Here is a 69255-nt window from a genome sequence, read left to right as displayed (position 1 = left end):
CTTAAGTGTTCAGTCTTTTCACTCTGGATGTGGTGCATCAGTACAGCATGTCTGCAGTATGCTGAGGAAAGGCTGCTTTTATTTTTGTATTGCAGTTGGAGGCTGATAGAGCTGCTCCTGTGTGACCAGGTTTGCCCATCTCTGAGGGTGAAAGCAGTACTTGTGGGCGTTAGTAGGGAGCCATGGGGTACCCTGACTGGACCAGCTCCAGGCAGCACCTTCTCTATGCTTCAGAAAGGGAGTCATGCGTCTGCAACAAAAAGGATTCAGTTCTTCTCATGCCCTTCAACACTCACAAGGAAGAAAGGTGCAAGTTAATGGGATTTTAAGACTCATACTTTCACCTATTTTCTCTTCTACACTACACTTCTCCCCCACCCCCCTGCCAAGTGTAGTGCTGCTGCTGGATATAGGCAAGAGAGGATCAGGCAGAGTTTAGTCTCCATATGTCAACGCTGCTTGCAAACTGGGTTACAGGTAGTGTGATTTCATGTGAGCAGGAGGATGGCTATTTTTGCCAGTTCCAATTTAGCTTTTCGTTCAGAAACGTACCTATGAGACAGGAGCAATTCCAGAACTTCTCTTATTATTACAGAGCTGTGCCAGGGACGCAAAGATTATCAAAGCTTCAGAACAAAATAATGTAGCTATTGAGGAGCAGTGAGGCCACTTACTGTCAGCCTTGAATAAAGACACAAGTTTCTCTTTGCTCATTCACTTGAGAAAGCTTGGCGCTGAACGCTTACTGCGGGTGTGGTCTTTTTAGTCTGTGCTGTTACTGTTCATCTAGAAGGCTCTTTGAAGAAAACTTCATTAGATGGGGTAAAAGAAAAGGGTGGACATGATCAAACACTGAAGGAATTATTTTCCTTTGATCACTTTACCCTTTTAGTGATCAGTAGTTCAACCTATTTGTGTGCAGGAGCGCCTGGTAGCCACCCTGATGAGAAAATTCTGGGTTTACTTCTTGGGTTGTGGTCAAAAGCAGGTGACATGCTTGGTGGTCAGCAGGCTCCTGTTAGGGTTGGAGGACCTGGGGATCAAGCTCACAAATCCAGAAAGGACAGCCTGCCAGCTCTGGGACTGGGCTGTGCCTGTTCCTACTTGCAGCTGTGCAAGTTCATCTCAAATAATAACACAGCTAAGTGGCTCAGTGTCTCCTCAACTGGAGCCGAGGTAGTTTTGGAATGAGAAATGGCAGGAGCATGACTGAGGTGAGTCCTTGCCCACTGGGAGGTGCACTGAAGCTGGCTTGAGGAGACTTTCAGGCCTCTGAGAGAACTTCAGATACCTGCTCATGAGAAGCAGACCTGTTACTGGCCTGCGCTTTGCTGAACATAAAGACTTTGTGCTAGCTCTTAGTGGGTGTAGCTGTTCTGGCTTGATAACCACTCTAATCAGCTGGGACTGCTCATGATCTAATTTTTTCCAGATTTAGGGAAGCCTGTGTGAGAGTTCATTGCTCTGCTGGAGGAGATGCTGCCTTTGCAGCTCAGCTGAGGTCTGAGGTTGTGTGAGCAGTTTGATCTAATTTGGTGCAAGATTAGGATGACAGTTTTAACTGGTTTTCATGGCATTTAATGAGTTTTCAAATACATAGACAGTACATAGGCTGAGAGATTTCTATGGCTACAAACCAGTGTGACAATTGGCCTTACTATTCTACAGTGTGACAGATTTATTTGAAAAATCAAGGGAGAGCAGTTGCTGCTCTGTATCTGAAGTAGCGTGAGGTCGTGCATTGAATGCTTTGTATCTCGCTGACCTGAGAACAAGGAAAGCAAGTGGCATTAGGAGCCTGAAGCTTTAAAAGGTAGTGGGAGAGATGCTGTCATCTGTGCAGGATGGCTGCAACCCTTGCAAGTAGAACTTGCCTCTTCATGCTGCTTGTTTGCTGAAAAAGCCTTGTTTCCAGTTGTATCTCAGATGTTCCTGTTCCCCTCCCAGCCTTGCAGTCACCTTTCCCGCCCTGTTGCCTGTCCTTCCCCTATTCCTGCCATGTGTCTGCACTGTTGCTGTACCCAGGGGAGCACCTTGCATTGCTGCGATTTATGTAGGTGTGTCTCTCTTAGCTATCAGCGATGCTTGTTATCCTTTGCATGGGCTGGGACAGGGGTAGATACATCCCTGCATGTCCTGCTTTGCCAGTCAAGTTGAGAGGGAGCAACCTCTGCTGTTGAAGAGGGAAGTGGCAATTTTAATTATTCTCAGTGGCAGCCAGGACTTACCCTCCTGACATGGTATCCCCTGCTGCCTGGACCAGCAGCGGTGGCTGTAGCTAAAGGAAACAATAAAGCGGATGGCAGATTATGTTTGTTCCAGCAGCTGAAGCAAGTGGCACTTTTCTAGAGGTGAGAAAATGTATTTGCTTTTTTGCTATCATGGAAAAAGGTGCCTTGGCACCTGGATTGAGCTGCTGGATGCTTGTGGCAGTTTCCATAAGGATGTAATTGTTCTGTCCTTGTAGGGACAGTTGGAAAGCTGAAAACAGCTGTGCTAAACAACGTAAGCTGATGGAAAAGCTGGGAGTAAATAGCCTGTGTTTATGAGAACATTTCCCCTGCTGATCCACCTGTTCCTGCTGCATACTGCAAAGTAATTGCTTGTCAGGGCAGTGCTCTCTCATGGAGGGCAGCTTCCATTTGCTCTTTTTTTTTTTTTTTTCCAGAAAGGAGACAACTGTTCCTATGTGGGTCTCTGTGGGCTCTGGCAGCAGGCCTGACTGCCATGGCAAACAGCAGACCTTTAGCCTGAGCAGGGAGGGCTGTAGCAGATCACACTGGCAGTCTGGTCCCATCTCCAGCCTGCTGCTGGACTGTGCCGTGGAGAAGGCAAGAACCTGGGCAGCACTCCCAAAGAGCATCTGTGCCAGCCTGAAGTTGGTTTACACCCTGAGGGATGTGGATTTTTTTCATATTGAGATGTTGAAATAATATCTTAATCTTCTCCTGGCCTGTACCTTCCTATTTGTGCATAGAAATGTATAAAACTTCAGGAAAATATCCATAACCATGGGCTTTAGACCAGAGCTTGTTGGTCTTTTCAGCACACGCGCTGGTTCCCCTTGCGTGGCTGTTCCCACACCACTGCGATGCCTCTGACTGCACAGTCCAAGCTTGTAAGCCTCTGCACCCACCCGACCCTATCCAAAGCTGCCCAGGGACCTGCTGTTCCTACACAAGTGCAGCTGGGCTGGCACTGCAGGGAGCTAGAGCCAGCCCAGCAAACCTGGCCGTGTGCTGTACCTCCTCCCCAGGGCCTGTGGTTTCAACAACAAAACACTCTCCAAAGGATCAAAAACGTAGCTGTTGTCACAACGTGGTCCCAAGCCTTGCAAGGAATGATGAGGTGTGTTACCATAGTGCAAGCCTTGCGCAGATTTTAGGTGATCATTGGAAATGCCCGTTAGAAGCAATTCTCTTCTCCCTGGATATTTCCAGTAACTCTCCCATGTATCTTTCTGCTGTAGGTTGTTGCTGACTTAAATGTCCCTTCCTTGGTTTTCAGGGTCCCAACGTAATAGCAAATAGTTTCCTTGCACTTTGAAGTGCTAATGAAGAAGGTAAAAATGAAAATCTAGCTTCATATTGATGTTCAACCTCAAAATTACCAGCAAGATGATTCTGATGCTGATTTTAGTGCAGATACTCTGGCTCTACAAAGTCTTTTTTTTGCTGTGACCTCAAAAGGCAGCACAGGAGTTTCAATTTCTATACCCACTGATTGCTTCTCTTTTCACCTTGGGCAGTAATAGATTTTTCAAGCTCATGCTCTCTTTCTGCTTGCAATAGGTCACCTCTCGTATCTTCCTTCTGCTGTGGCATTCATCAGTCAATTCAGGAACGCTGGCATGCAGTGTAACAATTCATTTGCATGTTAATAGCGATCAATGACATTAAAAGAAAAAAAGCCTGCTTACTTTGTGTCTGTGTGCTGTATAAAAGGATGTGTATTAAAGTGCAACAGGCTAGTGACCTAGGTGTGGGAAAACCAGGAGGTGCACATGAGCTGTGGGAGATGCTCCCTATTTCTGTGGTCATATGGCCACACTGAAACTCAAGCACCCCCTGGGTTTAAAAACAAAACCAGACCAGCTTCCTGACCCACCAGCTGTGCATGAGCTTGCTGAAGGTACCATTTTCACACAAGTCCCAGCCTTGGTGGCTTTGTAGCTTTGCCATGAGGGATGCTGGTGTCTCAGGATGCCAGATGTTGTGCACATCAGCCAGGGTGAGAGAGGGTTTGGGAGGGGGGTTGCAGTAGGTATCTTGTTACTCTACTTCCAGCCAGGAACCAAAGCACCTAGTTCCACCTCCCTCCATGCAGTAAGCATGGGAGATGCCAGCACGGTTACTTAATTTTATGTTGGCTGCTGTGACAGTACCCTGAGCACTGTAAAACCAAGTGACTGGAACAAATGGCACAGCAGGGCTTGGCTGCCAGGCAGCTCTGCGCTTCTCTGGGCTGGCACGAAAGCCCGAGCCTGCAAGAGTGGCTGCAGCAGCTGGGAGCAGCTACCCAGGGTAGCTCTGGTAGCACTGACTCCATGGCATTGCTTCCTTTGGTCCAATTCGAGGCACCCCAGTCAGTGGTCCCCGGCACAGTTCTCCTTTCTCTGCAAGGGCTCCTGAAGATGCTCTTTTAGCTCCTTTTGCCACTTTTGTTCTGGTTATTGTCTTAAACAAAGAGACCAAAACCACATGTTTGAGGTTTCCCCAGCAAACGAGTAGCTCTTATTAAGCACTATAAAACACTTGTGTGGCTGGGTAGCTTGCTTAAGATATTTGATCTTCTGAGGGGGCAGTGTGGCCTCCCCAAAACGCTGCCGATGCTGAAGGCACTGGGCCAATGTGCTCTGCAGCTCCCGCAGGACCCCAGGTCGCACGTTGCCTGCCCTGCAGCAGCGAAGCCAGCTCACAGTTCAGCAAAGCAGCAGCTAGAGCAGAGCTAAACTGGCTCTAGCACATCCAAGTCTTATTCCTAGTCATCTGACATACACTTTCACCTATAGTCGCGTTTTAATGGCATTATTTTTTCCCCCAGGAAGGAAATCAATTTGCAAAAAGGAGATCTTGCAGAAGCCCCTCTTTTTGTGCTGCAAGGTCTGGATTTCAAGCACAGTATATTATGGTTATGAGAAAACCGCAGAGCTGTTTATCTTTGTGCTATAGAGACACAGGATTAGCTCTCTGTAATCTCTCTTGTAAGAGATGTGCTCATCTGGTGTGAAGTAAATGTTTTTTTTCCCTGAGGTTAGACTGGTTGTTGATTTGGCCCATGGATCCATGCTAATGCGACTGTGCTCTTAGTAGTTCTCAGTGGTTTAATCTCTCTCTCCCAAGTGTAGTTTTCCTGTAGATAAAAGTGTAATTTTCTTACAGGAAAACTTTGGAAGCTGGTGAACATCTTGCTCATTACTATTACAAAATTCAGTTTTACTGATTTTTTTTTAAGAGATTCCAGCCATGCAGTGAGAACTGGCCACTGTCAGTGACTAGATGCTTATTTATTCTGTGCACATGACAGATAATAAAACCATCTGAGACTTTGCTGCACCTCCCACTCATCCTCAGGAATGTACTTCTTAGGATCTTCCTTTTCCTGTTTCCCCTGTCAAAGGAAATCAGGTAAGGCATCAGATGTTTTATGTGAACATTATGTGCACATTACCACTACAGTAATCTGACATTTGCAGATAAAGCCTAAAAACTTGCTCTTTGGCCCTTCCAGGAGGACAAGGTGGCACGTGAGGGGTACCTGGTATGAACCCCAGAGCTGCTGCACCTGCCCCAGGAGCTGCGGGCACAGCACCTGGCCAGTCTCCTTCCAGGGAAGATTTGGCCACCAATACATGGTGCAGTGGCCGCTGTGCTGCCTGGGGCTGGCCTGCTGGCAGGGAGGGTGAGCTGCGGCGTGGTTGCAGGCACACAGTGCATCACAGGGATGGAGCAAACCCATCCACCCGCTAAACCAGAGGGAACCAGGAATAACTGGTGCAGCTGCTGCTTTAGGGAACAGTAGGGTATCTTGTTTTTATTCTTTTAAATTCAGAGCTCGAAGGCAGTGTATGGTACTGTCCTTGGAGTCAGCCTGCTGTCAACTTCTCACAGAGCTGATCTTCAACCCAACAGAGATTTGGGCATGTCTTTTGGTTCAGGTGTGATGGGTGTGATATTGGCAAGATAGTCTATAACAATGGGGGGGCTGTAGGTACAGGAGAACACAACATGTTCATATCAGGGTGGCTCTGAAGCTTCAGCCTGTACCACGTGTGCAAACAAAGTGGGGTGCTCTGTGGGGTGTGTGGAAGTAACTTAATTTCAGCCTTCAAAGTCATCATCCCAGAATGTCGAACTGCTGTGACCACATGGGAGTTACTCCTAGCTCCTGGCTGTGGTTTGGAGAGCTCTCAATGGACACTGCTTTTTGCTCTTGCTTCATTCTTGCGCAGTCCATCAGACAAGACCTTCCTGGGTAATTGAGAATAAGAAAGAAGAAAAGCAGTAATTAAATGAACGTATGAAGCATGCACAGGCATGGGCCTCTTGACTTCTTAAAAAAATCTTCTTTGTAATATACTGTAGATAAGGCAATTAGACTGAATGGGGTGGAGAGCAGGAGGGAGCTCCTGGTACGGCACTTGCAAAGCAGATGTACATAGAGAGCTGGTCTCTCAGCAGCTCCTCATGGAGGCAATGCCAGCACAGAGAACCTGAAACCGTCTATCTTAATTAAATTACGTATTGATCTCCTACTGGAATATAACAAATTCCACAGCTTCAAAGCTGTAAGCCAGAAGTGAACACCACAGCAGTGGCTCTGACAAACATACGGATGATCCGTTTCCCATCCCTTGCTGTTCTTCCTGGAGTCAGAGGAGGTGGCATGTTGTAGCAGTCGCATAACTGAATGCCTGGTTACATGGAAATGAGTAACCTCTTGTGTCCTAGGGCTGTGGTGCTTCATCTAGATGTGTTGTGCAAGTGGCACAGACCAGCTCTGCATGCTGCACAATGCAAAGAAACCCTCTTCTTTTGCATTTGCTTCCTCAGGCTCGTAGGAGCTGGTTTTCACTCCTCTACCACCTATGATGGACTGCATTGCTGGTGGGAGACGATGGGCATGGTTTTCTCCTGCCCAGGGTGTGCTCCTCCCTCCACACCCAGGAGACCCTGCTGCAGCAGAGCTCACTAGCCAAGGGGTTCGCCAATGCTGGCCATGTTTTCTGCTGACCAGTTTCACTGCTTTCCAGCTTGGCTTCCCTGCTGGCACAGGGTTGCTGTGGTGGGGTTGAGCTCCCTGGAGGAAAATGAGGTTTTAGCTGCCAGTCCAGCTTGGGTCCCTAGGCTCAATGCAGTCGGGGCCTGAGTCAGGGAAGGCACCTCCTCACACCCCTTCGAACCAGCCCTGGACGCTCTCAGAAAGGCGTATTTTCTTACCTCTGAACATCTATCTCCCTATCACCAAACCAAGGATAACAGTGATCCCTGTTTCCAATTGCTTGGCTGCTGATCAGGTCCTAGAGCAATGAGCACAGCAAAAATAGACAAATAATGCTAAAAATAGCTTTTTTCCTCTGCAAAGGGAAGCTCAGCTCTAGCACAGCTGTTAACCTGCATGACTTTGGGATGGCCGACAGCAAACAACTGGGTCTCACTCTGCTGAGACGGTATAAATAGAAATCAGCTGCTTGTGGCTTTGACTGCAGAGTGAAACACACTTGTTAGTGCAGGAGATGACTGCTAATCTTCTAAAAAAGTGGTAAAAATTATTTACTGATCTTCAGAGCTTGTGTGTTTCTGCTTGATGTTCTGTTTGCCAGTTGGGTTGGTTCTATCTGCGGTTCATTATCCCCCACCTCTCCTTAAAAAAGACAGCGATCTCCCATTATGAGGTCTGTCTAAGTATGATTTTTATCCAAATGGGGAAATTCAGTCTGGAAAATGGATTGAAACACATCTGGTCTATAGGGAACAGGCAACCATTAATACATTTGACAGGGAGCTAAAAGAAACCTCCATAACCATCAGTCAGGGTGGTTTGGGAAACATTCCCATGGCTGTAGGGGTCAAGTGCCTTGCCTAGCTTTGAGATGGTACCTGATACCTTTGGATGCTCTTCTCTGCTTCTCCTGCAGTTAAGTGCATTCCCAACAGTGTGCTGCTTTGCACTGTATCAAGTACATGTGCAAATGGACAACCTAAATTCCTCTAGTTTTAGCACCGTGGAATCAGATAGAGAAACAGAGAGGAGAGGATGAGCTCATCTGAGAGGAGCATGTGCTTAAACTGCGATGGTATAAATGGAGAACCACAGGGTTTTCACTTCATATACCACAGTCTGCTCGGTTTTGCTGATACGGGAGTTAGTGACAAAACTTGCATTGATCTGAATAGAGCGGGACGAGGTCACTGCGCACCCGTGTGATGTTTTAATTCTCACTTCCTAGTGTACTGAAAACACAAGCCCTGAAGCATTCGAGGCTGAATGGAGTCCTAAACCCAAAGGCTGAGGTGTGGGTCTGCAGCACCCCTACCCAGGCTCTTGCTGCGGGGGACTGGCGGGTGGTCAGTGCAGAGATCACCACTGAAAGCATCTCAGTTAGACATCAGTCTTTAATTAGGCATCGGGAGAGCTGCTGTATACCAGACCCCTTTATATCCACTGTGCTCTCATCTCCCTGTTTCTCTTTGACTTCATGACTATCGCCTTTCTTCTCCATCTCATCATTACCTGTCTCTCATTATCTTCCCTTCCCCTGTGTGGTGATAGCGTAGGTGTTGGTTGGGAACGGAGGCCGGTGATGAGGGAAGTGTGTGCCATGTCTGAGCAGGGGGCAAATCCTCTGTGGGGAGGTGGAAGAGAGTGGAAGAGGCTGCGATTTTTAGATGCCCTTCACATGCTGATCTAAAAAGGCCAAACAACCAAAAAAAAAAGGCTGTTTGCCCTTGGAAATAGCCCAATTTCTGCTTTTAAAAAAATGTCTATGCTAGCAAAGTCTTTCAATTGCAGCTAACGAGGAAAGTGGCTGCAAAGATTGATGCTTCTGAATGTGTGCAGGCAGAACACCTTTGGGATTTGGATGGCAGAAAGCCTGATACAATCAGGTTGTGTTGTGTCTGCTGAAAAATTCCCCTTTCTAGAAATGCAATCAGGGAAAATTTAGGCTTGCGATAATGTTTGGAATCGGTGACTTGAAGGCTGTGTTGGTACACAGAGGTTAGCCCATTTCTCAGATGCCTTCAAATTCCCTCAGTGGGTGGGTTAGAAAGGAAAGCCAGAAGGAAACCTTTGGTATTTTAGAAAATCACTTACAATCACCTGTTAAGATGTAATAGTAAGATAGCCATGGCAGTATCCTGGGTGCTTATGTAAGCTTAGTATAAGTGCCTCCTCATATTTAGCTTATCTTGATGCTCTTGACCAAACACTTGGAAAAATTAAGATATATTAAAAATATATAAAAATGTATTAAATTCATGTTTCTAGTGACAGCTTTCTGAAAATAATCTTTTTTCCCACCATTCTGTGCCCTCCTGTCAGATCATGCTAAAAACACACACGGGAATGGACAAGCTGTGATGAATAAGGATGAGCCCCTGTGGCAGAGCATGAGCTTGGCTGGGGTAAACCTACCTCTGCTTGTAGTGGTTTCAGAAATAACAATTCTCAGCTTCAGTGTACCCTGAAAGTCAGCAGCTCCCATTTTAAAATGGACTGAGCAGCCAAAAATGGTTACTGGAAAAACTATTTAGGTCTTTATCCAGTTCACAGTGGAAAAGCATATGAATCTGAACAGGCATTCTTGTTGCTGTCCTGAAAGGAGATGGGCTCTTCATTTCCCCCCAGAGCAGGACCAGTCATTGCTGTGGGTGATGGCACCTTTAAATAAGACCACTTGGGTGTCATACTTGCCCCTGTACTCAGCCCCTCTCTGGGGAGAGCAGCAGTTACTCTAACCAGTATTTTTAGTAGTTTGCAGCTCTATGCACTCTCCAGATAGAGGTGCCCATCAATAATATATTAGGATGTGAATGACTGAATTTGTTGAGCAGCAGGGGAAGAAAATCCATGTGGGGAGACCTGTCATTTTGCTCTCCCTGGGGCAGCTCCATGGACCGTGCCATTTAACTGCAGTGGAGAAAACCTTTGTGGTTTGAATTAAACACCACACCACTCAAAAGGTGAATATAGCGTACTCAGAGTCTCTCCTCACATCCTCAGCATCCACCTTGCAGGCACTTTAATAATGTTCACAACAAATTTCCTGCCCACATGAAAAAGCACTGAACCAGGATGAAGGATGATGCTGAGTGGTAGCTCCCAGACTCCCAGAGCTGCAGACGTGGCATATTAAACATTAATGGGGTACTAGAACGATACCAGAGGGTATAAGGCTGATGCTAATAATGCCCAGCTGCAGTTTCTGGTGTTGTAAAAGATTTTAGAGCCAAGATGACTGACAGCACTGAATGATGCAGGGGACACATCCTCTCCTGACTATCTGAGGTCCTACTGGTGCTGCCTTGGGCATATCAAAATTGGCTCTGGGAAACCTTCCCCTGGCCCTGGGCATCTGTGGGTACCAGCAATGTCTTGGAGTGATTTGCTTTGTGGAGGTTATTTCCCTCCCAGCAGGTCATGGAGACCCTCCACGCCATGGCACCAGATTTTCATCAACAGTGGGAGACGCGGGGATGGTGCCTGCTGCTGAACTGAAGGGTGAAGAGCTGCTGCGAGCAGCAGTGTCACCCTGAACAACAGGATCCTGCCAATGCACCAGCCCTCCTCGCCTCTTGTCGGGCAAAGACAATTACTTTAAAACCCTTTAATCAAATTACATTCTTAAAAATATGGTTCCCGAGTCTCCTCTGCTGGAGTTGTTACGCATTTATTTGCTTGAAGGGCATCCAGGAGCACTTCTTTGGGTACCAGTGCCAAACCGTCTTCTGCTTGCAGATGGGATGGATGCCGGTGGTGGTCTGGATGCTGCCCCAGGGCTGGCGATGGAGCTGAGCAGTCCTGCAGCTGGTCTGCAAAGCACTCAGGCTTTGCAGCCCCAAGAGCCACGCGTGCTCAGGGCCCTGCAGCGCTGCAGGTGATGCAGATGCTCAGGACCCAGCTCGCGGGGGAGACCTGGGCGTCATGGTGGCACTTGTTCCCCTGCTCAGGGGCCTGCAGGTCTGATCAAAGTGAAGGGCAGGAAGGGGAGAGATGGCTAAAACACCCCAGCCAATGCGCTGAGACCCCTGCAGCGCTCCTGTCTGTCCCTCTCTGCTGGCTCTGTGTGGGAGCAGCCCTGGGAGAACGGGCTGCTGAGAGAGACCCTGGAGAGCCCCCAAATCCAGCCTAAATCCCCCCAGAGACACCCGGCTCTCCCCACATTTGGCTTAAGGGTGTCTAAGTATCAGGAGCTGCTCTGGCATGTGTGATGCCCAGGGAGGCTTTGGGCACCCGCCCCCCGCACATTGCAATGCACAGGGAACGTGTGTTATCCCACAGCTGCGTTAGCTGTTATCTCTGCCTGGTTCAGCTGTACTTTCTGCTGTGGTGGTGCATGGAGTGTGTGTGAGACCTCTGACTGTATCTGCTGGCTGCACCGGTCTTCAACATCCCTGTGGAAAAGAAAGCGAAAGCACCCATGACATGAGGCAGAATTTTGCACTGTTTTTTTTCACTTGCTTTGTAAAATAAACTGATGTGCTCTAGCAGGAGAGGGGTTATGGTATTTCTGGGGACTACCAGCAGTGTCTGTCCATGGTCCCAGATTTCTCTGTTGTCTCTGCTCTTTTGCAGGTGAAACCAGCCAAAAAAGAGTGAACAATCCCTCACAGTTGCTTTCACATGCACTTTTGAAGTAATATTTTTACAGCAAAACAGTGTAGATCAAAATGCATTTAGGTTGGGAGGTGATACCATCAAAAAACTTCTAAAAAGTTAGCTCATCGACTTTTTAATGCTTAGGTACAAAGCAAAAAATAAAGTCATTCTTAGGATAGCTTTTAAAATATCTGAGAGATGCATCTGTCTTCTCACAGGCAGTTTCAAAACCTAGAGCTGTGCTTTTTTTAGACTACTTTGATAAACGGATATTTTGTTAAAATCCCACTGAGCTGAGCTGCTTTCTGACTCCTGCTTCCTAATTCTGATACCTGTGTGATGGGAAGATTTGTTCCCGTCAGCTTTATACATGGCAACATCTGCTTTCAGCTCTTTCATTTGCCTTTAATAATACTCTCAAGTTTTCAGCGCTGTGGCCTGATGTCTGCTTTTACCAGCTTTGCGTGCACAAGGGAGCCACTTTGGCGAAAAATTCGGAAAATGTCGAATACTCTCTGTTCCTGTTGGAGCCAAGGTGCTCAAGATTTGTAGGGTTGGGACTCTCATCCTCATCATCTTCAGGAGAAACCACATAGAAAAATTTGCTGCCTACAATACTGGTCTGGGGCTCAAGGTTCTGCTGTTAATTCCTGTGCAGATCTCCTGTGTTCTGATGGACAAGTCCTTGACTCTCCAGTGTCTGAGTTTCTGCATATAGAATCATAAAATCATTTATATTGGAAAAGACCCTTAAGATCATCGAGTAGCATATATGAAATGAGGATGCCAAAAGCTTCTCGTTCAGATGCTTGAGGATGAACTTACAGCTGGTCATGAGACACTTGGAAGTCATGGGCAGTAGAAGTACCAGCAGCAGAAGGGAGCAAAGGCGGTGTACCTAATTCATCCACAGGCTCTTCGTTATTGAAAATGCTCTGAGGAATTAGAAAAAAGGTGATCGTACTTCAAATGGAAACAGTCACTGAAAAATTATTCTTGATGGTTCATTTTTTTCTCTAAAGGGCTGTGGATACAGCCTGTAACTGTCTATAACCCATTTTTAATATAAGGCAATTTCTGCTTAAATGATCTTGCAGTTCTCAAGGATATGCTAACATTTACCATCATCTATTAGATCTATATAGGAAAATTTCATCTCTTCTGTAATAGTACAGCTGATGCTCATGAGAGGTTGCTTAATTATACCTACATTTTGGAAGATGGAAGATAAAAATAAATATTGGTACAAATCAAGATTTTACTTGCAATCATGAAGAGCCAAGAGCAAAGATCCAGCATCATTATATGGGTATGAACAATCTCGTCCAATAACGGCTTGTTTCTTTCTAATTGCTGATGGGTTTTACCTGATTTGCAGAGATCTCAGGAGTGAGTGTTTCTCTCCCTGTATAGTTCAGATGAATTGGTTTGATTTTGCATCACCAATCCAGTTGATGTAATGAGACACGGACTGTGGCAGCTCCTGGCACGGACACATCTCTGGCCAGGAGTGCAGGAGAAGACTTCAGACCCTGCCTGACCAGGGTGGGAGTGAGCTGGGGAGAGCCCAAAGCATGTGGATAGAGCAAAGTGACCCCTTCACGTTAACCCAGAGGAGTCTCCCTGCATTTGGTCCCTCCCTTAATTTCATCACTTATTTTGTCATGTCATTAAGCTGCTGTAGCGTGTCAGGCTAAACAGTTTTCCTTTCCTGGACATCACAAATTAGCAGAAATCCCTCATTTGAAAGACACTTACCACCGAATTCCTACATATTTCCTACTGAAAGAGCAGAGTCTTGGAGTCACTTGTTCCATACAGTTTCCCCAGGAAGAGGTAGGGGTGGCCACCAGTCCGTGGCTCAGCAAGGATGGAGGGTTTATCTCTGGAAGTAGACAGGACATCTGAGGTACAGCACAGAACTCATGGGCCAGAGGAACTGGCACGTTTTCACTGGTCTATCAGTATGCAAGTGCCTGCCCTCGATGTAATATGTAACAGGAGAACAAACCATACTGAAAGCAAAGAGATGCAATTAGATGGCTACTCTTACCAAAGCAAACCCAAGCACATCCATTACAGATGCATTAGATCCACTCCACTGGGTATCTTGTTACTCTTTTCTCTAGTTTACTGGGAACATAAGAAGGTCAGAATAATTTCCTTGGCCATATACGCAGAATTTTGCCAACTGATTGACATTTGGGTGGTGATGGACTTAAGGACATCAAACTTTGAACAACATTACCTGCAGCTATCGGGATGAGGGAAGGGAGCTGCCTCTCCTATTTCTGCAAACATGCTCAAAGAGAAAGTATTCCCAATCATTTGCCACTGCTCCAGGGCTGAATCACTCAGGAAGCCATTTCTCTACGTGTCAACGTGATGTGTTGTGTCAGAGGCAATCAGAAGTTTTCACGCAGAAGATTGCATGGGAAATAAGATTCCCCTGCAAGCACATCTCTCCAGGAGAATGCAAATGTGTTGCTTCAGGTTCTGCCTGCTTAGTTTACAATTAAAACAGAGTAACACTATGGAGGAAAGCAGTTTGTAACTCTGGGGAGGCGAGACTTGTGTCCAACTCTTCTCAATTTTGATGGCACCTAACATCTTTTTTATAGGGTCTCTCACAAGTTCACTGGCCATTTGGGGATGCAGAAGACGATGGCTCTCCTGGAAAGGGACCTCATGTCTGTGCAAGATCTCATGGGTTGCAGGAGGACCAGCAGCCTTCAAGTCAATGCAACAGTATAGCTGTGATTATAGACACTCAAATGTCAATAATTTCCTAAATAAAGGGTTTCATCACAGCATTAAAAACTTCCCACATGAACCGTTTTGAGTGACTGGAGGGTGACAATCTAAATATAAATCTAACTTTTTTTAAAAAACTGATTTCAGGCACATATGTACAGCTTCGGCTGACTTTCAAGAAGAGTCTGTGGGAACATCTGACAGCAAAATTAAGTTATATGTTTCTTGTGGGAGTTCATTTCCTATGAAAACTGTAAACGCCTTGTTTCCCTGGCACTCAGATTTTTAAACCTGTAATCCTAACAGGATATGAACTGGTTTTAATTACTCCCAATGACAAGTATTTCATCCTTTGAAGGAATTGCTTGGGGAGCGCAGCGGAACAGGAAGTTTTAGTGCAAACGCAAGGGCGTGATTTATTTTTAGAGCCACTGTGGCGATCAGCTGAGCCGTGGAGGTTTTGTCACTGATTTCAGCAGGTCACAAGTTCACACACCGCTTTTGAATTAGTTTGGAAGAATAAAGCAGTGAAGCAGGAAACAGGAGACCTGGAAGCAGGCAGAGGAATAAATGGAGTAAGAGACCAATTAAACTGGATAAAAGCAAAGAGACAAACAGGGAGCATGGTGAGGGCTTTAATGACTTCTACAGCACATTTCAAGGGTATTTCAGGTGAGATCTCTTTTGGCTCACATTTAAATAGCCTCATTTCTACCAAAATAACTGGTTACATGACTAGGGTGAGCTGGATTTTAACCTTTATGTAATCTCCCTATATAAATGTAATAGTTGCACAAAATGCACTTTCCGGGTAGGATATAGACTTGCGAAGGAGGCGACTGTGTGTTTCTCAGTGTGTGATCAAGATGCCCACAGGAGGTGGAAGGAGACTGAAGCTCAGACCCAGGAAAATGCAACAGCAGTCATCTTAATCCAATGAAGTTTGCAGCTCGGTGGCAGGAACCACTGAAAAACATAATACATCGTTATACCTCAAATCACACTGCACAAGGTCTAATGAATCATCTGTAACGGCCTCGTGCAGGGTTTTATCCAGCATGCTCGCTTCTCTTGAAATTAAGGCCACGGTCTTCTGTTGCATCTCAGTGAACTGGGAGCAGGACAGGGGTGTCAAAAATGCAGGTGTGCCCATTGTGGGGGACACTGGAAAGGAGGGGAGCCAACGCGGCACGGTAGTGATGTACCAGCAGACCGCCCAAACGCTGAGCTGGTACCAGTACGCATATGCAACAAGATCCCAGAAACATATCTGGGAGCCTGAGGTGACCCTATCATCCCTGTAATGTAAACACCTTGTAGTGTAGCATAATGTAAATGTAAATATAAATATAAATGCAGCCCTTATATGAGGGCTGGATCCTGCTGCAATAAATTGGATTAAGGGCTGTTTTTACACTACTGCCTCTGGAAAGGGTTCTGGGGGGCTGGAGGCAGATGCATGCCATGGCTGGGTACTGGCAGCCCTCTGTCCCCTCCTAGAGGGGTCATGGAGGGTCTGAGTGAGCCAGCCCAGGCTTACCAGAGGGCAGCATGGATGAGCTTTCCACCAGCAGCAGAAACAAGGGAAGTCATCTCCCAGCAAGCCAGTTGTCTTCTCCCACCTCCTGACAGGCACCAAGGATGGATGCTCTCACAGTGACCTTTCACCTATGCCAGGATGAGCCACTTGAAAGATCTCTGGAGCAGTTGTGGGGGCTGCTGGTGCTGCCCATCCAGGTGAATTTTCTCTTCCTCTCATTTGCTTTGCTGCCTTCTTGGAGAGCAGAGCTCAGTACTGGGTTTTTCCCTTTAGGAAATGAACTGAGGTAGCTGGTGGTTCCTCAGGAAGGGATATATTTGCAAACCAGGAAGGAACCAGAAGAGTAACATCAAAATGGAGTGGTATAGAAAGTGTAATTGATATTTTTTTTTTTAAAAAAAGGAATTTTCTGTAAATATGAATACCTATCAGATTACCAGGGTTTTGCCCCCATACTTTGTGATGGAGAACTTCATGATTAAAATTCTGAAGAAACTGAAATAGTCTGAAAATCTTGACTTCTTTGAAGAATGGGAGACCCCCAAATACATCCCAGGGGAATTGGTACTCCCAATGTCAGCACATTTGAGGACACCTAGCATCAATGAAACCAGTGCTGAACAGCCAGCAGCTTCCCTCTTACCTTCGCTGCCTGGCCCAGCATAACTTCTGGTGGCTGCAACTCTTCAGCCTTCCCTTTCTGCTGGGAAAACAATTTGTGTGCATTTTGGCAAGCAGGAGCTGTCAGCCAGCCCTCACAGGCTGTGTGTCTGTCTGGGGCACTGCAGCAGTGGATGCCATCCAGAGCATGCGCCCAGCACCAGCTCTTGTTGGGGCTTGTTTTAATTAGCTAAGGAGATGGGGATAGCAAGATGGGTTTTGGCTGGGTTTATAAACCAGAAAGGTTTGCACTTTGGGTCCATGTTATCTAGCAAGATTAGCAAGCCTTCACGTTTAGTGCAGTGATACTTCTCTGTTTGCAGTGTGATTGATTTTTTAAGTGCCTTTCTAGTCAATACCAAAATTTCCAGGATTTATCTTAATACCTTAGACAGATGGATCCTATTGATTTCAATGGAAGTTGGGGAGAGGGGATATATAGGAAGTTCCTTATAGGTGTTTGCAGAGCAAACAGTTTCCATCTGCTCTCCATTTTACTGTAAAGCAAAGGATCAGTCAGCTGCAGACTTTAATAGATGATCATCATGTACATTAGAAGTATGTCACACTAGTTATTATCCTCCCTGGCTCTGCTCGACCACACATGGTTTAGTCAGTATTTGGGGGGTTGTGGGGTCTCCCCTTATGGCTCCGTGGTCTCCAAGCCATACGTTTCAGAGAGGATCTCTCAGCCAGGAGGTGCTTCTGCCTCACCTCCTGCTCCCCATCATGGTCAGTAAAGAAGAGTACTTGCATACACATCCCAGGCAACATTTTTTCTCCTGTTTATTTCAAAAGTCTTTGTAATAGCTTAATTGCAACAATCCAAATATCACCTGGAATTTGACATTCTCCCAGATGTACAGAATTCATACTTGGTCATGTATCACAGCATTAAAAACACACAGGAATGTTCCCCAAACACCATCAGTGGGTTCTTCCACGGTCTCATTAATTACCAGCTCTACACATCCTCCACCAACGCCTCTGCACCGCTTTGCAATGCGGCTGCTCATCAGCCGTCTCTGCCTCCTAGGTCTGTAGCCATGCTTCTGTGAATGAAGGGGTGCCAAGCCCAAAATATCCATTTTTGTTTGCAAACTGTATATAACGTACCAGTAGAAATGGGATCTGTATTTAACTGGCTTTGTATATGGCTTTTAGTCCTCTTCATTCAAAGATCTTATAGGGGGAAATTCCTGAGCTGACATCAAAAACCAGGACTGGTTCAGTACGAGCACTCACAATTATGTTTGTGTTGGAGGCAAAGTTCCCGTCAACCCAGAATTAAAGCATTTTTAAAAACGCCACTTGTTTAAATAGATTTCAATGTTGAAATTTATTCCTGTTTAGTGTTTTGCTAGGAAGCATCATCTGAAAGAGAATAGAAATCTGTGTTTTCTAATCAGTGTTTTACAGGAATTTATACTTCATTTACCTCTTGACACAACCGAAATTGTGCTGGAAAAGTACGTACAGCTCCTTTTGACTTCTAGCAGGCATTCAAAAGTCGTCGCACCTATTTAATTAGGCTATTTACTACCTGCATTTCAACTAATTTACTCCAGATTCAGGCAAGAGCAGCATTTGGTTCCTAGAACCTATCAGCTCTTTTGGCTTATTTAGGTAATTTCTGTATTGTTCAACAGTTTGGGAATGTGTTGAGTGATGCCAGGCACTGGGACCTGCTGCAGCTGTTTCTGGCCAGAGAAATGTCATTTTTTCTGACCAATGCTCAGCTGAAATTCCTCCCGGTTGTTGTAATAATCCCTGGCTAATACCCATATTCACCGGTGACAGTAAAAAGCTTGTGTAAGACTTGCTGCCATCCTCTGATTTCAGTACTGGTGATGAAAAATGTCCCTAACAGTGTAGAAACAGCTGCAGATACTTGTTCGGAAAGTTCCATTGTTGGTGCTGCAGCTGTTCACAGGGCCATGTCCAGCACCCCAAACATCCAGCTGATGCTCTCCTGAACCCAGACTTCTCCCACTGGAGCCAGCAGCAGCTGGCTGCTACAGACAGAGGCAGCTCTGCTCACAGCTTTTACATGTGAGATCATTACTGTCTCATTTAGGATCATTTTGCTTTTCTGATGTGCTGATATTGGGGGTTTGGGGTTTTTTTATTTTTGAATATTTTTTTTGAAAAACCATGACCATTTGAAGGTCAGCTGTCAAATGGACTGAATGATCGGCACAGGAAAACTGAAAATCATGGCATCTTGTGTGTAGGCTGTGAATAATGGGCAATAATTTTCTGAAGGTTTTAGCCCATTAAGAAGGCAGGGATATGACCGCATTGCTGATGATTTGCACCGCTTTCCTGGCTGTACATTTGCTGGCTACAGACCAGGGGGCTGGTTGGTGGGGTGGATCTCATGCCAGGGGAGTCTTGGCTGGAGGAGGTGGCTGCAGGTTGCCATAACATTCAGCTGCTGTCCAAAAATCAGACACCCCAAGGCAGGTCCATTTGCTGATGGGGACTGGACCAGTATTCATGGGCTTTGGACCATGGGCATGCTTAAATTTGGGGATGGAGACAACTCCATCCCTGAGTGCTACTCAGACTAAGGCATGCCCTCAAATACATTTTGCTTTCATACAGATGAAAAAAATATAAGCCTTGACTACCCCAGTGCTGTCAGCAACTGAGGCATTCCCTGGAGATGCAGGTGCATTGAGCATTAGAAATGAACACTGTGGTAATTTTGTGTTGCATGTCTGATCTTTGGGGCCCAACTGTGTATTTTAGCACTTTACTTTCTGTTCAGAGCACCACTTCTTTTGTTGCTTCACTGTACTTGTAGGATGGTAAAACATTTTTTCCCTTTTTTACTGATAAAGATGTCATAGCAAATATAACCAGACTTGGTAATTGATTCATCTTGTAATATTTATATATGCTGTCATCACACAGAAAGCCTAAACAAATCTCTCTATCCTATTTGATGAGTAAAGTAGGATCACAGCATTACTGCTTTGCCAGTGCAGAAGCTGAATGTAAAACGAATCGATAACTGCACCTGCCTCCCAAACGCTCCAGTTTTGGGAACAAACCAGGGTTCAAAGGTGGCCAGAAACAGTCTCGTGCAGGCTACAGCACTTTGCTCTCCTTCTCAAGAGTGGCTCAATATAATGTTAGTCTTCTTTTTTCATTTTAAAATTTTTTCTTTTTTTTTTTTTTTTTCTTTTTCCTTTCTCTATTTTTTTGTGTCTTGATAATTCAAATAGCACAGTTGCTAGCCCTGATTCAAGGACAGGGGCAGGCATGTACAACACCTGAAGACAAACACTGTCCTTAGGAGCTGAGGCAGGCTGGGGGGATGGCAAACTGAGGCACAGTGAAAGGACTTGCCTGGTATCACCCAGCCGAGCTGCTTTAACCACCCGGGTGTAAACTCCCAGCCACCAAACCAACCTACAAAGTAACATCTTTGTGCATCAAGTCAGTAAATTATTCTCGATGCTGTAGCTGTGTGGTTTTTTTTAATAAAAGTGGTAAATAGTGAGCGGAGCTCACCTGAGCTTTGCCTGACTTAGAATTACATTAGCATGCTCTTAGTTTGCAATTGACAAATAGGTAAAAATATTCAAATTCTGAAGATCTGTACATGCAATTGTGTTTGCAGTGATCATGTAGTCTTGATTTTAATCTCTTTAGAAGCTCTATTCATAGGAGTAAATGTACAACATAGGGCATTCTCCAAATAGGATTTACATCCTTCTGACGTTCTTTTAAAAATTTTAAACAAATTAGATAAAAAGGGCAAATAAAACAGGAGGGTCTTTTTACAAAAAAATGGGTCTTTAGCATCTTTCACTGAGTTCATGTCAAGGGTTTCTGTTGGTAGGAAAAATATTCAGTCTGCTGATTCTAACCATGACACATAATTTATACTCATAATTTGATTTTACAAAACAATTTTTAAAAGAAAAATATTCAGAAAAGTGTCCAATTTTGGTGTGTCTGGGAACATTTGCTGGATAATTTGTTGGTGTTAATATTTCAGCTGTTTGCAATCAATGCAAACAGAAAAATAATACCAACAAGAAACCAGCACAGAACTGGTCATTCCTTTTATAATTAGCAATTAATGAAACACAGAAGTAAGTAAATACCAAAACTAGTGGAATTAACCGCAGAAGTAAAATTCTTGACGTTTGTAATAGGAGATAATAATGCCAGCTCCATTAAAGATACCTACCAAGCTGTGCCCTTTTAAAAAAGAGATAAACTAAACAGGAATGGCTTTGAGCAGATACATTGTAATTCAAGTACTTTAAATTGGCTCGAAATTTGGAACGAATATTTTTGCAGAGTATACAACAAGGTAGTATTCTGGTGAGCTAAAAAAGTGTCTGTCTGTATATGTAGAACAACAGCTTTTTTATTTTTGTAAATAAACAATGTCTACACACACACAACTCAAACCCCAAATCATTCTTCACATGTTGTGCTTTTGGATACTGAGGTTTTACAATAAAAGTCGAACTGAATTCTTGCGCTACCTGTACAACCCATGGATGTTACTATAAGCACAAATCTTCTGGACATAATTTTACTTTCAGGGAATAAAACTGATTCACTAATACAAAACTTAGGAAATAATAGCCATTGAGAAAATATTTGAATTGCACATTGTTAGAAATATCAGTAATTTTTTTCATTATGTTTATTGTATATTATTAAAAAAGCATTAATTTTGCACTGATTCACTGGCTTTAAAAAGTATTCTTTCAGTCTGTGAAGCACAAAGGGATTATGGGAACATCTTTGTATTTCTTAGATGGTCTGATAAAGCATCACCTGCTGGAGGGCCTAATCCTGAAAACACTTGGCACGATGCTGTTACACAATTTCAAATCCACCTACATCCTCATGCTGAGTCCAGGCTTGGGAGCTGGCTAGGACACACCCGGGCATGACATGACATGGCCCTGGCACTGGGGGGACAGGAGACGTGGGAATCTGCACCTACAACATACCCAAAATATTCTTCATCACTGTAATGGACCAGCGCAGCTGCTTTTCTGGTAGTAGGCTGGGTGATCGTCTTCTCCAAATCAGCCCTTGACAGTGTTCATTCACCTCCCGAGGGAAGTGCAGATGGTGAGTCTAAGTGTGGGGTCCCTCTCTCTTCCCCCCGTGTCTCACAAAATACTTCTCTCCATGCTCCAGAAGAGGTAGCTGAGCCTGTGATGCAAAAAGAGCCACTTGGGGCTGTGACAGTGTCTCACCATTTTGTGACTGGGTATAATGCATGTGCCTATGGAGAGCAATGCAAGTCTTTGGTTTTCTGCTGGATTTGCTGGAAAACACTTCTGAGCCTCTCCCTTTCTGCACACTTTTCATTCCTTGATGACAGTACACTTGCTGTACCTGGAGAAAAGCTTGCATTTTTTTTTTCTCATGCTAAATTGCCAGATTATTTGGTAGTGTGCTATGAACTGTATCGATACTTACTCTTTGTGTTTCCAGGGAAGGACTACTAAACACAATAGATAGGAAGGCTGCAGGTTTGCATCCCCACTTCAAAGCAAAACTACACCATTTTTGTTCCTGAGAGCTGAAAGTTTGTTTTTGATCCTAGACCTCATTTTGGCTATGCAATATTTAGGGCAATTGCATCTTTCTTTTTTTTTTTTTTTTTTTTTGGTGGTTTCAAGGTATATTGTAATTAAAGTGTGGATGTTACACATTTAATAAACAAAAAGAATGAGAAAAAAGGCATGCATCTTTATTGGTAGCTACATTCAATCTGTAGCCATGTAAACTGAAGTAGTCCTGTAGTCCTTCCTCTGTGCCATTGCTACACAACATATTTATAATGCAGAATGAACCACCTCCTGTGCATACACTAATATGCATACCCTATGCATCAAATCTCAGTGGAACTGGCCATACCTTCCTGCATTTTCCACAATGTAATGCTTCTCTTTTCCTAGCACGAGCATTCACGAAAGCAGAATATGAGTTCAAATATGGTCATATTCACAAAAAAGAAATTGCATATTGGTCGTACAATGTGCCATGCACACTTCATTAGTTATTTTGTGCGAATCAAGTATTAATATGCCCTAATTGAATGTATTATGTAACATAACATTTATTGTATAATTTAAATATAACATTGAAAATGTGTGTCGGTTTGGAGAGGCACATTAGTAATCCAATTAGAGCAGAAGCCATATCCATAGATTTGCTAGCAATCAGCAAAGTATTTTATTTAGATTAGCTCTGAACATTCATTGCAATAATTAGTCACCGAATATTTTTCAAGTTAAAGGTTAGAAAAACACAAAAAAGTGAGAACGGTCTCATTGCTACAGCTAATTTCCACATAATTATAAATTCATCCCACATAGGCAATCAGGTTTATACTGAGCCCGCATGCCTGGCTATATGGCTTCCACTGCTGCTAAAGTCCTCCTTTCCGTAGCAAGTCAAGACATGACTTAAATACAGGTAAAGGCTCGTAGTATACCCAAATTTTCACCTGCAGAAAGCTGGGGAGGAGAAAAGACTAAGGGCCAGGGCTGGGACACTGGTGCTACACTGACAGGCGGCATCACATTGTGCCTCTGGGTAACCCGAGCATGACATGGGGCGGTCACCAAGAGCTTTAGTGTAGTTCTTATACCTCTCCTGTCTTCCACTAGTAATTTTTGCTGGAATTAGAGCTGGCAGTTGGGTTAGCAATTAGCATGTACATGTCAAAGAGGCACAAATATCCTTTAAAACAGACCTTCTTATTTCCATTTTTAGTTGCTCCTACTGCTGCATGGCCCCAACCACTGCCTAAAGTACCTCTGTATGTCTTGCTAGTGGTAATGGGAGTTACTTGTGCAACACTCCTTCCTTGGGGCCACAGGCAAACTACAGCCTTGTCCTTCAGAAACTTCCATCTGTGACTGAGGTCAATGAGATTACTTCTCTGAACATCTATATTGTCTGAACGACATCCTTCGCATTGCAAGGAAATAAAAAGCGATCTGAGTATTTTGCACAAAACGGTGTGTTTGCAGATGGAAAGAAACCAAAGAGTATCGGATGACATCTCAGTGTGACTCCAAACTTTGTCCAAGAAACAAGGAAGACAAACCCCAAGAAATAAATGCAGTGATTTGCCAAACACTACAGGTTTCACAAGAAACTGTTCCTTGTAACCATTCTGCCCTGAGCTCCAGGGGAAAGAGAAGATGTCACTTGAATGTGGCCATTTTGCTTTATTAATTTGCACTTGAATTTTAATTCTCATCTGCAAGGCATTAGCACACGGGCCAGATGAACATGGTATCTCCTCTCTTCTCACTGGAGTCCAAGCAGCCTATGTCTGTGCAATCATTGCTCTCACTAGGGGCTGGCTCACATAGAAGTCCTAAGCCCTGTAGCTTTCTGCTGCTCCTGAATGCTCTTCTCAGCCTCAGACAGCAAAAGACCAATTTGGGCATGGGGTCTGAGCTCCTGCCTGTGCTGCCTGTACAGCTGCTCAGCAGGCAACTGGGATGTCTGTGTCTGTGCCAGGTAGGAGTCACTGCTGTTGCAGGGTGGTGCAGAGCGGGTTGTATCAGGGAAGATGAACTTTTAAATCCTAAGTTAATTGCATTCTTTCAAGGCTGTCCAAAAATAAAACCTGGGGAAAAAAAAATTTCAAAAATGTAATACAACTTCTAAGTTACCTGAAAAGAAAGTGCAATCTAGTGCAGTGTGCTTTCACTGTCCCACTCCGTTCCTTCAGTTTCCTCCTGATTTCTTGTGCTTCAGCCTGTGTCCGGGTATTGCAGGTATCTGCTTTGTCTGTGAAAATGAAATACCAGGAGGAATTGCACTTGGTGCAACTGGTGCATGTTTAGGGTTTAATTCACAAAAGAAGCAGGCTGCCCTGGGGAATCCTGACTTGGACCACGCACAATAAAAGAGAGGAGTTAGGTACCCAAGTCTGGCAAGTTTAAAGAGAAGTTGTCATAAAAAAAAAAAAGCTAAAGAAAGACCAGGAAGGACTAGGGAAGACTGATCTCAAACCTCCTATGTCCTCTTGGCTCATGTACCCGTGCACACAGGTGATGGGTGTCCAGGTAGTGCTAGTAAGCAGAAAAGTAGAGATTTGGAGCTTGGTTTTCATGCATCCTTGAAAAATATTTTGGCTACTGAATATGAGGGAACCATAATGTCACCCCTTGTCAGCTGCTCTCCAGTGAGACCCAGCTCAGTAACCGTGCTCTGAACCCTCTCATAAACTGGCCTTGCTGAGCCAGATGGGTTTGGGGATTTTTATGAAGCTTAGATATGAGCTGGGGGTCCCTGTGGTTGAGTTGTGTCAGCTTCTGGGGATATGTGTGCTGCAAGAAAGGGGCGCTGGTAGACAACTAGGCATGTACTTTATACACCTATGAGGCTAAGGAGAAGCGTAATGGAGTTTATCAAGGATCCTGGGAGTAAAGGAACTTTAGACCTAAGTGCATAGAGTAGCAATCGGATGCCCAAATCCCCCAGGGAACTGAGCTCTAGGAGCTAATCCAACTCCCCTTGGAGTCGATAGGAACTACAAAGGGTCCTGCAATGGCACCACTGTGACCAATGGTACCAAAAAGACTCAAAAACATTTAAATCATATTATAACAGACTGCGTGTCTGCCTTTGACTGGACTCAGAAAAAGTACAGAAGTAGCAGAGGAGGTATGTACAATTTCATATTACTTCACTGTATTTTCCAGGCAGGAATAGGTAGTTTGAAAACAATTTACAAACATTTAAACAGGTGCCTAATCATAGTTATAATATTTATCCTTTAAAAACAACTTACTGAAAAAATAAACCCCCTTAATTTGCAAATTTGTTGTCATAAAAATATAGTTCTTGAACTCACAGAATGTTAATGCATTTGAACATGTTTTTATGAGCAAAATAACAAACCTAAGTAATTCTGCTGTGGCTTGGGGTCCTATCTATTCAAACTCCTAAATCCTTCGGGACAGAGTCTGTCTGCCTCGATTTATGCAGCACTTCACGCTGTGGGGTCTGTTCTAATGAGTAATAGTCCCTGTGATGGCAAATGTACCAACCAAGATACAACCCTAAGAGAGGTCTAGTTGCAAAGAGATTAGCACTCTATACACACTCTTGATAAACAAACTCATAAATCATCATAGTTAAAGAGATTTACCCCTGGGGGTAATCCCAAGGGAAAAGAACATATTTTAATTCTTTTGGTTCCCTGCCTCTGCTGTTTCCAAAGATGTCCCCTGCGTCTCTGGAAGGTGCCTTCCTGAACTTGGTCTTTGCAGTCAGTCTTCGAGCTTTCCCAGACCACAACCTGCCCCTACACAATCTGCTTAAATTTATCCTTCAAGGACCACCAAACACTCTGACCTCTGCCTGCTTCTTCCAAGGGCCACTCAAACGTAGCATCTGAGATAGAGTACAGAGACAGACACACGGACCTCAGGGGGTCTCTCTGACATCAGGGAAGCTCCTGCCAGATGAATGCCTCTTCAATGCGGTCTCTGCCATACCACGTACTCTTTGAGTCCGTATCAGGTAGATACAGAACATAAGTATTAAGTGTTTCTGGCCAAACGCATCTTGATAAAAGCTGTGACTGCGTTTATAGTATGATACAGATCCACAAGTGATTGTTTATTTGCTGCTCCGGTTCCTTCTCCTTCAGGCAAAAGATACAATCAGCTGGCAGGTTCAAGCGTGCAAAACTTCAAATTAGAAGTTAGTTTTCTGAGGTTAAATTCCAAAACGTTTTGCACTACTACAAATTTAAAGGAAAGCAAACTGATGGATATCCCAAACCCATGCAAAACAAAGTAAAGTAAATAAACAACAGAGTAAAATATGTATATAAAACTTCATGGAAATATTTTCAAACATTTCTAATATTCCTAGTTTGTTTTCATCAGCTTTTTCAATTTATTCAGCAATCAACCTAGTACTCATGTTCTTGCCTATAATTACCCAAGTTGTTTTCAAGAGCTGATCATTGTGGCTTCTCAAGACTTCAAGCTTAAGTTATATTCCTTGCTGGAATCAGCATAAGCCTTTTTATTAGCTTCACAGCCTTAAAGGAGTGGCACAGTATAGAGAATTTAGAGAAAGGATCCAGAGCTTTGCACATATTTCTGAAAGAGATTTGCAGGAATTCCTATGCACCCATTTGTCATGCTAAACTAGACACTTAGACCACGTTTGCTTGAAGATACTTCTGGTTCTTCAGTGGTTTGGGCTAGCACAGGTTAAATATGATTTAAGACAGTAGCAACAGCCTTAGCTCAATTTATGACATAGTACCAACATTTTGGGAGAAGCCAGCTTCTGGGGGAGCTTCAAAGCTCCATATTCTGTATAACCTTCACAATCAGATTTGTGGGAAACAAGTACAGGATTGGGGCCCCCAAAGAACTACAAAGAAATAATTTGCATGAATCTCTGAAACAATATTGCAGGAGTAAAATATGCAAATTAGGGCAACAGAGAGCCTACATTCATTTTAGCTACTTATTTTCATGTAAAAGTAATGAAATAAGCTTTTCAGTGGTGATGCAAACATTTGACACCAGAGGTACTGGCTTCTCTTGCACTGAATGAAGTCAGTACCAAAGTTGGCAATTGCCTGTTTTCAGTAATTCAGCAGGTAGGAATAGTTTTGCACTTTTTACCATGGTTCTTGATAATCCCCTGACTTTTAAGAATTAGGTAGCAGGTAGTGTTTCAGACCAAAACGGCTAAAAAACATCTATAGTCAGGGGAATTCAGCCCATCTGAGCCTCTACCGCTGAAGTCAGTAGGATTATTCAAGTGAAGTACAGTCACCCTAAAACTGGTGTAACTGCAGTCACATACATGTATGTTATATACGGGCTTGCTATGAGGAATTACCAAAGACCATCGAGTACAAAGTTCAGGGCCAGATCCAGACTTCAACAAAGGATGAGATACTGGTTTAGCCAAATCTTATCGACCCCAAGTTTGAATCTGGAGCCGAACTTGCCCATTATATGCATTTTAACCCAGAGTTTGGGTTCAGGCTACGTTCTGAAGAACATGTCGGTTTTCACACCGTTGTAACCATGCACACCATTCTTCTATAATTGCATCAGATTCTGCATCAAAGACATCCAAGCCTCTTCCAAAAAACCTCTTTGGGAAAAATTTAACATTACGGTAAAGATGTTACTGCATATTAGAGAAGACTTATAAAACCCCCAGAAACTAAAATGCTGAACACCCAATGAATACCAAGGCTGTCTCTGAATTTAAAACTTTCTGGTAGTTTACAGTGATAATTCCACCCTAATCACCATTTTATTTTTATTAAAGAAACAAAAGGAATTTCAAAAACTCTACCTAGAATCACTTGTTTCTGCCAAGCGGTTGTTCATGATGGCTAAAGCACCCACCCCTGCAGAGAAACCGTTTTGTCTCGTATTGATACAAACGTTCCTTGGGTAGCCGTTGGCTGTCTCGGACAACTGCTTTTGCAAAATGGCCAGGGAGACTTTATTTGATGCCGTCAGCTCCCTCATGGAGATCATCTCTCCAGAGAGCCTCCTCCCCTCGGTGTCGCTGTCATACTGTCCATCAGCGTCCATTGAGATATTATGTCGACGTAGGCGAGCTCCTGGGGTGATGGCATTGCGACGTCCAAGGCGGGTACTTGATTTATGGCACTTTGGGCAACATCTGCATTCGAATTTTTTCAACACCCAGTTCAAAACTTGCTTGATTACAATTGAGATGACATTAAAAAGGGAGTATATGCAACATACCCCCATTAATATAAATATGAAGTTTCCGAATCTGTATAATCCCTGGTTTTGGTATGCAGCATTTTGGCTGCTTACCAAATCTCCAAAGCCAATGGTGCTGAAGGTGACAAAGCAATAGTACAAGGAGTCAATGTAGTTCCATCCTTCCACCGCTGTGTACATCGCGGAGGCGCAGCAGGAAAGGGTAATAGCAAAAATTCCCAGAATCAGCATCACATGGTAAACAGATGGCTTCCACCCCACGAGGCTGCCCACCCCCGGCACAGCTGGCCCCCTTCGGAAGTTGGGAGGTAGGAGACCACTTCTTCGCAGCTGTCTCTCATGGCACGCCTTCATGATAAACGCCAGGAGAGAGATAATGCGCTCCAAGAAGAGGTTGAAGAAAAGGATAGTCCCAGCACACCCAAAAAGGCCATAAACGATGAGGAATACTTTTCCAGCCACAGTTGCTGGTGTCGTCATCCCAAAACCTAAAGTGTGGAGATAAATGAGTATCGTTAATGACATGGTTTTCCATGCGTAAGTTCAGGACACATGTAACTTAACAAAGGTGCCATCTCACTGGACAAAAGGAGTGCTACCTCTAAGTCAGCTTAGGCCAACATGAAACTGAGTTTTACAAAGAATTAAGAAGGCACCAGAAAGGTCAACGAGATGACCGAAACTCAAGAGGGAGCAAAACATCCTCGCAGAGATGAAAGATGGTATTAACAGAGAAACACCACTCTCTAAATGCAGGCGGATGCATTCCCTGCTCCCGTGCGTGTGAGCCAGCATGGCCTGATGGAAAGTTTAAGCTCTCTATTGACAGGCTGTAACCCAGCATAACACCGTTGTTATCGAGGGCTGATAATACCACTCCTGCTGAGAAGGTGGAAGGTTTCAGGTTGTATAATAGGAAAAAAAAAAACCCATCTCCCAAAGACTGAATATTGTTTTAAAAATAACAGCTCTTTAAAGTTTTAACCAAATCCCAACTGTGACTAGCCCACCTGATATAATCACAGAAGGAAGGAAAAGTCATAGCCCCGTTTTAAGTCACCTGGCAGACTGGGAGCACCAGGATCTTGCAGACCGATAATTACAGCAGGGAAAAACACCGCCACACAGATAAATAGAAAAATCGGAGCATACAAACTCTGGAAAGATCCAGCAGCAATATTAATTCACCTCTTCTTTACAGAATTGTCTTTTCGCATTATTCATACACAGAATTTTATATAGAAGCAGTAATGCCTTGTATGTAGCTGCAGATGCTTAAATAACAGCAAAAGTGATCTTAAATTTGCATACAGTAAGTTTGCTCCATGTTATTTGCTGGTACCAGTTATTTTATGAAAAAGAATTTCATATATTTCACATATTATCTAAGGAAGATTGTTCTGAAGCTCAGTTCTGTAGGTATTGCCCTTGCTCTGCCACTCTTCCCTGTAAAAATGCTCGGTGGTTCAGTCAAAAAGTATACTGATGGAATTGAGGTGGCTGCTCTTGTCCCATGAATAAATAACCACATATAATTTAAATGAATGGTTTGTCAAAAATCCACATGCTGAAATTTCTTTACCTTACTGTTCCACAAAAATGCTGAGCAAGTATCATATTCAGGGAGGTAAATATCAAGATCAGACCACATGAGTGAACGGTTGCAAAGAAAAATGATGTACTTTTAGCACAGAGCATAATGAAATCATTAAATCCACTTTATTATCATGACTCACCTTTAAACAGCAACAGGAAAATATTTCCTACGTATAATGAGTTGAGATTGCTGCTTGAAATCTATTGATATATTTTTGCAATGGCTGTATTTTTCTAGGTAATTTATTTGTGCTACTTTTGTACTTCAATGATACAGAACTTTGCATTTGTTGATAAAAGAATGTAAATGCTTCTGACAAATAAACTTGGAAATATCTTTTCAATGACATGAAGGTGCAAGAGGAAAGAGGTGGTCTACTTTCACAACAGATTTGGCATGCTTGGAAACATCTGTGTGTCAGCAATTTGGACTATACTGCATCATTAGTATCTTCACAGTAGAAACAGTCTTTTCTGTAAAACACAGGGGAAAACTTGCAGAGTATTATCAGAAAATTAAAAAACTACCGAAGAGGTCATTAAATTTTGTTTTCTGGACCCACGGTCTCTCCATTTTGTCATGCTAAAAGACCATCTTTGAGCTGATCTCACAAAGCCTGCCTTGGGGTCCCAGGCTTAACATGGGTGACTGGGAAGCTCTTCTCAGTTCCTCTTCCTCTGTGGGGTGACACTGTTATCTGGGCTGGGCTAGCTGCTCGTGGGAGCCTTCTCATTTGATGATGAATATCCACTAGTACCTGCTCCCCAGAAGAAGCTGGGGAGCCTGTTGTGGTTGCCAGCTAGCGATACATGGCCAGCTAGCTATGGAGAAGGCATCTGTTCGCCCATGCCTTGTCAGCAAAGCATTTAAACATGTGCTTCACACCAAGCACGTGAACATCACCATCAAAATAAACGGGTTTATTGTCACACATATGGCTAGACACATTTATTAATACAGCTTGGATCAAGTTGTAAATGTGCTGAAGCTTTTTAGTATTTTATGGTGATCATTCATGAGAGGTGGTGAAGTTTTATATTTTTGATGCCGTTTGTTTAAGCAAGATTTTCTGAAGCATAATGTTACCAAAACTCAGTATGTAGCTATGCAAGGTGAAAGGACCCATCACAGCAACAAGAGTGCTAAGAAACACAGGCAAAAAGACCAGGCAAACACAGTCATTTCAGGTAAACAGCTAGTACATAGAAGTGCACTCATGTACTCTTCATACAGGGTCTTCCTTCATTAGCTGTGTTTGTCCCTTTGGCACCGCCTGGACCATGAGGGGTTAGTCCTGGCATGTTCTGTACAACATCTCTGAGCTCAGCCCCTGCTCAAGGCTAAGTACATCATGACGCCTGGATGAAACAAATTCATCCAGAACTGCCTGTGCTTTTCAAACAGTACAAGGAAACAAGCACAATGGTGCTTTGCATTTTTCATGGCCATGACACATATTGTACAGGTACCTTGGGGCTGATTCTGTGTGGCTCAGACACCATATGCCAACCTCTCTCATGCTAATTCTGCCCCACTGTGATCCATCACTTCAGATATAAACTCTATGGCAGCTTTAATTTCAGCTGTTTGATACTTCTCAAACAAACAATTAGAGTTGAGTTGATAAAAACTCAGATAAGACTTATACTTCAGCAGTGTCTCATGGGTAACTGCTGGCAATTAATGAGTCCCTCATCCTGACTTGCATAACAGGTTTTGTGGTTACTAGTCTGCTCATCTGGATTTTTAATTTACTTAAACTGGTGATGGATTCAAGAGGTAGTGCAACTGGACAAACTTGTGATATGCTTCCTGTTTGCTTTTGCTTTCTTTTCTTTTACCCATTTTCTTATGGGTAAAAGAGATGGTTGATGCCAGAAGACAAAAAGGAATACCAGCTTTATTACCGGTGAGCTCTTCTCTCAGGCCAGTTGGTTTGGCAATTACCTTGTCTTATTATATTTTGAGATTAAAGGAGATGACAGTTTTCCAGTGAAGATGATTTTACCCAGAGATGGAAGAAAGTTTTGGTCACCTCGAAAACTGAACACAAGTCAGTCTTCCAGCCTTTATCACGGCATCATGTGTCCCTGCCTCTTTCAGCCAGCCCCTCAGTCCTTCTTATGCAGGTGTCCTGCCATGGGACTTGGTTCATACAACTAGTCAGCACAACTGAGCAAGTATTTTAAATCCCGCAGTGTAACAGCACTTAGATCATGAGAGTAGCATCACCTCTATACCATTACATAACTATAATGCAGTTATATTTAAAGGGATCAAGAGAAACTAAAATTGTTGAATATAACTTTTTAAACAAATAAAGAAATAAACAAAAACCCTTATAACTAGAATGCTGCTTCCAGAGGGAAAGAAGTTCTTGCAACGTAAAGACTCTTACAGGACTGGTCCCCAGGAGATGGGAGTTACAGAACACAGACAGATAAACTAAGAGCAACCAATTTTGTTTTGTGTCTGTTCTACACTTGCTTTACTTCATGGCTTTCCAACAGTCTTGGTCAGTCTTTACTGACTAACACATATACTGTATCAAGGAACAAAACATCATATTCTGAATCCCATATTTGGGTTCCGGTGCTCCCTTCAACCCCTTTTCCACCTGTTAGCATTTCATCATTATTGCCCCTGATAGAGTCATACCTGTATATTTCACAACTACCTCTCATTTATTCTATAGCTCCTTACCACCTAACATCCAGAAACAGTTGCCTTGGATACAGGGTCACAGCTCAGAGCCGACAAAACTGCCGCAGATGGGAACCTTCTGCCGCATCCAGTGCTTTTACCCAAGGAGTGAGAACACTACGAGGCAGGTTTTCCACCTGGCTTTACATTTTCAGACTACAAGTTAAAAACTTGCTTTCACTTTAACATATCGGTCAGCCAGCTTTATTAAAATACTCCCCCCCACCCCCCCCCTTGGGCTCAAACAGTAAATTTTTTTAGAGCTTTCCCATTACAAGAGCCTTTAATATCAAAATTGCTGTACAATCACATTTGATCTTATTTAGATTACTATGTGGAAACAGAGCTCCTGAACAGTAGCAGTCTGTCCAGCACTCTGTGCATTAAGACACTTTAAGTTAGATCTATGCTACATCTGAAGACATGAGATACCACTGCAGTTTTTAGGGCTGGCCTAACCTGTATCATAGACAAGCTTGCAGTCCTTGGTGACCCATGTACTGGAGCAGACAGCCCACGGAGAAAATACTGAGTGACTATGCAACTAAGGACTAACTCCCATAACCAACCAACCAACCCACCAACCCACCAACCCACCCACCCACCAACCCACCCACCAACCAACCAACCTATCTATCTATCTATCTATCTATCTATCTATCTATCTATCTATCTATCTATCTATCTATCTATCTATCTATCTAATCTATCTATCTATCTATCTATCTATCTATTTATCTACGTACCTACCTATCTATCCATCCATCCATCCATCCATCCATCCATCCATCCATCCTTGGTAATATATATACCACTTCCAGTTGAATAAGCAGGCTGTTTCTAGCATTTCCTAACTTTGTTGTTATTTTAACAACATTCTTCTAACATGGACTTGTTCTCCCCAAAGCCTACAGTAAATAGAAGTCCTGTAAATTTGCTTTGTGAACCAGGGTGGGCTCAACCAGGTCTTTTTTTTTTTCCTAACTCCTATGACTGCTCAGTACATTAAAATGTGCATACATGCACCCAATCCACCAGAGACTGTGGGAAAAGATGTCCAGTCTATTCTGTGACATGAAAGAGCAACCATGGTAAGCTCTATGAACATAGTTAAAAACAACCCAGGTCACCACTGTTGCTCCTTGTTACATCTCCACCAGTGAAATGTGAGTCAGGTGTTTGAGACAACTGCTATTCAAAAGGAGCCACGCTGGCAGAATAGAGCCAGGAGATGATTAATTGAACATTAAGGAGTTTCAAGGAGCTGCAGGCAATTATTAGAGGCTTTCCACAGTACCAATTTTAATCTGTTTACAGACAACTGTGATCAGGTTATTGGTTATTCAAAGTGCTGCTACACATAACATCAGGGAACACCAGAATTGATCAGCCTCAGCATTTCTCTGCTGGCTGTGATTTGAATCACAGTCTAAAATGTCATGGCCACATTTTAATTCCTTTTTAAAGTACACTGTTTTTTAAAAGAGTTAATAGAATTGTCAGCCTAAAATAATCTAAAGCTTCCTTGAAAAAAAAACTGATTAAACTGGCAACCATGACATAAAATAACTAAAAGGTAAAGCTAATAAATAGTTGTTAGTTACCAGGTCCATGTGAAGGGTATAGACAGAGACTGAGAGGTAACAATATTTTCCTGTAGAGGTGAATAACAAATTATGTCCACTCGTGACTCAGGTGAGGATGAGACAGGGCTGGGCAGCAGCACCTTGTGTCTGGGGCTGGGAGGTGGCAGGGCAGCTCCATCAGGGCAGAGATGCTGGGACTCCCCAGCTCCTGTGGCAACCTCTGATTTCTGCTTGTTGGGCGAGGGGTTTGCACTCCCACAGGCACCCCTGGAGAGCAGCAGGATGTCGTGAGGGGCTGCCCCACCGGAACAGGGCAAGAGGCACCTGCAGCAGGGAGCAGTGTGATGGAGAGGGGGCTGTGGAGGCAACCAGAGGCAGTGGTGGCTGTGATCCTGGGACTGAAGAGGGGACTCTGATGCTCTGGAGAAGAAATTGTGGAGGGCAGAAGGCGGTGAAGGATTTCCTCTGCTAAAAAGAGGACAGGTCAGACAGTCAGAGGCTAAGAAACTGCAAGGAAACCTCTGTCTTGTGAAATTCCCTAAAGATGGGAATATGAAGCCTGACCCTGGATGCAGAGTATTTGCATGTGCAGGCGCTGCCATGTGTGGCTGATACCTGTCCACGTCAGAAGGCAGGTGAGGAGGGGACCCCATGCCCTACGGAGAAGGTGTCCTATGTGACAGAGCTGGAACAACGCAAATACGTGAAGGTGATATGCTGGGTGAAGGATATGCTGGACCTGAAAGGCGTAAGGGTGAGGTTTCTTCTCAGAAACCTCAAGTGTTACCACTTTGACAGGGGTCTAAGGCATTAGGGCTACCCCTTAAGATCCCCCAGGAAAGGGGAGAGGAATAACCTCCTCAAAACCTGGCTGCTCATGTATGTTTACCTTCTCCTCCTCGCAGCAGGTTTCCCAAGTGCATTTTTCTATGCTGACACCTTCTAGTTGAGCTTTCCAGGAAAGATCTTCAGTTTCTAGTGAGTTCTTAGCAGGCATATTTATCAGCTCAAGTGGCCTATCTTTTTAGTAAATGACCCTTAAAAAGTGAAGTGCTGGGCCTTCAGCTTTACCAGGCAGCAGCAGTACTCTTGCTCTATTCATTTAGCAGAAGAAGACAAGCTCTTTTTCTGAGTTATAGTGCACGTTGCCCTTTCTGTGTACAGCGTGAGAAGGTGCATACCAACGACTAACTGAACACTACTCACTACCAAATGCCCTTACCACAGAGACATAGCCCAATAAATACAGAAGGAGGCTGATCATCTGGTCTGGCCAAGCTGCTTTGGCGCAGAACCAAGCCAAGGAAGAAGTAGAAGTGTCTGTAAATCATGTTTTATGGTACCCTGGCTGGCGTTGGCTGTTCCTCTATGCACCTTGTACAAGCAAATGGGGACAGACTTGTGCCAAGCTACCAGCATCACCAGCTGAGCAGCAGCTCTGGTCCGAGGTCTTTATAAGCAGCCCCCCTGTAGAGGGAACACATGGGGAGCGTCACGGGCTTGAGGCTCAATATCTTTGGCAAGCTTATGTTTGGGTTTTCTGGTTAATCCAGAACACAGCTTCTAACGAGGGGCAGGGGCCCTCTCCTAAAAGGAGACGACAGAGAATGAAGCTCAGAGAAGGATGAAAATCGGAAGAGTATGAATGCAAACTATACAAAGAAAATAAAAGTCAAGACCTACAAGCTGGCATTGTTCTTGCTGACTCTCAAATGTAAAGGGGTGGAGGTGTCCTGTGGCACGACGATCTTCCTTCCCTATTAACATCTTGTTCATAAATAAACTTTCTTCCAATGATTCAGGTTTTATTGCTCTTATAAATAATACAGTCTTCTTCTCTGCTAAACTCTTGAGGCCAGACTGTGGTTTATAGTCATAAAAATCAAGACTGAAACTATTTTCTTCATTTTATGCTACCTTTCTTGGGCAAATCTTAAGCAAGATGATACTAAACCCCCTCTTGTTTTGTCATTTACTCTGTCCATTGGCACAGCCGCGGTGCTCTAATGGCTTGTTAAAACAGAAAGAATATGGGTTAGTGTTGGCTAAATTAGTGCTAAACCACCTCACAAAGGAAGACTTCCAGAAAAAGGGGATGAAAGCAGGATGCTCCTTCTTTTGGTTGCAGCCTGTCCCCTTGTGAATTGACCTAAGCTAGTCCAGAGCTGAGTCTCGTGGCTGTCTCCACACCTGATGATTGCAGGGTCCTATCTCTGGTTTGTTTTCTTTCCTTATCCTAACAGCTGGGGGAAACCATTTTGCTATAATCCTTTCTGAAATGGTGGTAGTGTTAACGGAAAAATTGAGCCCACAGGCTCCTCAGTTGTTTAAGTGTAGGAGTCTGGGCCGCGCTGGGAGAAAGTTAGTGCAGACAGAAGAATGCAAGGACGAAGACAAGGCCAGCAAAATAAGGCTGGCAAAAAAACACAAGACAGCAGATAAGTGAGAAACACCTGTGGTCAGCAAAAGCACACAAGTCTGAGCAAAACAGGGTATGAGATAAGGGAGTTTTGGCAAGTTTTGGGGTTTATGTGCTAATTGCAATTAACCAATGCAAATGCTTGTAGAGGCGCGTGAACAGCGCGTGTAGATGACCTGTAGCCTATTAGAAGATAGATGAGTGCGTGTACGGAACTTAGCAGAATATAAATGTAACCAGAAAAGGAAAAATAAAAAAGATGGACGACCTGATCATCACACTGGTGTTGTGTCGTTTCTGTTCCCGCATGGAGAAATAAGGACCCCGGCTAATGGTGACCCCGACATTTAAGTATGTTATATTACTGTGGAAGAACTCTTCTTTACACTAGAGGCTAAGGGTCTTCAAAATCTTCCATTAACAGCTGTCGGGGCCATACCAAACACCTGCTCACATTCCAGGTTGCGTGCAGAAGCATCTGCCTTGGCTTACTGCACTGCCTCAGCTAAAATACAGAAGTTTCTGAGACACTATCAGACAGAGGAAACATCCCTGAATTTAGAGTATTTTCAAAAATCTGCAGAAAACAAAAGCATGATAACCAAGAAATACACAAGGTCCGTTTCAGTAACTACAGAGATACACGAAGGTATAGCTCATGGACCCCAACAGTGGCCAATTCCTCTCTCTCTTGAGATGGGCTCAATATCTGAAGTCATACACTGCCACCTCCTCTGACCTTCCTTCCTACAGTCTTCATGTAGCTGATGATATTATTCCATGTGAACAGTGTTTTCAAAAGTCGATTTCTCTTGCAATCTTAATTTTTCATCCTTTAAAACTGCTTCCGCTCTTATTTTCCTATGGTTTTGAGAATGTTTTTTTATGTGGATAATTGTGTATCTAAGCAACACCCTAACAGGAAAAAGCTTATGCCCTGTCATTTCAAATGAAGTGTTTCAAACATTAGCGTTCACACCTGCTTTTGCTGTTTATTGAAACTTGCAGTTGCATTTCAGATGCCTGAGTAGACCCAAGGTTGTGCAAAAATTTTTTTTCTGAACTGCAAGAAAAAAAGAATAATAGCATCCAAATTTTGTTATATTCTTGAGATACTATGGGCTTCAGAAGAATACCTGCACATGTACTGCCACTCCAGTGCCAGTACATCTCACAATACTTCTCCTTTCAGGCTAAGAAATAGCGTTATCTGAATTTCACAAATGATCTTGGGCATATGTCATACTTCCCCACATGGCAAGTCTGACAAAACAAGATGTCGCTTCTGGGCTTTCTAAGCCTTACAGATGGGAAAGGCTGTCAAATGGTTAAATCACTGACTTATCTTTAGACTGGATTAAACAATAGACTTGCAGCATATTTTTCTGCTGCCACTGTTTTTTGTGTAGGTAGGTATTCAGAGAACATCTATTTCTTGATAGCTGTCTCAGCTCTTCTGCTTTACAAAGAGTTAGCCTATAAGGATAAAAAGACCCTAAACATACAAACATCTTTTCCACCATTTGGCCAGGTTTTTTCCAAATCTCTGTACAAATGTCTACAGTTACAATTTAATGAAAAAACTCTGATAAACCTCAACTTCTCAATGGTTTAAGTATGCCTTCATGAGTCCCTTATTTCAAGAAGTTCCAGCTGAAAGCAAAGAAGTAAATTCTCAAGTATCTTTTTGCTTGGGCAGCTCTTTTAATTCATTCACAAAGGCACAAAGACCTAATTTTAAGTAACTGTAGTAGAAATAGAGGGTGACAGGACTGCTGACTAACCAGTTATTTCTCATTTTCTACTTCTGCATTTAACTCTTCCTTCCTTAGTATGCATTTCCCTTGACTACTTTTAAATTTAATGATACTGAACAACTTTGCCACTTTATCAAGGTCATTTTGAGCTTCTGATTTTATCTGAAATTTTCCTGGTCCTCACAGTTCTGCCAGTAGCAGTTTTTGTAAATGGACATAATTTTATCAAACAGTTTCTTTCTGTCCCTCTCATTAAAATCACGATTTGGATTTAGGATCTTTACACCACAGTCATTTCCAGCCCCAAAGGGTTTAAAGTAGACTTGACTCCATACACGTTGAGCACGAATGAGACTGTATTTTTTTGTTTATCCTCTGGAGATATACTGCTTGCACAATACTTAGTCTGAGCAAAGAGATGATGGAATATTCAATAATGAACAACCAAAAGGATTTTATCTGTTTTTCTTTTTAGTTGAAATTTACTTAATTAGTTTCTCACCTAGTTCGAACGTCGGCAAATTCCCCCTAGTTGCTGTTTCTGCCGTGATTAAATTTGCTTGCATAACACTTGGGAATGAATGTGAACATTTAGCCCATCATTTCTAAAGGGGAAGAAGCTGCAGTGGTACAAGCTCAAAAAGGTTAAAATTCATTGAGGAATCACTGTGAGGCTACAATTGTTATGAAGGTATTAATGCTTTTTTCATCAAATAGTAAGGAGCACTTACTATGGATTTTTAAACACGAACAATAGCAGTGTCTCACCCTTATAAGTAATCCCATACGTTAACATCAAATTGTTCAATTTCTTATCTTATTCCACACCAAAGTTTTAATTACTTGAAAAGGCTGCTAATGCTTTGCCTCATCAAATGCAATTAGATTTAATTTTCATTCTACTTCTCATTTGATTCAAGAGAGATTGCATTGAAACCTTCTGATGTCTATAGCTAGGTGTACCACCCATTGCAATCAACAGCCCCACTGAGCTCAGGGAGATGTTACTTAAGTAATGGCAAGTGCTGGCAACATCAGACCTACATTTGTTTTGTAAACCTAGCGTGCCAATAAAATGAGTAACATGGGATTTCCTAAAGCTCTGTAGACTGGTCTATTACTGACTTCAGCAGAAGCAGGCTATTGAGGAGAATTAAAATTAAACATATTTGATTTGTCTGGATTGCTATGCAATTGCCCCTTACATAATAATTCTGTTTGTTACTTAAGTGTTTCTATTCACGAAAGGTTTTATTATCACTTCAGAGATTTATTGCACTCAGGAGGACTTTCATGTTTCAAATGTTCACCAGTACGAACCCTAATTTTTTGTCCTCACCCGTTTTCTCCCAAAATGCACTCAGATATGCGCTTGGTGCTGACACACTATGAAAACTGTTCCTTTTGATAAAGGTAAGCAAGACTCATACGGATCATGGGTACAGGCTATGTTTCCAATAATGGCAAGCTGTTTTCACAACAAAAATTGTAGATGAAATGTTCCAAGTTGGTTTTCTGTTGTTCTAACCCTGACGCTACTACGGCAAGAGGTAAAATTCTGATTGACTTCAACAGCCGCAAAGGTAAGGTAATACTGCATTCATTAAAATAAAAGAAATGACGTTGTATTTTCCAGCACAGCACCAGGAGTGGATATTGTTACATTAACTGCCAACAGATCTATCCTATAATGGTTTTCCTCCTCTCTCCACCGTGAAGAGCAATTAAAGTTTGCACAGAAGCAAGACGACGTGCTTGCAAAGATGACCCATCACTAGAAGTGAGAAAAAATGATGAGGTATGTATGGTCTGTGTCAAATTGAAGACTATCGGAGAAGTAAGAAATAGTTAGACTGAAAAAAGAAATGAGGGTCAATAGCAGGATTAACACTAGGGAAGAGGGACAGGTGCGATGATGAACAGAAAGAAACTGTAAAGCTTTACTTTTGACTTCTCTGGTAGTTATTAACTTGAAAGACTGCAAAGACATCAAACAAATATTCAAAATTTAATCAAGCAAACAAACCATCAGTAGAGAAGGGCATGCTAATTGGGAGGCAGGCAGCAGAAGCTGGAGAAATTAAGAGTGCCCAGGAAAGGTAGGTGACCAGGGAGCATTAGATAAGCTGTAAGAGAAGGAAAGGGGGAATATCCCCAGGACAGCAAAGGGGGAGGGCAGAGGCCAGGGCCTGGCCAGGCTCCATGGGAACACAGGATTTCAGGTAGGATGTGGATTTATGAGCCTGCAGCAAAGAGGGCAGCTGGTAAGCCCAGCAATTACAATCTCTCACTGCTATTGCAGGGGCGGTAACTGGTTTACGGGGAGGTTGCTTAGTAATAAAGACCGACTGGCTGGAGACATGTGTGTCACCCCCACGGATGGAGAGCTGTCCAAGCGGTATTCTGGCCCACCAGCATTTGGTTTGCAATCACATCTCCAAGCTCTTGTAAATGCACAGGGAACCGAAACACGGGTATTTGCTGCCCAGCAGGACTATCACTGAAGACCAAACTGAATGTCATGCTAAGCAGGATTCTGCTCAGTAACCCACTAAGTAGACATTGCTGCTTCAGTTACTCGAGTTAGAGGGACCCTGAAGGTGCAAAAATGGAGAATCCTTGATTACAAACTCCAGTTTGTCTTTGTTTCAAACCTGAACTATCACACAGTAAGTCAATATAAAACTTCCCCTGACTTCTGAGATGTGGGACCATATCTCATGTGATGCTGGGCAAATTCTTTATTCCCTGATGTTACAGACAGGCTTTGTTCTATGGGTGACTGCTCTGAGATGCTGTGGTGCTTGACATTCAGTTCGGAGATGCCAGGTTTCGGTGCTCCAGCTGAGCACCCCGAACTCCACAGCCACAGCAAAAAGAAGTGCAATTCTGTTGTCCTTGACTTAACTCCTCCAGCCGTAAAACAACAATTAGATCTCCTTTGTGCTGATGTTAAGTGTTTTGAAACATCTGGTTTCATAGCTAGGGTTTAATATTTAAGAAACCTCTGAAACTCTTAGATTAAGTAATCTGAGATGATGTGTTCTGTAGAAATCACGCAGTATAGATGACTGAAGCACAGTAATAGCTTCATTTTCTGGGTCTAGTATAACCCTACAGGGGCAGGTAAACCCTAAGCAGTACTGGGGCTGATTAAAATATTATTTTCAGAAAACTTTTTTCTTTTTAAAAGGGCTTTATTTAAAGCACCGGGGTTCTTCCCTCCCACCTTCTAGGATAAAAAACCAACAAATGTAGGATCAAAATTATTTCATCACAACCCTTCAGTGGGGCCACCTCAAGTCACCTGAGTAATTACATGGATGTACTCCAAGTAAAGCTTCCTGTAGTTGCTCTCAACTGCAAGAAGACAAGCTGTGATTTAGATTACTTCTCTGCTCAGAGAACACAACCTATGCCCACACATTTAGGAAATTCCTATCAGTGGTACCCAAAGAATTTAATACGTGCAGCTATGGCAAGTAGGAAACATTGCTGTGGTGCCAGGTCTTCATCTGAGGAAAACCACTGTAGGATCCCTTCTCTCCACAGATATATGCTGACCGCTGACCTGCTGACCTCTGAGCCTCTTGCTCTCCATTCTTTATCGAGACTACTCAAGTGAGAAAATAGCTGTCGGAAATCCACCGGCACAGTGATCAAAACATCACACACACCTAAGGAGTCAGATCTGGCCACAGCACCAAGCTGAAACACGCCCCCATGCTGGCTGCAGACCGTGTATAGGATGGCAAAGACAAATAACCTGACACTGCAGCTTGGTAATACTGTTTGGTCTTCCAACTGCTTTCTCATTTGGTTTTTGTTTGGTTACTTTTTAACTTCAGGAAAGACAACTCTGGAGGTAACTGTCCCCTAATTCGAACCCTCTGCAAAAGCTGCCTGTACAAGCCTCAGAGAATTGCAGAGCCCTGAGAAAGCATAACACTGATGCTAATCAGGTGCACACTCTGGTTCGACTGTCGCCCTTTGGTTTGTGTTGGCCATGTAGACAGTGAAATTGCAATCATGGAGAGCAGAGAGCCAGAACCTTCCCCAGCTGCAGCAAATATTCATATCCTGAAATACAGCGCTGAAGAAGACAGGACAAATACACTTCCCCCTCAAAGCCTTCAGACCATCTCCGTTATTTGTGGAATTTCTTGCCAAATTACCATGTGAAGTGCCTGCTCTCGGCAGGCTCGCTCCCTGGCTTCCAGCAGTGCAGTCCAACATCTGACCATGCACTTGCTGAGCTGTCCAACGGTCTTTTGCACATCACTTCCACTGAATTATTGCCTTTGGCACATCTGGACCTCCAGATTTTCTCAAAAGACTATGACACAGAGCCAGAGGATATTTTAGAATGAGTGGTTATGGTGGCTAGGTTGTGGAGCACAAGCAGAAATGATGTGCTGGGTATGCTGGGACCCTACAGAGGACCCAGAGAGGGTCTAACCCAGGCAACATCCTACGCAAGGAGAGAGCAGTGACCGGGAACTAGTTAGCTGGCAGAAAATACCAAATGTTATGTCTCTCACTACGTTGCCTTTCTTCATGTGGTTTCAAAGTCCCGTCTCTCACCGCACAGCAGGGCTGTGCCTTATCTCTTTGAGATAAGAGCAGAGCATGCCCCATCTCTTTGGGTGGAGCTGCCAGCCCACACGAATATTGAGACATTTAACAGGATAGTCAGGGATAAGGAAGGGATGAACAGTCCCACTCACACTTACACACTGTGCCCTAAACACCTGTAACCCTCTCACAGCTGTACAGAGGGAAGATCTTTGCACCTTTTCTTCCCAGGGGCCCTTCTCAAGCACCTGTAAGTAACCCAGACATGTTCCATCCCAACACAATCCACCCAGAGTAAGGGTGCTTTTTAAAAATATTATGTTGAAAAATCACTTTTACATACTGGAGTACTTCTTTTGACCTCATTTTTTAACGTCTGGTATGGATTTCTATAAAGCAATTGTATCACTTGATTTTTGAAACATGTACTTACATGTAAGAAGCTTAAAATCCAAATTTAGTAAGTCAATGTCTCAATATGTTTTACTAGATAGGCACCTAATGTTTATTCTAACATTTAATGTAGGAAAAATACCTGGGTACAAAGTCTAGACTCATGGACTGAGTCAGAAAACCAGAGCTTCGGGCATCCCAGAGATGCCTTATGTGCTAGGCAGAATGAATCTGTGCTCCTAGAATATGGGGAAAGCTATGACTGATTATGCTGTACTCTGCAACATTTTACCAGGAAAAAAACTGGTCTGAGTTATGCTTTGCTTTCAGTCTCAAACAAAGTGCCGAGAACTATTTGTGATTTGCATTTGGGGAAGGAAGGAAGGAACTCAACTGAAAAACAAAGTCTACTGCCAGTTAGACCAATGAATCAAGAGTAAATTTCACCTAGTTGCTCCTTAAAGAAATATGAACAATAATTGCCTACAAAAAAGTACCTTTTGGAGTGCAAAATAATGACTGAATAAATGGTGTAGACTGACAGCAAACAATCAGAAATTAAACTGAAGAATTTTCTTACATAGCTCTGAAAATTGTGGTGACTAATGAAAAATAGACTCAGCGTTTCATTATTCAACCACAAACAATGCAATAAAAAAAATGAATGCCCAGAGTGCTATCAAGAGACTGTTTTATGGACTGTAAGCCACTCGCTTTGTGGGCTATTCAGGAAAATGCTTTAAGATTAGGCTTAACATGTCATTTTGACTCTCTCCCATTTCTTAAAGACCCCACTAACGTGTTTCTCGCTCAGAGGGTTTGATTGCGTCCCTGTGTAATTAGGGAAGATGCAGAACTGCAGCTGGGAAAGTACAGCAAAGCCCCTAACAGAGGAGCTGCTCAGCTCTGCTAAGGCCCTGCTTAAGGAGGGTGGATGGAGCAGTTTTCTCCAAGCCTGACTGTGCGTAACCCGTGTGTTCATAGAAGGATGCTCCCTCCCTCTGTCCAGCTCACACAAACCCCAGGAAAACTTGCAGCCCTGTCCCTGGGTGACTGTATTTCCTTGCCTACATATGAAGGATTTAGTAGTTTTATTAAAACCAGTGAGAGCAGAGTGAGGACTTGAAAAGACCCAGCGTGTTTTCTGTCAGTTGGAATCCTCTACAGATAAAAGTCTGAGTAACCTGTGGGGGATTTACCCTTGACAGACATGGCACCTACTTGCTGTTTGTTAGGCAGTGAGTAAGAAAGCTTTCCGATGCGTCGCTAGGATAGGAGTGTGTTTAGCTGGAGTAATAAAGTTGCTTTGACACATGTAACTGCCAAAGTTGTTGAGGAAGGCAAGCTGTTTTGACTCTAGATGTCTGGTAGCTCTTGGCGCAGTTGAGTAAAGACAGCATTCTCCTTGTCAATTAAGTGTGACGTGAAGGCAAGTGAAATTGCTCTGAACCAGGACAATATGGTATGTGAGCTGAGAGTGGAATCAAAGGTACTCCAGGTAGGCAGGTATATAAATGAGCTGCCTGGGAGGGAACAAAGGGACCGTGAAAGAAGGGCTCTGGAACTGCTCCCCCAGGTGACATTTTTGATGCCTACCATTTGGTTTCTCCCATGCTGTGACTGTGATGCTGTGACAGCTTTGTGTATGTTTCATTAAGAGTACGGCTTCTGGCTTTTAGCGGGACAGCTAGGTAATTCACTGGGGTTTTTTTTGCTTTTGCGGGGCAATCACAGCCACCAATAATAACTGAATACAACTGTGCAGCAGAAGAAGCCTTGCCCATGGAGAAGCAGCTGAGCTCAACGTGGGCTTTGCCCCTCTACAAGCTGCAGCATCTTGAAGAGGCGAGTGAGAAGCGCTGAGGTGGGGGGAGCAGTTCCTCTTCATCTGCAGGAGCTGTACGCGTAGCTGGTAAAAGCTATGCCAGGATGGGGTGCTACAGCCTTGGGATGTCGGTACTCCAGGAGACACGACTCCTGCCGGGGCCGTGCAGCTCGGCTCCCCCCGCACAGCCGCCCTGCCATGGCCTTCGCGGTGCCCAAAGGCACAACGTAGCTTCGCTTCGAGCCACCTCCTGCTGCATCTCCTCACTCAGAGCACGACCTTGCTCTACAGCAGGCTCGCTGAGCTCACACAAAGTACTTCACGTAATCCAGGAGTAAGTACTAGCAGGCAGTATGCCAAGAGAAGGTACTACTCAGGGGAACGCCTGGCAGAATCCAGCCTTTGTTGTGGCTCGGGGAGAAACAATCTTCAGCCTCCATCTCACATGTGGGAGATGCAGGCATTATTGGCTATAAAGAGAGAGTGGTGCCCTGGGTTGCACTACAGGAATATGAGAAACACAATTCTTGGTTCAGCCTTGGTTTACACCTGTCAAAATTGCCAAAAAACTCTACCGAGTATCTCCTTCCCTCCGCCCGGGAGCAAATACAGTGGAGATGCAAACAAACGTTTGCAAATGAAGTGGAAACATTTTATATTTTAATAACCACAGAGAGGAGAAGCCAGGGTTGGTGGAAAAGTGAATTAATCTGCATTTACACATCACCTGGTAATTTCTCTGTTTGCTACAGCAGGTATCAGAAAAGAGTGGGTTTGTTAATACACTGACTTTTTTTGTCCGTCCATTCAGGTCAGTCATAACGATCTCTTAAAAACATATGCTCCTGTGACGAAGAAGGCCTAACGCTTAATTAAAATGGTGTTTTAATGGCTGGACTATTGAATGTACTTGAAAAGTTAACTGAATTATTCCAGGCACAAAGTAACAGTACTCGACAACATTGCTGTAGTCACCATCACGACTCTATTATACAGATTAGTCACTATTGATAAAACATTTTCCAAACCTAATGAATGTAAGCGCAATAATGAGCTGTGCATTTCTTCCCCTCTAATAAAGGGAAAACATGACATTTGTGCTCAGAAGCCCCAAGACAACTGGCTTGTTACAAAACTTAAAAAACTGGCAGAGAGAGAAAATCGGTAAGATCTTGCGTCCGCAGGGACGGGATTTCTCAAACAATACTCTGAGAGCAGCAGATAGGCACAGCTTTACTTCACGTAAATCTCCCACACGACAGTTCTCAATGGTGCGCTCAGAGTAAAAAATTTTTAGAGTAAAAAATGGTAGGTTTAGAGTAAAAAAAAATTCCTCCGCCCAAAACTCCCCGTTTGCTCATGAAGTGCTGCTCTTCCTAAACACCTATCGTATGCGTATGAATAACTGCAGTCAGCTGTAGTGCGAATGTATGTTACGGCACAGCCAGAAGACATACGGCTTCGTGCACCTGATGTCTTTATTCACACACGCATCTTAACTTTTCCACCAGTTAAAACCAGTATCAAGTTCAGCGGTCAGGCACCGCGAAAGCCTGGCTATCACTCAGCATCGTCAGTAGCCCGCTGCCTATCGGCCCCCGCGCCGTCTCTGCCGGTAACGAGCCCCTCGGCCGTCGGGCGCACCCCGCCGCGGGCAGGGGAGCGGGCAGGGGAGCGGGCAGGGGGGCGGGCAGGGGGGCGGGCAGGGCTGCTCGGAGGGCGATCAGCCCCGCTGGCTCCTTCGGGCCGCATGAAGCCCAACCGTGCAGCCGGCACCGAAAGTTTGCTGGGGAGGAACGGGGCTCCCCGCCGCCGCCGGCCCGGGCCACCGGCCGCCGCGACGGTCATCGGGCCCGCGGCCCCCGCAGCGCTGCCGGGCGAAGCCCAGCGCCGGTCCCCGGCTGCCTGCGCCGGGCCGGGCGCGGCCGCAGGGCGAGCGGTGGGGCCGCCACCCGCCGGGGCGGGAGGGGAGGGGGGCAGCGGGCCCGACGCGCACCCCCCGCAGGCTGCAAGGCGCCCGGTTGCCACAGCAACGCGGCGGCGCCTCTCCCCAAAGTTTGGTCGCTATAACGACCGGCCCGGGGCCGCGGCATCCCCCGGGCGGGCGGCCCGGCGGCGGGGCCGTCGGGGCGGCGCTCACCTATGGTGGAGACGACGGTGCCCACGAAGTAGAAGGCGCCGGGGAAGTCCCAGCGCGGCCGCAGGGCGTCGACGCGGATGCCCGCGGCCATGGCCGCCTCGTAGCTCCGCAGGAAGGCGCGCAGCTCCGGCAGGCTGATGTTGAAGATGCGGCTGAAGTTGTGGAGGGTCCGGTTCCAGCGGAGCTGCGCCGCCGCCTCCGACGGGCTCTCGAGGGCCGAGAAGACGGTGGCGCCGGCGCTCAGGTACGCCGCGATGAGGGCGGCCAGCAGCAGGAACCGCCCGTTGTCCTCGTTGAGGGGCGCCAGGCGCCGCCGGCGGCAGGAGCCCGCCGCTCCCCGCGGGGGCATCATCCGGTGCGCGGCGCGGCGGGCGCGGCGGGCGGCGGGCGGCCCCCGGCGCGGGGCGCGGGCATGGGGCGGCGCGGCGCGGAGCCCGGCGCGGCGGCGGCTTCGCTGCAGGGGCCGCGGCTCTGAGTCATCCCCCGGCGGGGCTGCCCGCCCGGCTGGCGGCGGCGCCCCGGGGCCGCCGGCCTCGCCCGCCCGCCCTCAGCCCGACGCCCCGCGGCCCCGGGGGCTGCTGCGGCGCGGCCCCGCCGGCTCGCTCTGGCCATGCGGGGCGGCGGCGGCGGCGGCGGCGGCGGCGGCCCCGCCGCGGGGGAGACCGCCGCGGGGAGGCGGAGGCGGAGGCTCCGCGCGGCGCCCGGTCGACGGCGGGCGGAGGGCGGGAGCGTGCGGCGCGGCCCCCGGGGAGCCGCATCCCCGGCGGGAAGGCTCCCCCGGCCCCGCTGCCGCCGCCGCCCGCCCGCCCGGGCCGGGGCGCCGCCGCCGCTGCCGCGCCCCCGGGGTGCCGCCGCGCCCGGCCCGGGGGAGGGACGGGGCGGGGCGGGGCGGCCCTGCCTTGCCCTGCCCGGCCCTGCCCGCCGTTCCCGGGGTCTCGGCTCCCCGGTCTCCGCTCCGCACCGCGGCACCGGCCGGCGGCCGGCCCCCGCCGGGGAGGGGGGACACGGCAGAGGCGGCTGCCCCTCGTCATGTGTGCGGGGCCCGTGCCCTTGCGGAGGTTTGCCAGCTTTAAAACCACCTCCCTATGCCCGGTGCCGGGAGAGCTGGCTTTGAGGGAGCTGGTGGTGGTCGGTGGAGCACTAATTAATTAATTTCAGACATTTCTAGGTGCACGCATCGTTGTTTCTGATCTGACTCCAGCTTCTGGGCTGCCCAAAGTTAGATCCAAGAAAATGATACATTTTGGGTTCGATGCCAAATGCCCATTCAATCTTAGCTAGCGTCTGAAAGGTGATTCCCCCCCCCCCCCCCCCCCCAAAGCTAGTGGATTCTTTCTTTGCTGTTTGGCTTGGAACAGACACTAAAGCCTTTCTTATCCGTCGGGCTGCAGTAAGAACTGCAGTCTTACAGACTTGTAGTAAATAATATCATTCGTGGTTTTTTTTTTAAAAAAAGAGAATTCACACTGATAAAGTATTGCAAAGAGGATGGAAGCGAGGCCAGTCCTGCAGACGTGTGCAGGGGACAACAGTACGTGTAGGAAAGGTCTGGGCTTGCAAGAGCAAATAGTTCTCACAGTTTGCAACTGCCAATGTCAGTCTCACCTGGATGGGAGTTTGTTCCCTTGTTTATGGTTGGTTTTTGTGGTTTGCTTTTTTTTTTTTTTTTTAACCTAGATTTTATATTTTTTATACAGGAAAATCTTTGCTGCCTCTAGGTAGCTACATGCTGCCTTTTAGCGAATGGATATTTACCATTCCTAGGACTTCTCCATAGCTGTTCTTCACACATTTATTTCTTATTTTGGATCTGAGAGATTTTGCTCTGCCCTGAGATTTCATGTTTCTGACAGTTATCTTCTGGCCACATCCATAATAAGGGAGAATTTCCTCCCTTCCTAACAGACTGTTCATATTCTCCAGGTGAAGAAAATGGCTTGGCTTTGCACCTATGCTTCCTAAGAAAAGACCACAGATAAAATGCAACAACTTCGTTCACGAAGTTTTGATAGCCACGTTTAAACTTTGCTTTTTGCCATTACTGCTTTTGTGCTAAAGCATTTTATTCAGTAGAGGTGGAAGGAAAGTGTCCAGAAGTATAAAAGATTTCCGATCTCCCATTGTGCTCAAGGCGACCAGTACCACGTGCAACCCTTAAGAAAGAAAGTGGCTCCTATTTCAAAGTGTCAGTAGTGTCCCATTGTAAATACTAAAACCAAATAAAAATAAAATAATTAAACCGATAAATCACAAACCCAATAGGTGTGGGAAGTAAGACCAGGTCTCAGGACAGAAAAAAAAAGGGAAAGTATATCAGACCTAATCAAAAGCCCATCAAAACAAGTGGGAAGTCTCCCATGGATAGCCAAGGGCTTAATGTAATGGGTCAGACATGGACCATTTAGTCCCAGTGGCTATAGTTAGAAATAATTTCCACTCCGGTAATCCAAGAATGATTACATGCAAGCCACTGTGTCAGATGCTGTAAATCTAAGCCAATTTACTTGAATACACAGGACTTATGTTGCTGCAGCTGGATATTGGGGTTTCGATTCCTGGTATCTTTGTGTTTGCAGGGGAAATGAGACTGTTCCTTTTTTTTTTTTTTTTTCTTTTTCTGTTGAAAACATTAAAAAATGAGGGTCCAATATTCAGGATTGCTCAGCAATTTCCCCTACTGTGAAAGGCCAATGATGTTTTTAGTGGGAAGACAGTTAGAAAAGTTTGTGTAATTCATATTCTCACCATGCCATGTATTGTCCCCTCTTGGATGGATGATGGTTGGGCCATAGATGGAGACTGAAAAAATGGCTATTTCCTTGGGTGACAGGACTGAATCTTTTCCAAGCAGTAGAAGCTGACTGACTCTGGAGTCAGTGGTGACCTTTCTGGAGATGTCCTGCCTATGAAAGGATGACGCAAGCGGGATGCTGATTAGCTTGAAGAATCACATAATAGATATGAAAGCATACCAGTAACTTTCCACAAAGAAAAAAAGCTAAGCTGAAGCAGCAAGGAATGTGGTTTAGCTGCTTCAGCATGGACAAGACAATATTTCAAGCATCACCGAATCATGGTTTCTAAGAATTAGAGCTGTTGACAGATTTTCAAAATGTTTTGACAACTCATTTCACTAAGTTTTTTTTTACTTACAGTCTTGAAAATTTGTCACCGTTTTGCAAAAATGCTCCATTTTTTTGGTTATAAAGCTAGAGGGGAAAAAAAAGAAATGTCCATCTATTTTTTTTTCATTAAAGTCTTGCTGAAAATGTATGGTCCTTTCCAAAGTAACTAACTCTTGCCAAAACTCCATTAGCTGGATACAAATCCTCCACAGCTCCAGGACTTCGGCTTAAAGGAAGGTCATGGTTTTGGTTAGTCTGATGCAGATACCAGAGTTTGTTTGGGGAAACGTCCTGAAGCTGCTGCTGCGTCTCTGCTTGGGAAAAACTCCTAAAGGCAGTCGTTTGGTTAAATGAATGATGTTTTTATAAATTTTGTGAAAATATCACTGTCTTTAAAGCCATTTGCCTAAGATTTTTTTTTTAAAAGCTGATGGTCAATGGTAGATCAGATTTTATGCTAAAATTGGGCCCCTGCACTGTGGGTGCATTGTATGCATGGCACCAGCCATTTTGTTTGCCAGGAAGCCAGTGTTTGTGAAAGCAATTATTTTAATAATCAAACAGTGATGTTTACATTATTAGCTTGGTTGTTTAGAGTGAAGCTCGTGCAAAGAAATGAGATGCATTCATTAAATGTTTAATTAAACTATTGTCTGAAAATAGGTCGTAACACTAAACATCACATCTCATTATTAAAGAATAAAGTTTAATTTGATATTTTAAAACTTAAACAGCCCCATTCCTGTTATTCCTTTCAAGGGAACAGTTCTTTTTTTTTCTTTTGTGGGTAAAATTCTTAAATTCTCAACCACGGTTTGGCTGTGTCACTTACAAGCACCTTAGCAAGACCACTTCTTTTGACTTCAGGGATAAGCAAGACCTCCACAGCTGGATTCTTGGTTTCAGTACAAGCTTCACTCGCACATGTCCCCATTTCTCAGCAGTGAATATCTGCTGAGAAAAAATATCAAGTATGTAATTTAGGAGCTTTTTTCCACAATACTGGCATGGAAATGTCTCAAGTAATTACCTGGAAGTGTCTCACACAATTTGAACGTAAACATGCCATACAGCCCCTGACCTGAAATGTACAGCTGGTTTGGAGTAGCTGGACATATTTTCTACCTTGACAGTGACTGAAGACAAATGGATTTGTAAGCATTACTGCAGCTGGGATTAACATGCAAATGTTTTTATGCTGCTCTTTATACAGCCCAATATGGTTTAGTCTTTGATCTGTAACGCATGCCAAGGAAATTACTTTTCAAGGAGTGGCCTTATGGTTAGTCTGGATGCTCAACAAACTGCACAGGCAATGAGATGGTCCTCTTCCTCACTTGTACCTCCTACTGGATTTAAGGGGACAGTCTGTGATGTGGTATTACTTTGTAATTAAAAGAAACGATGAGGTAATTGGTAGTCTATGCAATCAGAGCATTGGTAGCATTGTAAGCAAGGGCTTCAGTCAGAATGTGTAACCTAAGTGAACATGCCAGTTTTCTAAGTCTGGATACGCTGGGATGGAGGGTGAGTTCTTCCTGGTACCCAAGTTAACGCAATGACAGATTGAGACAGTTGAAAAGTAGACTAACTACAAAGTATTAGGGGAAAAGTTTGTGTTTCAATGGAGCCTTGGATGTTACTAATGTCTCCTCATCCTCTCAGAGTACTTTTGTGGGTTTTGAAGCAAAAGACCAGCCTAGCGACCAAAATGACCATTTACACTCTCCTGTCTTTATCGGCGTGACCTCTTGGAGAGGGGAGAGAGAAAATAGGCAGGCTTGTAGCTGGTCTTGAAGCCACGAGTTGCCTGCAGCAGCCAGCTGGGTTGAAAACCAAGTCATTTCGTGGATTGGCTAAGAGGTGATCTCTCTTGAGTCTTGGGCTGAAACTGTTATCAGGTAGCTGGGCTGTGTAAGCCCTAGTTACTCTGTCAGTAGCACTCTGGCTTTCATGAGAGCAGAGCAGAAGCAGCTGGGATAAAGTTGGGAATCCTTTGGGAACCTGTTCTTGTACTCCCAAACTCAAAATCAAGTCAGGGTGAGAATCAGCCATGTGCAAGTTTTGACTTGGTAGGTCTAACTGCTAAGGGATGCTAAGCTGTATTGAAAGAGGAGTGCTGTTAACTAAAAAGGTGGTTTTACTAGAAGAATATTTCAATGGGTTTAAGAGAAACAGAAAAAAATTGCTGTTTAAATCAAGAGATTCCTACATTCTTCCTGCTAATTTATGAACAGTTATGCAATGGCCTTTTTTTTTTAATTTTTCCTGAGGCCCGGTGATAATCTAACTACGCTTTCTCACTTTCACTGTTCTCACTGAGAGAGAGAGAGAATAATCTAATTAGCTATTCAGCCCTGACAATTACATTCCATTTAAATGTGATGAATAGCCAATTTCAGAAGGCCTGATCCTGTATAGTGCTCTGAGCATCCTGAGCACATTAATGTGTTCTCACTTGCTGGTAACATCAATGGAAGCTGAAGGCACCCAGCATCCTGTGCAGTTTGTTCTGTATTCCGATGACTTATTTTCATCTCCGTCTTTGGTGGTATGAAATTTCACATTTTATGGGCAAACCTTCCACTCTGGTGAGTTATGTTCTTCCTGCATTAGTTCTGCTAATTTGTTTTCTATTATTGCTTTGCGCAGGGAAATCTCAGTCAGTGTCTCAGTAGGGAAAGAATTTTTAATACATTTTAATAATGGAAAGATAGTTTTCTACAACTCAGAGAGAAGCAGCTCTGTGATATTTCTGAGACCCTACAAAGGATAATTTCTGAATACACGACCCATTGTAGAGTCCGCATAGACTATTAGGCAATAAACCAGTCAGCTTCTTGGGTTTTTTTGGATCTTACCTTGTTCAGCACCACTAGGGCCAGGCCTTTCAGAAGAGATCAGCATCCTTCAGCTCTCCAAGTGAATGGCTGAATTTTTGAAAGGCCTGAATGGCCAATTAGGAAGCAAAAGCATTCCGCAGCCTGCCATTTCTCTTGACAATAATTTGGAGGAAAGAGGAAAAGTTGTTTGTAAATTCTTCTATTAAGGTGAGAGAGGTGGCACCTGTGTTCAAAGAAGATTTGAGGTTCACAGTGCTGCAGAGGGGAGGGGTGGACAGACAGATGCACAGATGGATGGATGCAGGAACCTGCAGAATGGGATTGGTGCAGCTCCTGCATCCTCCAAATCCATGCTTGCCTGTGTACCAAAGAGCTGCAGGGAGCTTGCCAGGAAGGGAAGTAATTTTAGAGTGTGATTTGGAAAATTATTCAGTTTAAAAATTGCTATTTTTGAAGGGATACTTTCAGCTGGGATCCAGTCCCCAGCATGTTCCCAGAAGCACTCGCCTTGCTGCAGCAGAGTGTGGTGGAGAGGGGAGGAGACGTGTCTGCCTGGGACCCCTGAACCTCACGCTGCTGCCGAGAAAACAATTCATGGGAAAGGGTCCTTCTCTTGTTTCGTGTCCCATCCTGTGTTTGGCAGGTGAGTGCTTCAATCTAGCTGTCTTGGTGGACACAGCAAAGGTAACTCTGCCCACCCTCCCTAGGGGTTCACTGTGCTCAAGGGAAGGAGCAGGCACGTATGTCTGGAAATGGGGCTGCTGGGCAGACAAAGTTTCGAGACAGGAAAGCCTACTTTATCCTGTTGACATAAAAGCCACGGACAGCTCTAGGAATTTATCAGGAAAAGTTATGAAATGGCAAACAAACACTGTTTTCATGCCATCTGAAGATGTACTGTATGTATTTTACAGACCCTGCGGCTGCATCTCTTACAAATCTCTCCAGCCAGTGGCATTGAAATGAAACCTGCTAAGCCGACACTCACTCCATCAGACTGAGGCTTTACAGGAGTGCAGGACAGGCAGCATTTGGTCACAGCACTGAAGGAAATATTGGCAACCCCTTTGGCCTGCCAGATTTGCTTTCTAGTGCGAGAAGCTGCAGATAGCAATCCTGTGCCGATTACACCTGTCGGTTATCAACAAACAGGTTAAAATGTCCCTTCCACTCTGGATTTGTCTGTCTTGTTTTGTTCAGGTAGGTGCTTGGTGATAGTTCTGTGAGGCCATTTACCTGCTAAGCTTTTCATAAACAGGTTCCACTTGTGACTAAGCAACTTCGTACAGTTTGGTTTCTTCTTGAGGACGTGTGGAGTTGAAGTGTATGGCTGAAGACTATGCTCTGGTTCCCATGCAGGTATCAGTACTGCTCGCTGGTGATGGTTTTGGAAACATTAGCACTTAGCACAATGGTGCCTGACCCAAAGCTCCTGGGAGTGACTGGCTAGTGGGTTTCCCAGGCAGTGGACCAAGCCTAGCAGAGATGTGTGTATGCGTGTGCATGGGTATGCATGCAGATACAAAAAAAAAGTAATAATTTCCCCCTGAATGAAAGAAAAAGGCTGAGACTACGGTTGGTTGATCATCAGTGTACCCATTCAATGTAGGGCATTGTTGTGTTAAGTGACCAACTTTATACAAAGTCTCATTTTCGTCCCCACCTCTCGCTTTTGTCAAACCTTGCTAAGAAGTGGAAGCGTGGATCATTTTCCGAGTTGATGCCCTGCTCCTGTTCACCTTCTGACGTGCAGCAGATGAGCAGCCCAGTGTCAGGCTGTTGGGGAGGGCTCTGAGATCTAGCAAGCAGGTCCCTGAGGCAGCAAATGGGGGACAGCCCCTCGCTGGCTCACTTTGCATCTATCAGAGAGAGTGTCAACTGTTCCACTGTGTTAGAGGGGAAGAAATGATGGTGAAAGGAGGCATATCGTTGTGCTGCTTAGTTAGTATTTCATTTTTTTGTCTGTGAAGAGACATTATAGTATATTCTCTGTCTGGGGGGATGAGGAACATGTAGGTAAGGAAACATACCTAGGAAGCAGAAGGTGAAGAAAGAATGTGATGGTGAGGAGGGCTCCCTTTTGCAGCTGTCCACTCTTGCTTTGAACATGGTAAGCAAATAGGGGAATGTATCAGGCTTTAAGAAAAAAAAATTCCAGTTTGCTATGTAGAGGGTTTCAAAGGACCTTTCTTTCCAGATTCAGATTTTCTGTTATTTATAGCCACATAAAAGATGTTTTATGTGCAATACATTCTTTGTACATGTAGTGAAAGAAAGACAACTGCTGTGCCACTGAGCATGCAAAAATGTGTCAGGGAAAACAGACAAAACGGCATTCATTTTCATCTCTGGTCTTCCTTTGCCTGGACATGAACTTCAGCCTCCCCAGTATTCCTATTTTTAGAGTTGCTCACTGCCCATATTCACCTGGGCACTAGGGGGAAATTGAATGAAGCTGTTTGACAGCATTTTGCAGTCATTTTACAAATGAGCAGTCAAAGCGGTGGAAAGGGAAAGCGATTAAACTTCTTACAGTGGATTTAATCCATTGTAGGTGTACTGTGACCAGTGCTGTCACTTTGGTTTTAGAGCACTGGGGTATGATTTAGCCTTTAACAAGCACTTATCTGGTGAAAATGCATCGGTGGCAACATAAAAAATAAAAATGTACAATGGAGTACATACAATATTGAAACCTAGCTGTATGGTGTGCTTCAGGTAAGAAAGACCTTAGGTAAGGAATGAGGTGAATGTGAAGGAATAGTGGGACAAAAGACGCCTAAAAGTGGGCACTTCAGAAGTGGAGGAAATAACGGTAACTCTGAGGGTGCATTGTGCCTGAGAGATCACCTCTCTAGCTCTGCATCTGTGAGAAGCACGGGAGGCAGGGAGGGAGAATAGAAAGGAGCACAGACTTTCTTTAAAAGATTTCTGAAAGCTCCATCAGTCTTACAGTCTTCTCGAAAGATTTCCGCCCAGCTGCACAGTCTCTGTGCTAGCCCTTTGGGCTGGTTAACTTCCAGTTAAATGAAATAGTCAGCATGGTCTAGTGCAGAGGTTGGAAAGTTTTCAAGCATCGCTTGCCGAACTCTATATTTTCTTTTTCTAAATCAGAGGTTCCGTGGGCTAATAGACAACATTCTGGAGATACGAGGTTTGTCCCTTGTGAAAGCAAGCTGCCGCTGAGCAGGTGAGTGCCATGCTTCCCCAGCAGACAGGGGCTGCTGGCTTCTCTTGTATCCTCAGCTGCAACTCAAGACACAACTGTTCCCATTTTGCAGTGCCTCAGTGTCAGGCTCAGCCCATGTGCCATCCACTGCCAGCCTACTGTCAGCTACCGACTCCTGGTCTAACAGCCACGTCGTCTGGTTCAGGTTGAGAAAACACAAGTTTTCTCACCAGTTCTGTGCTGATATATTACATCACCTTGATCCACTAATTTCTCTTCCATTTGCCTTACTTACCCTTCTGATCTTGGTTCTGTTTTTGTCCTTGGGCTGAGAAATATTCCAGAATAAAGCTCCTTTTATTTTAATGTGTTATCAGAGCTCCACTGGAGATGCAGTGAAATCACAGCTGGGATTATGGCAAGCTTCCCACCATCCACGAAGGAAATAAAGACCATCCTGCTGGTGTGAGAACCATTGTACTGGGGAGACTTTGTCATGCTGATAATGATATAAGGGTAAAAAACTCTGCTATGAAAAAGATGTGTGTTCTAGCAAGCAGGCATCATGTCTGTCCAAATGCCAGTGTGGCTTATTATTTTCTAATGAAAAGAAATATATTTGTGCTCTCTGAAGTAGGCTGTGTTGATTTAATTTGTGTTTTATGATCAAGATTCTAAATTTCATATCTTTTATGTTTTATAAGTAGTGAGCAGGGATTTAGCTGCATGAGAGCCATTAATATCAATACAGCTAACTCCCCATGCACTTCTTTAAAGACTATTTTATACATAACAACATGGAATTTCACCTCTCTCTATTTCTTTCAGTCTCTGCAGGATAAAACAGTGATAGCTAATCTGAAGGCAAGCACACTTTTTATTATTGCTCTCAAAGCAATAAGCATTTTTCGTACTCTGAATTTTTCCTGCTGACAAACAACAGGCAGTGTATAACGTAGAAATCAAATAGCTGCTTTTTTGTGGGCTGGGTTGGGGAAAGTAACAGAACAATCTCAGGCAAGAAATCACAGATTATTATTTATTTTATGTGATTTCAGTGTGCTGCCTTTAGAGTTTTTTGCTTTAGAGAATTGGTATGCACTCACAGTTAGGGAGATACTTCTCTGGTGTGAAATATTATTAGAAAAGAACGTTCACTTTTTTAGATTAAATTTTCTGGGCTTGCTTCCTTCTTCACATATGAATAAAAATGATCCAACTACTGTTGACAATGAGAATAGGGAAAAACCCCATGTTTTCCAATAAAAAAATGTGAATTTTATTCTTTCATTGTCCTTACAAACCATGTATTCTGACTTTCATATCAACCATTAAATTTGTCTCTCTGTGCCTCCCGCTACTAAAAGACAAAATTCACATCTTAAACACTCCTTCATCTTGTCACTGTCCAGGAGAATGGAATTGTCTGGGGATGATCCTGCATGATTTGGAGTATGTTCCAGCAGAAGAAAAGACCTGTCAGCATCACCTGAGGACTGTGGATGGGTCTTGGACATGACAAGATGTGCTATTTGAGCTCAGCCTGGTGAGAACTCCTGCCAGAACAAGCTCTGTGCTGCGGGATGAACCAGCTGGCTGAACCTGCAGCATGCTGTGCCTTTCGTAGGGTGTGTCCGTGGGTTCACACCTGTATTGTGCTTACCCTCAAGTAAGGAAACATTACGTTTGTCAAAGTTTAGTCTTCCTAAAATTTGGGCTTTTCTGATTCAACTCACAATTCAGAGAAACAAAATGCAGGTTATTCTGATGGTACTTCACAAGGGTTGGACTCATGGTGGCCCAGTCACAGTTTTCTCTGGGTTGGGATTAAAAAAGCATTCCTTTAGCTCTGAATTGAAATGAGTGGGTACTTCCCATTTGGCAAGTACAAAGTGTCTCCAGACCTGTGCTTTTTTGGTCATGAAGAAGATGGTGCACTACACCAGTCATTGATACGGTGTGTATTAATCCTGCGAAGCAAATTGTCCCATCTGTGATCAAGTGCTGAAGTGTAAAGGGGCCAGTGCACTCCAACAGAACAGAAATCATCATCTTAACTGCAGTATGGGGAAACTGGTATCATGGGCTTCAACCTAACAACAAAACAGAGCTACAAATAGAGAGGTAATCAGCTGGAAATGACCAAGGAGACAATTGTCTGGGTTTTATCAGTTGAGTATTGAATAACTACGAACTGTCAGTGTGGATGCCCAGGTCACACACACACTGGAAGTGTATAGCTGATAGAGATGTTCATTATTTGATAGCTGTGGGAGTTACGAATCCCAGGGACTGCCTGACCTTAGGATGCTACTTCTAGGCTGCATCATATTTAAGTAGGTGAGACTGGATTCCTTAGGACTGGTATCTACACATGAATCAGAGCTATAAAGATCAGGGAAAGAAAAGGTACATTTAAGCTAAAGAATAGCATTGACCCAAGAGCAGATGAGTGTATATTGCCTATGAATGCATTGAGAATGAATGTTTTAAAAGGTTCCTAGCTATTAAAGTGATCAACTTTCTATACAGTCTTCCAGTAGGAATAATTAGAGCAAAAAGCTGGACTGCCTGTAGGGTGGAGTCTGAAGTGTGTTATATAAAACGGTCTACAATAACAGAAAACTGCATTTAATGGCTAAAGTGCTCCTAAACATTGTCAGATATGTTAAGGTGGATTAACATACAGACCTCGGTCATATATGGTCTTTCTTCCTGATCACTGCTAAAATGGGTGTCCCATTTCTATGTTCTTTTCACTGCAATAAATGTTGACTTTTGGAAGTCAAATAACTATTGTAGGCTGTCTGGGGAATACATTTAGGAAGAAAGGCTTAGCACGATTTCGCTAGAAGATCCTTATCAGTGGAAACAAAAAGAAAAAAGAAATACATCTGTTATATTTTACCAACATGAAGGCTCCTCAAGGTCTCTGCCATTCAGAACCCAGCAGGAATTTTCCAACTGAGGAGAAGAAAGAGAAATGTTTACTAAAAGACAGATTGCAAACATCAAGCTGCCTGTTCTTTAATTGATCTTTTACACTGGGAATATTCAGGAGATCTATACTCATGGTTAGACTGTTATTTGGAAAGCCAGTAAAATATGTTCTGCTGAGAACTGCTTCATATTAAGCCTGCAACCTGGGGATCTTTTAAAACACAGCAATTGTCTTGAACGTTCATTTCAAGGCAGACACTGCTCTGTACATTTAAAACAATGATTTGTCTTTCAGACCCACTGTTTTGTGGTTTTCTTCTGCTTGATTAAGAAGCATAAGAAATAACACAAAGGAGAAAAAATGGATATTAGATAGGTTTTTGTTAAATGCAACACTCTAGCTCCTTCCTGAACAAGAAAGGCAAAAAAAAAAAAAAAGGGCCAGATCTGGCACCTCTGTGCTTGGAAGTCTGGAAGGTAAGTACAAGCGTTCTCGAGTAGGGAAGCTGTTGCATTCAGTCCGTGGGGCTGCACCCAGTTTGGTGAAACATGATGGGAAAGTCCAGAAATGGGGGAATGATGGTCAAATACTATAGCTGTTAACCATACAACCGTATTGCCATTTTTAGGAGACGCACTTCTACGCTTAGTCATATTGACCTTTTGTTTCTTATCGCTGCAGATTAATCTCCTCTTTTGTGCTTTTTTCCCAACCTCTTCAATCAGTATCTTCTTGATGGGAAGATGGCTAGTAATTAAAAGATTAATTTCTGCTAGGAAGAAGTTTGAGTCTTTATCAGTTACCCTTTGAATTACTGCTGCTAGGAGATACAGACACAGTAAACAGATTTAATGTTTACTGCTTTCTGTCTGGTAACATGAAACTATGTCCACATCTCCTCGGTTCCTATCTAGTATGCACAAACCTGTCTTCTTCTGTGTAGCAGCAAAGCTCTGCTAGAAAAGCAAAGAGGATGAACAACCCTATGGCATCTCAGTCCTTCCTCCAGCACTTGAAGTACCATGCTGCATTCAGCCTGTTCCATCACTTCTGTAAGTCTCAAATCCTCTGCAATAAAGCACCTTTCACAATCATTTCCCAACAGAGGTGTGATAGCTATAAGCTGTCTCCTTGTCTCTGATATTAAATTCCCCGGTACTAATGGATTATGGCCTTCAGCACTGTCGATATTATATACTATTATGTTGGAAACTCAATCAACCCTCACCTTTTACATTAATTTTTAAAGGGTTTTTCCCTTGGCAGCCTAAAAGAAAGAAAATATCCTGGGTCCATGAAAACATCTCAGACATAAAAGACACCAAGTAATGATTGTTTTCCCTTCACCCTCAAAGGAAAGCAGATAATTAGAAAATAAATAAATACACTGGTGGAAGGAAAGGGGATATATATGGTGCCATAGGTCCTTCATAAGAAATTCTGCCTGCTTGCATCTGCACAGTGGACTAGCAGCTCAGCTATTTCTCAAAGGCAAGTGGGTTGCTTTCACAGCAGTTTTTGATGCAGCTTTTGGGGGACCTGGGGCTAAGGCCTGTCCAGCTGTGAGTTGTATTTCTGCTTCCCAATGCATTTCTGACTGTTTCCGCACAGGCAGTGAAAACTACTGTACCTTCTCCTCTTTTGAGCACAGCTAGCTGGAGGCAAGGATCCCTGGCGAATTCTAAAGCAAAATCTTGTTCCTGTTTTATGATGTCAGTTAACTTTGAATTAAAAAAAAAAAAAATTATAACAACCCAAAATGGTACTGGCTTTCTATTGCAGGGTTGAATAATAAGAACTTTGATATCATCCTATGTATGTGTTTATGAAGCAATATTGCCCCAAATGGCTAATGATGCAGTGTTTTCTCAGTCCTGCTGAATGTAGGAATAAATCTATTTTAAGTTAATTCCCAGTAAAAGAGTTTGAAAAGCTACTCTTGCAGTTGCATTGTTTATTTGCAACATTAGAAGTCTGCCAAATTTTAGGCTTTGTCCTGAAAACACTGAGAAGTCAGTCCCTTATCCAGCAAAGCCCTTCATCATGGGCTTAATTTTGAAACACATGAACAGTTCCTAGTGACATCTGCAGACTAAGTCATCTTCAACAGCTTCAGTTAAGCATGCGCATCCTCCTGGACCAGAGTGATTTGTTTGTATGTTGTTCAGAGCACAACACTTTAAAAAACTGTTCATCGATAGAAGGTATCTGAGGAGTTGTTGACCGTGGTGCTCCACGGAGGTGAGAGGGGCAGGGAGAGGGGACCACTTCTAGCAGGCAGTGGCATTTGGGAGGGACAGAAGGCTCGTCTTCATGCCTTAAAATTTCTATTCTGCTTCATCCCAGAGATTTGGTTACCTTGGTCTGGGAGTGGATTCAAGCCAAACACAATATCAGGCTCCCACAGGCTTTGGGGGTTTCTGCTTGGTTTTGGGGGAGAGGTGGGTCCACTGCAGACTTCTGCCCAGTGGGTGAAACACTGCAGAGGTGGAGGATGGAATGGCACAGCGTTGCTCAGCCCTCAGAGGTGTAAATGGGTGCTGGTGAAGGAGAGGGTCCTCTGCTACAGACTAAAACCTGGCCCAGACATCACTCTGCTGCACTGAGTGCTTTTAATCTGATGGAGCTTTCTTTTTTTCAAATGGTGTCACTCTTAACTGACATCAGGAGTGAGAATAGATCCTCTTGAATAGAAATGTTTCTGTCCTTAATTGTAACTGGATTTTAGTAACTTCCCCTCTCTACTGCTTTGGCCATGCAATGTTTTCTTTCATTTTTACGCCTGTTTGGGAAGAAAGCCTGATGGATCATCTCCTGCGGCATCGATTCTTCTGTAAAAGGAAGAGTTTATGAGGGCAGGTACACAGGAGACAAATGGATAGTATGTCCTTTTGTTGACAGGAACTGTTACTGGCATGGAAAAGGTTTCATTTCGATATCACTCTAAAACATGAAGCCAATAGCTTTGTGGATAGCAAAATACATACCAAACACACTCATCTGATCCTTACTAACATGAAGAGGACTGACTCAGATGGGTTGAAGGCAGGTGAAACCATCTTGCTCACAGCAAACGAAGCGGTGACTGACAGGTAAGTGGATAGCTTATTTCAGACCAGTGAATGTGGTGGTATGCACAAGATATGCTCTGGTTGTAGGAATACAATAAGGGGCTGGAGGGTGGAAATCAGCTTTGTGCAGCTGAAAGCCTTAATGTTCAGGAGCTTAGAATGTGGCTCACCAGGAATGTTCTGTAATAATCTAAAATATGATGGGGTTTTTTGCTTTGTTTTGTTTTATGAGAGCTTACTTCTGCTTTTAGTGGCCTTCCAGAGGTGAGCTTTCAGCTAACGTGGAGTGCATTTACAAGTGCTGGCAGTATGAAGTGCTCTCTGACAGAACAAGCTTTCTGCAGCTCCAGTTTCTGCATTTGTCTGGGTTTAAACAAATGGGAAGGAAATAGTTCATGATTAAACTTAACAGATAATGCTGTTTACAGCTACTGAACACATTAAAACTGGTCTTCTGTGTACAGCACCTTTGTGCCTCTGAGGATTGTGCTTGTGTACAGAAAACAACAGTCATTTTACTCCCAGCTACAGGCAGAAACACAGAAGTCCAATATTTGTCCAAACCCTGGCCTTGAAATCTTACTTCTATTCTTTCTCAGCATTGCTTGTTCCAACAAAGTTATTCAGACTGGAAAGATATCCTTAACCTGTGTGCATGGAAAGCATGAAAGCCACAGAGCAAGGTCTGTCAGTTAAATAAACTAGTATAATAAACTAAATAATGCCAGGGGAGAATTAGCCACAAAGCCTCACCCAGAATTTTGTGCTGCTTTTGCCGTTCAGAAAGTTGGCCACTTCAGCCCCTGACATCTGAAATACCACCTTTGGGTCAAATATTTTTAATGCAGGTTTTTCGCTGCTGCATGCTGTGAGGTACTTGTGAACTGTCAGAGCAGTCAAAAAACTGTGAAATGCTCCTTCAAATGAATTCAAAGTGGTCATTTTGGAAGATACATTGCAAAAGGCTTGTTCTTCTAAGGCGTTGGGTACCCTCTCGTAAGGTGTTGAGCATCCTTGTGCTCATTATCATTAGTAGGACAGGAGGAGATTGATGGGATGTAGGACCAGGCACAGGACTGGTTGTGGAGTCTGCAATTTCCTTCCCCTTCCATCTTCTGACATGAACCAGAAAAGTGACCCTTTATTTTAAAAATGTGATGACCCTCTGAATCATTGTCATGGACATTGAAGCTGATTACTTGCTCTCCTGAACCTTGCCTTGACAACTTCTGTCTAAATCTATGGAAAATGTTATTACTGCCATTTGTTCAGAGAAAGAATTGCTCCCAACAGAGAAGAATAGAGAAACTGTTCAATTGAATTCTATTGTTCTTTGCCACTACATGGCAATCTCAGCTCCTGAATATTTAGTTTGTAATGAAATGCAAACTAGAGTGTCATGGTTAAGGAATCATGTCCTGTAATACATCTTTAAATTGAGGTTTTAACATGTATAAATTGCAGAAGTTTTAATATATGTTTTGCACTATATGTTTAATAAATACTTAGCACTATATATTTTTATTACTGTGAATGAGCTCTAGAGCCATTATTTATGAGGAATCAAGTGAGATTTTATGGTGGGAGCCTTAAAGGGCCTCCTGTCGCTTAATTAACTAAAAGCAACTCCACCAAAATCAGTGAAATGATGTGACAGTACACAGGCTCAGAGCTTTCTCCTCCATCTGTACTGAGCACATCTGACTTCCTGCACAATCTGGTAGTTAACAGAAGACTAATGGCTCCTGAGTGTCTGCCTGTTACACCAAGTCTTAAAATATGGTCAGGTTTTTATGCTTAACAGAAAACCCAAGGCTTCTCAGTACCCGAGAATACAACATGGAGTCTTGAATAACTATTATTTTTTTCAGAAAGAATAACAGAAGTTCTTATCTGCCTGGAAGATATCTGATCATCTAAGAATTCCCTCTAGTTTGGGGAATATTTTAAGGACAGAAGACTTGTGTTGACCTTTCAGAAGCAGAATACACATGTTCCTAATGAATAATGACTGCTTTAGAGGAAAGAATTTAATGATAAACATTGATAACAGAACTAATCAACTAGACTGGCTTCAGTTGATTTGTAAACTGACCTGCTTGTGCAGAACATGGGAAATAAAATGATGGGAATTTCATTTGACTTAGTTTTAGAGGGGACCCAGAAAATAGCCATTACTGAGTGAAAACTGCCTTTTGTGCACTGTAAAGAGTAGTAAGCCCCAGTGTAACAAGAAGACCATTAAAATGTCGTGAGATACAAAGAAAAAAGCCTGTGTCAGTGATTCTGCAGAATGTTTTGAGCAGCTACAGAATTTTGCTAGAGAATGCTTGCAGAATGAACTGGAAACACTTTTTCCAATGATCAATATGGAGTATAAAATTCACATGATTTTCTCTCATCCCAAAGGACTGGAAGTTCAGAATCTCAGTCAAAACTTTTTTCTGATTTAGAGCAGTACTCATGGCCCTGAGGAAGACTGATATTCAAACACGGTTTGGACAACTTTGTGAAAGAAGATATACTGCCTGCTATAGGAGGAACCCAGGTCCTAAAAAAGTCAACATGCAGCTGGCAGAAAAGGCAAGCAAAACCCCTGATGGTTTAATATAAACCATCAAATGATAAAGTTAAGTTGTTTAATATAAACCATGAAATGTTAAAGTTGTCTTGATGAAAGCTCTGTTCTATCTGACTCTTGATTAATGGAGACACTGTTTCTTAGGACCACAGGAGACAGTCTGACCAGCAGGTCAAAGTAGAATTTAGTCCCATTATTTTTCTGGGGAGTCCAAGACATTGTGTCTAACTCAAGCATGTCTTTCAGAAAGATATCTAGTCTTGATTTCAATACTTCGGTAAGTTTCAGTGATTAATCATGCTTGAGATTTTAAAACGTGCATCTAGTTTCTAATTTGGATTTGCCTGGCTTTAGTTTCCAGACATTAGTTCTTGTTTCATACTATTTGACTCCTTGTTTAATACTATTTACTCTTTGTGAAAGTGTTTATTATCCAAACACTTCTTGTTTTTCCCTTTTGGATATGACAGCATATTTATCCTCCTATTTAGAGTAGTCCTCAGACTGCTTGAGCTAAGTCTCACACTGGAGTCCTCCATACTGTGACTTTACATTTGTAGAATGAAGTTCTTCCCAAGTTCAGTCTAGACCTGTGTCTAAGAAATAAGGAAAGGAAATAGGGTGAAATAAAGAGAGGAAACGGGATGCACAGGGAGAGATGTCAGAAGCACAAAATCCATGCTTCTGGATCATGTCCTGTGCCAAATGCTTGCTGGGCTGTCCGTGGTAGGGCTGAGGCAAAGACATGGCTTCATACCTCAAACCGGAGCAGAGTTTTTAGAAGGCAGCAGAGGGTCCACCAGGGATTACAAGGGAGTCATGGAAAATCTTTAGAAAATCCTCTGGGTGACCCTGTTTTCCTAGTGCTAAATCATTCCCGTGTTTTTTCCCCTGCCTCCTCTTCAAGAGAGGGAATGTAAGATGAATTTCAGAATTACAGCATCCATTCTGCTGGTGATTTGGATCCTGGTTAAAAGCCAGCAGCAGGTACAATAATACATTCTGGCTCTGTCAAATACTGGAAGGAAAAAAAAAAATATAAATCACATGGCAAACACAGAAAAGCCTGTTTTATAAATAAGGAAACAGGGGAGAAGGGAAACTGTTTTGTGCCTTGCAGTCCAATATATATAAATTGCTGCATGTAAGATACTTAAACTGCAAGAAGGAATAAAAGACACTGAAAAATGAGGGAGAAAGCCAAGAGACAACCTAAGGACATAGAGTGGCAAACTGGTCTCAGCTTACATGGTGACCTGCGACCATTCAGAAATGAAACACGAAATTGTTGTTAAAGCATCTGTTGGGTGGTGCAGCAGCAAAGGTGGTTGTGGAGCTCCCCTTGCAGCAGTCTCCTGGAGGGGATGGTGGGTGGCCCTATTCCTACTGCACATGTGACAATCAGTGGTCACAGACCTGCAGGAACTTTGCATACTTGGAAACTCTGTCTCTCTGTCAAGTGTTGCTGAGGGGGGGAGCTCGGCATGGCTCTCTTTAAGCAAAGTGCCTGACTGCAGCTCCAAGGGGGTTGTGTGAACCTTGAAGGGACCTTCAGACTGAATGCATATTGACTGTTGTATTTTGGATGCTAATAACCTAATGAAACCTCTCTGGTTTTCACAAGGTTCGCAGCAGGCACTTTTTCTCACCAGTGCCATCCTGTGCCATCCTGTGCCATCCTGTTCCATATTTCTCTCGCAGACCATTGGGATAGGGGAAAGGAGAGCTGTTCACAGGAAAAGCCTTTGAAATTTAAAAATGAAAACAAAACGCTTTTCCCAGTCTCTTATTCTTGGAAATACCTGAAGCGATGTGAAATGGAAGGGTGTAAGGTTGCTGGTTTCCTTAGATGCTCGGTGTGATAGGCTTTGTGAACCCCACCTTAGACCCAGCTCTCTGCCTCCAGTACAAAACCAAGGTGGTGGTGTGCTCAGTGCAGCAGCATGGAGACAGCTCTGGGGTGTCCATCTCCAGGGTGGTGCCTGGAACTCCACTCCATGTAGCTGCTCCCCCCTGGGCATGCTGTTTTGAGTCAAGGTGGTTACGTGTCCTCTGGGCCTCAGCCCCTACCACCTTGCAGTGCTACACAGTGCAAGGTGGATGTAGTAGGTTGGGCTGGGGCTTGGAGGGCACCTCTGCAGTGCAGTCCATGGTGGGGAGGCGTGTCCCTTGTCCACAACTCTGAGGAGCTATTGGTAGGAGCTACTTCTGCCTCCTTGTTGGACATAATGTGTTCACAGAGCGGTGACTGGCTTTTTGTGCTTCAGGGAAATGTCTCAAGCAGTGGGACAGCACAGAAATTCGCTGATAGTGCCTTCTCAGTCCTGTAGCTTTTTTGTCAAGGTTAAAAAATCATTTGGAAATTAAACCTGGAATCAATTTATTTCAACCCTTCCTCCTTTCTCCTCTCCTACCCTTCTTCCTTGCAGAAAAAAAAATCACCACACAACTCAAGGGGGACAGTCCTGAAGAAGGAGCTGGGAATTAATCTTGTCGCTGAAATGAAGAATGGAAAAGTTCTTCAAAACTTTGCCATCTATTTATAAAATACAAGACTTATGATTGATTTTCCCCCCCCTTCTGTATTAATCTTTGCCATCTTCAGACATTCAAGAAATGTAATTCAGCCCCCCCTGATTCATTAAGCGGAATAAAAAGGTTTCCTTTCTCTGCCTCCTTTTTCTGAGCATTGTGGGATTGCATTTTGCTGATGTTTCTCTGCAACATAAACAAATTGAAACGTACTTAGAAAACAAAATAGCGCCTTAAAAGGAATATCAGCATTCACTACATTTGTGATAAAACTGTATGATTTAGTTTCTAGGTATAGTGTAAGAAAATGGAAACACTTGTATCTTTATTTAAAGGACGTGTCCTTCAGGAGTAAGGAGCCACTGGTAGCACTTGCTTTGAACATGCTCACAGAAGTCATCTTCTTGGCCTGCCAGCATGCACCCACATCTAAAGGTCATAGCAGGACACAGGGTCTCACGGCATTGCAATGGCACTCGTGTAACTCCAGGATTTTACACTTCACTCCAAGTTACTGACTCCCAGCCTCACTCAATGAATGACAGACAGATGGGCAGAAAGTGGGAAAGATGACACAGTAGGAAAAAGCAGCTTGGCTGCCATTAGTTGATGGTGAAAAGCTACTCATATGATTTCCTCCAGCACAAATGAAGATGAAAAATTTTGTTTCTGCTCAACAAGCCTATGGCTAAGATATGGAGAGTTAGGATTAAAATGTGCTGGGAGAGTCAGGAGTATGTTTTGGAGCTGAGGATGGAGGAATTGCACATCAGCGGTTGTACTGACAGGGGGAAAGCTTCCCAGGCTCCCAGTGTCATGCTGGGATTGTAGATGCCTGGGTATGAATTTCTTCCTCTTTTTGAGCATCAACTGAAAAAACAATTTCTACAGCTTTATTAAATGGACCTGACTGTGAAAGTGGGTGCTATGTATTTGTATACGAATAATATTCATGTAGATATGTTACAGTAAATTTCTAATACATTTTCCTTTCATTGTCTTCTTTTCCCTCAGCTCCAGGCTAATATATTTTTGAGGTGGTGTTTAGAGGGGGTGAAGGATTGCTAGGTCTCTGGGCTGCATTTCCCTTCACGGCAGTGCTGTTTCTTGCAGCTGTGATGTGTATGATGGGCCACCAAGCTCTCGCTAAGGACCTGCTTGCCTTGGAAGTCGCATGCACTTGAGAAGAGGCTTGGTGCTTCAGAAGTCTTTGTGAATGCTATTATTCGAATTTGTTGTAGTGAGAGGCTGCCTCTCCAGCTGGAGAGGAAGTAAAAATTAAAATAATTAATCTAAGACATTAAAAATGTACTGTTTAGTGCAACTAAGGGTATGCTTACACAGACAGTAGGGGTCAGCTGTAACCCTCCATCTGCAGCCCCAGAGCAGTGACCCTCTGCAGCTCCGCTCCCAGTGGATACCTCACTTCATCTGCAAATGGTACTGATGCTAGGGCCTGAAATTG

General features: G+C 44.0%; 1 protein-coding gene across 2 annotated transcripts; it reads right to left on the bottom strand.

The window, feature by feature from the left end:
- Positions 1 to 17535: 17535 nt before the first annotated feature.
- KCNK12 (potassium two pore domain channel subfamily K member 12) lies at positions 17536 to 47880 on the bottom strand. Of its 2 annotated transcripts, XM_074817695.1 has the most exons (3): positions 47529 to 47880; positions 28130 to 29021; positions 17536 to 24574 (listed from the first exon to the last, which is right to left on the bottom strand). In XM_074817695.1, exons 1-3 carry the CDS (start codon positions 47878 to 47880, stop codon positions 24538 to 24540), a joined length of 1281 nt encoding a protein of 426 aa, XP_074673796.1. In that variant the 3' UTR covers positions 17536 to 24537. The 2 variants fall into 2 exon arrangements, with proteins under 2 accessions (XP_074673796.1, XP_074673798.1); XM_074817697.1 differs by having other exon boundaries at positions 17536 to 29021.
- Positions 47881 to 69255: the final 21375 nt, after the last annotated feature.

Source organism: Strix aluco, chromosome 3, assembly GCF_031877795.1.
Source record: "Strix aluco isolate bStrAlu1 chromosome 3, bStrAlu1.hap1, whole genome shotgun sequence".
Lineage (NCBI taxonomy): Eukaryota > Metazoa > Chordata > Aves > Strigiformes > Strigidae > Strix > Strix aluco.
This window is presented reverse-complemented; position numbering and strand designations above follow the sequence as displayed.

Coding starts and splice junctions, on each gene's coding strand:
- KCNK12 (XM_074817695.1), bottom strand. CDS start 47,880: ATGATGCCCCCGCGGGGAGCGGCGGGCTCCTGCCGCCGGCGGCGCCTG. Junction 29,022..47,528: donor CACCGTCGTCTCCACCATAG/GTGAGCGCCGCC, acceptor TCCACACTTTAG/GTTTTGGGATGACGACACCA. Junction 24,575..28,129: donor GCAGAAACAAGTGATTCTAG/GTAGAGTTTTTG, acceptor TCATTTTCACAG/ACAAAGCAGATACCTGCAAT.